Source organism: Oncorhynchus kisutch, linkage group LG15 (genome assembly GCF_002021735.2).
Source record: "Oncorhynchus kisutch isolate 150728-3 linkage group LG15, Okis_V2, whole genome shotgun sequence".
NCBI classification, from domain to species: domain Eukaryota; kingdom Metazoa; phylum Chordata; class Actinopteri; order Salmoniformes; family Salmonidae; genus Oncorhynchus; species Oncorhynchus kisutch.
Window position 1 is genome coordinate 88,560,683 of NC_034188.2, and position 67,572 is coordinate 88,628,254.

The 67,572-nt window shown below is 43.9% G+C and overlaps 2 protein-coding genes across 2 annotated transcripts; both read left to right on the top strand.

The window, feature by feature from the left end:
- Window positions 1-30,334: 30,334 nt before the first annotated feature.
- Window positions 30,335-31,990, top strand: cldn8.2 (claudin 8.2). Its single transcript, XM_020503556.2, has one exon. The coding sequence runs from the start codon at window positions 30,476-30,478 to the stop codon at window positions 31,397-31,399; it is 924 nt and encodes a 307-aa protein (XP_020359145.1). The 5' UTR covers window positions 30,335-30,475; the 3' UTR covers window positions 31,400-31,990.
- A 2,437-nt stretch (window positions 31,991-34,427) lies between these two features.
- LOC109905900 (claudin-8-like) lies at window positions 34,428-37,021 on the top strand. The gene has a single exon (XM_020503554.2). The coding sequence runs from the start codon at window positions 34,624-34,626 to the stop codon at window positions 35,407-35,409; it is 786 nt and encodes a 261-aa protein (XP_020359143.1). The 5' UTR covers window positions 34,428-34,623; the 3' UTR covers window positions 35,410-37,021.
- Window positions 37,022-67,572: the final 30,551 nt, after the last annotated feature.

The window sequence follows — 67,572 nt, forward strand, 5'->3', positions numbered from 1 at the left end:
TACTGACTCTTTATGCACGGACTAACTGGACTTTTCCCTCCCCACATGTACATCCTGTATTACCTCGTACCCCTTGCACATTGGCTCGGTACTGGTAGTCCCTGTATACAGATAGGCTCGGTACTAGTACTCCCTGTATATAAATAGGCCCTCTACATACAGTATCTACCTCCATCACTACAGTATCTACCTCCATCACTCCAGTATCCCTCTACATACAGTATCTACCTCCATCACTACAGTATCTACCTCCATCACTCCAGTATCCCTCTACATACAGTATCTACCTTCATCACTCCAGTATCCCTGTACATACAGTATCTACCTCCATCACTCCAGTATCACTCGACATACAGTATCTACCTCCATCACTCCAGTATCTACCTCCATCACTCCAGTATCCCTCTACATACAGCATATACCTCCATCACTCCAGTATCCCTCTACATACAGTATCTACCTCCATCACTCCAGTATCCCTCTATATACAGTATCTACCTCCATCACTCCAGTATCGCTCGACATACAGTATCTACCTCCATCACTCCAGTATCCCTCTACATACAGTATCTACCTCATCACTCCAGTATCCCTCTAAATACAGTATCTACCTCCATCACTCCAGTTTCCTTGTACAGACAGTATCTACCTCCATCACTCCAGTATCCCTCTACATACAGCATCTACCTCATCACTCCAGTATCCCTGTACATACAGTATCTACCTACATCACTCCAGTATCCTTGTACATGCAGTATCTACCTCAATCACTCCAGTATCCCTCTACATACAGCATCTACCTCCATCACTCCAGTATCCCTGTACATACAGTATCTACCTCCATCACTCCAGTATCCTTGTACATACAGTATCTACCTCCATCACTCCAGTATCTACCTCCATCCCTCCAGTATCCCTCTACATACAGTATCTACCTCCATCACTCCCGTTTCTACCTCCATCACTCCAGTATCTACCTCCATCACTCCAGTATCCTTATACATACAGTATCTACCTCCATCACTCCAGTACCTACCTCCATCACTCCAGTATCCTTATACATACAGTATCTACCTCCATCACTACAGTATATACTTCCATCACTACAGTATCTACCTCCATCACTACAGTATCCCTCTACATACAGTATCTACCTCCATCACTACAGTATCCCTGTACATACAGTATCTACCTCCATCACTGCAGTATCTACCTCCATCACTACAGTATCCCTCTACATACAGTATCTACCTCCATCACTCCAGTATCCCTCTACATACACTATCTACCTCCATCACTACAGTATCCCTGTACATACAGTATCTACCTCCATCACTACAGTATCTACCTCCATCACTACAGTATCCCTCTACATACAGTATCTACCTCCATCACTCCAGTATCCCTCTACATACACTATCTACCTCCATCACTACAGTATCCCTGTACATACAGTATCTACCTCCATCACTACAGTATCCCTGTACATACAGTATCTACCCCCATCACTACAGTATCTACCTCCATCACTACAGTATCCCTCTGCATACAGTATCTACCTCCATCACTACAGTATCCCTCTACATACAGTATCTACCTCCATCACTACAGTATCCCTCTACATACAGTATCTACCTCCATCACTACAGTATCCCTCTACATACAGTATCTACCTCCATCACTACAGTATCCCTCTACATACAGTATCTACCTCCATCACTACAGTATCCCTGTACATACAGTATCTACCTCCATCACTACAGTATCCCTCTACATACAGTATCTACCTCCATCACTCCAGTATCCCTCAACATACAGTATCTACCTCCATCACTACAGTATCCCTCTCCACACAGTATCTACCTCCATCACTACAGTATCCCTGTACATACAGTATCTACCTCCATCACCACAGTATCCCTGTACATACAGTATCTACCTCCATCACTCCAGTATCCCTCGAAATACAGTATCTACCTCCATCACTCCAGTATCTACCTCCATCACTCCAGTATCCCTCTACATACAGCATCTACCTCCATCACTCCAGTATCCCTCTACATACAGTATCTACCTCCATCACTCCAGTATCCCTCTATATACAGTATCTACCTCCATCACTCCAGTATCTACCTCCATCACTCCAGTATCCCTCGACATACAGTATCTACCTCCATCACTCCAGTGTCCCTCTACATACAGTATCTACCTCCATCACTCCAGTATCTACCTCCATCACTCCAGTATCCCTCTCCATACAGTATCTACCTCCATCACTCCAGTATCCCTCTAAATACAGTATCTACCTCCATCACTCCAGTATCCTTGTACAGACAGTATCTACCTCCATCACTCCAATATCCCTCTACATACAGTATCTACCTCCATCACTCCAGTATCCCTCTACATACAGTATCTACCTCCATCACTCCAGTATCCCTCTACATACAGCATCTACCTCCATCACTCCAGTATCCCTGTACATACAGTATCTACCTACATCACTCCAGTATCCTTGTACATACAGTATCTACCTCAATCACTCCAGTATCTACCTCCATCACTCCAGTAACTCTCTACATACAGTATCTACCTCAATCACTCCAGTATCTACCTCCATCCCTCCAGTATCCCTCTACATACAGTATCTACCTCCATCCCTCCAGTATCCCTCTACATACAGTATCTACCTCCATCACTCCCGTTTCTACCTCCATCACTCCAGTATCTACCTCCATCACTCCAGTATCTACCTCCATCACTCCAGTATCCTTATACATACAGTATCTACCTCCATCACTCCAGTATCTACCTCCATTACTCCAGTATCTACCTCCATCACTCCAGTATCCTTATACATACAGTATCTACCTCCATCACTCCAGTATCTACCTCCATTACTCCAGTATCTACCTCCATCACTCCAGTATCCTTATACATACAGTATCTACCTCCATCACTCCAGTATCCCTGTACATACAGCATCTACCTCCATCACTACAGTATCTACCTCCATCACTCCAGTATCCCTCTACATACAGTATCTACCTTCATCACTCCAGTATCCCTGTACATACAGTATCTACCTCCATCACTCCAGTATCACTCGACATACAGTATCTACCTCCATCACTCCAGTATCTACCTCCATCACTCCAGTATCCCTCTACATACAGCATATACCTCCATCACTCCAGTATCCCTCTACATACAGTATCTACCTCCATCACTCCAGTATCCCTCTATATACAGTATCTACCTCCATCACTCCAGTATCTACCTCCATCACTCCAGTATCGCTCGACATACAGTATCTACCTCCATCACTCCAGTATCCCTCTACATACAGTATCTACCTCATCACTCCAGTATCCCTCTAAATACAGTATCTACCTCCATCACTCCAGTTTCCTTGTACAGACAGTATCTACCTCCATCACTCCAGTATCCCTCTACATACAGCATCTACCTCATCACTCCAGTATCCCTGTACATACAGTATCTACCTACATCACTCCAGTATCCTTGTACATGCAGTATCTACCTCAATCACTCCAGTATCCCTCTACATACAGCATCTACCTCCATCACTCCAGTATCCCTGTACATACAGTATCTACCTCCATCACTCCAGTATCCTTGTACATACAGTATCTACCTCCATCACTCCAGTATCTACCTCCATCCCTCCAGTATCCCTCTACATACAGTATCTACCTCCATCACTCCCGTTTCTACCTCCATCACTCCAGTATCTACCTCCATCACTCCAGTATCCTTATACATACAGTATCTACCTCCATCACTCCAGTATATACTTCCATCACTACAGTATCTACCTCCATCACTACAGTATCCCTCTACATACAGTATCTACCTCCATCACTACAGTATCCCTGTACATACAGTATCTACCTCCATCACTGCAGTATCTACCTCCATCACTACAGTATCCCTCTACATACAGTATCTACCTCCATCACTCCAGTATCCCTCTACATACACTATCTACCTCCATCACTACAGTATCCCTGTACATACAGTATCTACCTCCATCACTACAGTATCTACCTCCATCACTACAGTATCCCTCTACATACAGTATCTACCTCCATCACTCCAGTATCCCTCTACATACACTATCTACCTCCATCACTACAGTATCCCTGTACATACAGTATCTACCTCCATCACTACAGTATCCCTGTACATACAGTATCTACCCCCATCACTACAGTATCTACCTCCATCACTACAGTATCCCTCTGCATACAGTATCTACCTCCATCACTACAGTATCCCTCTACATACAGTATCTACCTCCATCACTACAGTATCCCTCTACATACAGTATCTACCTCCATCACTACAGTATCCCTCTACATACAGTATCTACCTCCATCACTACAGTATCCCTCTACATACAGTATCTACCTCCATCACTACAGTATCCCTGTACATACAGTATCTACCTCCATCACTACAGTATCCCTCTACATACAGTATCTACCTCCATCACTCCAGTATCCCTCAACATACAGTATCTACCTCCATCACTACAGTATCCCTCTCCACACAGTATCTACCTCCATCACTACAGTATCCCTGTACATACAGTATCTACCTCCATCACCACAGTATCCCTGTACATACAGTATCTACCTCCATCACTCCAGTATCCCTCGAAATACAGTATCTACCTCCATCACTCCAGTATCTACCTCCATCACTCCAGTATCCCTCTACATACAGCATCTACCTCCATCACTCCAGTATCCCTCTACATACAGTATCTACCTCCATCACTCCAGTATCCCTCTATATACAGTATCTACCTCCATCACTCCAGTATCTACCTCCATCACTCCAGTATCCCTCGACATACAGTATCTACCTCCATCACTCCAGTGTCCCTCTACATACAGTATCTACCTCCATCACTCCAGTATCTACCTCCATCACTCCAGTATCCCTCTCCATACAGTATCTACCTCCATCACTCCAGTATCCCTCTAAATACAGTATCTACCTCCATCACTCCAGTATCCTTGTACAGACAGTATCTACCTCCATCACTCCAATATCCCTCTACATACAGTATCTACCTCCATCACTCCAGTATCCCTCTACATACAGTATCTACCTCCATCACTCCAGTATCCCTCTACATACAGCATCTACCTCCATCACTCCAGTATCCCTGTACATACAGTATCTACCTACATCACTCCAGTATCCTTGTACATACAGTATCTACCTCAATCACTCCAGTATCTACCTCCATCACTCCAGTAACTCTCTACATACAGTATCTACCTCAATCACTCCAGTATCTACCTCCATCCCTCCAGTATCCCTCTACATACAGTATCTACCTCCATCCCTCCAGTATCCCTCTACATACAGTATCTACCTCCATCACTCCCGTTTCTACCTCCATCACTCCAGTATCTACCTCCATCACTCCAGTATCTACCTCCATCACTCCAGTATCCTTATACATACAGTATCTACCTCCATCACTCCAGTATCTACCTCCATTACTCCAGTATCTACCTCCATCACTCCAGTATCCTTATACATACAGTATCTACCTCCATCACTCCAGTATCTACCTCCATTACTCCAGTATCTACCTCCATCACTCCAGTATCCTTATACATACAGTATCTACCTCCATCACTCCAGTATCCCTGTACATACAGCATCTACCTCCATCACTACAGTATCTACCTCCATCACTCCAGTATCCCTCTACATACAGTATCTACCTCCATCACTCCAGTATCCCTGTACATACAGGATCTACCTCCATCACTACAGTATCCCTCTACATACAGTATCTACCTCCATCACTACAGTATCCCTGTACATACAGTATCTACCTCCATCACTACAGTATCTACCTCCATCACTCCAGTATCCCTCTACATACAGTTTCTACCTCCATCATTCCAGTATCCCTGTACATACAGTATCTACCTCCATCACTACAGTATCCCTCTACATACAGTATCTACCTCCATCACTACAGTATCTACCTCCATCACTACAGTATCCCTCTACATACAGTATCTACCTCCATCACTCCAGTATCCCTCTACATACAGTATCTACCTCCATCACTACAGTATCCCTCTCCATACAGTATCTACCTCCATCACTACAGTATCCCTGTACATACAGTATCTACCTCCATCACTACAGTATCCCTGTACATACAGTATCTACCTCCATCACTACAGTATCTACCTCCATCACTCCAGTATCTACCTCCATCACTCCAGTATCCTTATACATACAGTATCTACCTCCATCACTCCAGTATCTACCTCCATTACTCCAGTATCTACCTCCATCACTCCAGTATCCTTATACATACAGTATCTACCTCCATCACTACAGTATATACTTCCATCACTACAGTATCTACCTCCATCACTACAGTATCCCTGTATATACAGTATCTACCTCCATCACTACAGTATCCCTCTCCATACAGTATCTACCTCCATCACTACAGTATCCCTCTACATACAGTATCTACCTCCATCACTACAGTATCCCTGTACATACAGTATCAACCTCCATCACCACAGTATCCCTGTACATACAGTATCTACCTCCATCACTCCAGTATCCCTCGAAATACAGTATCTACCTCCATCACTCCAGTATCTACCTCCATCACTCCAGTATCCCTCTACATACAGCATCTACCTCCATCACTCCAGTATCCCTCTACATACAGTATCTACCTCCATCACTCCAGTATCCCTCTATATACAGTATCTACCTCCATCACTCCAGTATCTACCTCCATCACTCCAGTATCCCTCGACATACAGTATCTACCTCCATCACTCCAGTGTCCCTCTACATACAGTATCTACCTCCATCACTCCAGTATCTACCTCCATCACTCCAGTATCCCTCTCCATACAGTATCTACCTCCATCACTCCAGTATCCCTCTAAATACAGTATCTACCTCCATCACTCCAGTATCCTTGTACAGACAGTATCTACCTCCATCACTCCAATATCCCTCTACATACAGTATCTACCTCCATCACTCCAGTATCCCTCTACATACAGTATCTACCTCCATCACTCCAGTATCCCTCTACATACAGCATCTACCTCCATCACTCCAGTATCCCTGTACATACAGTATCTACCTACATCACTCCAGTATCCTTGTACATACAGTATCTACCTCAATCACTCCAGTATCTACCTCCATCACTCCAGTAACTCTCTACATACAGTATCTACCTCAATCACTCCAGTATCTACCTCCATCCCTCCAGTATCCCTCTACATACAGTATCTACCTCCATCCCTCCAGTATCCCTCTACATACAGTATCTACCTCCATCACTCCCGTTTCTACCTCCATCACTCCAGTATCTACCTCCATCACTCCAGTATCTACCTCCATCACTCCAGTATCCTTATACATACAGTATCTACCTCCATCACTCCAGTATCTACCTCCATTACTCCAGTATCTACCTCCATCACTCCAGTATCCTTATACATACAGTATCTACCTCCATCACTCCAGTATCTACCTCCATTACTCCAGTATCTACCTCCATCACTCCAGTATCCTTATACATACAGTATCTACCTCCATCACTCCAGTATCCCTGTACATACAGCATCTACCTCCATCACTACAGTATCTACCTCCATCACTCCAGTATCCCTCTACATACAGTATCTACCTCCATCACTCCAGTATCCCTGTACATACAGGATCTACCTCCATCACTACAGTATCCCTCTACATACAGTATCTACCTCCATCACTACAGTATCCCTGTACATACAGTATCTACCTCCATCACTACAGTATCTACCTCCATCACTCCAGTATCCCTCTACATACAGTATCTACCTCCATCATTCCAGTATCCCTGTACATACAGTATCTACCTCCATCACTACAGTATCCCTCTACATACAGTATCTACCTCCATCACTACAGTATCTACCTCCATCACTACAGTATCCCTCTACATACAGTATCTACCTCCATCACTCCAGTATCCCTCTACATACAGTATCTACCTCCATCACTACAGTATCCCTCTCCATACAGTATCTACCTCCATCACTACAGTATCCCTGTACATACAGTATCTACCTCCATCACTACAGTATCCCTGTACATACAGTATCTACCTCCATCACTACAGTATCTACCTCCATCACTCCAGTATCTACCTCCATCACTCCAGTATCCTTATACATACAGTATCTACCTCCATCACTCCAGTATCTACCTCCATTACTCCAGTATCTACCTCCATCACTCCAGTATCCTTATACATACAGTATCTACCTCCATCACTACAGTATATACTTCCATCACTACAGTATCTACCTCCATCACTACAGTATCCCTGTATATACAGTATCTACCTCCATCACTACAGTATCCCTCTCCATACAGTATCTACCTCCATCACTACAGTATCCCTGTACATACAGTATCTACCTCCATCACTACAGTATCCCTGTACATACAGTATCTACCTCCATCACTACAGTATCTACCTCCATCACTCCAGTATCTACCTCCATCACTCCAGTATCCTTATACATACAGTATCTACCTCCATCACTCCAGTATCTACCTCCATTACTCCAGTATCTACCTCCATCACTCCAGTATCCTTATACATACAGTATCTACCTCCATCACTACAGTATATACTTCCATCACTACAGTATCTACCTCCATCACTACAGTATCCCTGTATATACAGTATCTACCTCCATCACTCCAGTATCCCTGTACATACAGCATCTACCTCCATCACTACAGTATCTACCTCCATCACTCCAGTATCCCTCTACATACAGTATCTACCTCCATCACTCCAGTATCCCTGTACATACAGGATCTACCTCCATCACTACAGTATCCCTCTACATACAGTATCTACCTCCATCACTACAGTATCCCTGTACATACAGTATCTACCTCCATCACTACAGTATCTACCTCCATCACTCCAGTATCCCTCTACATACAGTATCTACCTCCATCATTCCAGTATCCCTGTACATACAGTATCTACCTCCATCACTACAGTATCCCTCTACATACAGTATCTACCTCCATCACTACAGTATCTACCTCCATCACTACAGTATCCCTCTACATACAGTATCTACCTCCATCACTCCAGTATCCCTCTACATACAGTATCTACCTCCATCACTACAGTATCCCTCTCCATACAGTATCTACCTCCATCACTACAGTATCCCTGTACATACAGTATCTACCTCCATCACTACAGTATCCCTGTACATACAGTATCTACCTCCATCACTACAGTATCTACCTCCATCACTACAGTATCCCTCTACATACAGTATCTACCTCCATCACTACAGTATCCCTCTACATACAGTATCTACCTCCATCACTACAGTATCCCTCTACATACAGTATCTACCTCCATCACTACAGTATCCCTCTACATACAGTATCTACCTCCATCACTACAGTATCCCTATACGTACAGTATCTACCTCCATCACTACAGTATCCCTCTACATACAGTATCTACCTCCATCACTACAGTATCCCTCTACATACAGTATCTACCTCCATCACTCCAGTATCCCTCAACATACAGTATCTACCTCCATCACTACAGTATCCCTCTCCATACAGTATCTACCTCCATCACTACAGTATCCCTGTACATACAGTATCTACCTCCATCACTACAGTATCCCTGTACATACAGTATCTACCTCCATCACTACAGTATCCCTGTACATACAGTATCTACCTCCATCACTAAAGTATCCCTCTACATACAGTATCTACCTCCATCACTACAGTATCCCTGTACATACAGTATCTACCTCCATCACTACAGTATCTACCTCCATCACTACAGTATCCCTCTACATACAGTATCTACCTCCATCACTCCAGTATCCCTGTACATACAGTATCTACCTCCATCACTCCAGTATCCTTCTACATACAGTATCTACCTCCATCTCTCCAGTATCCCTGTACATACAGTATCTACCTCCATCACTACAGTATCCCTGTACATACAGTATCTACCTCCATCACTACAGCATCTACCTCCATCACTCCAGTATCCCTGTACATACAGTATCTACCTACATCACTCCAGTATCCTTGTACATACAGTATCTACCTCCATCACTCCCGTTTCTACCTCCATCACTCCAGTATCTACCTCCATCACTCCAGTATCTACCTCCATCACTCCAGTATCCTTATACATACAGTATCTACCTCCATCACTCCAGTACCTACCTCCATCACTCCAGTATCCTTATACATACAGTATCTACCTCCATCACTACAGTATATACTTCCATCACTACAGTATCTACCTCCATCACTACAGTATCCCTCTACATACAGTATCTACCTCCATCACTACAGTATCCCTGTACATACAGTATCTACCTCCATCACTGCAGTATCTACCTCCATCACTACAGTATCCCTCTACATACAGTATCTACCTCCATCACTCCAGTATCCCTCTACATACACTATCTACCTCCATCACTACAGTATCCCTGTACATACAGTATCTACCTCCATCACTACAGTATCTACCTCCATCACTACAGTATCCCTCTACATACAGTATCTACCTCCATCACTCCAGTATCCCTCTACATACACTATCTACCTCCATCACTACAGTATCTGTACATACAGTATCTACCTCCATCACTACAGTATCCCTGTACATACAGTATCTACCCCCATCACTACAGTATCTACCTCCATCACTACAGTATCCCTCTACATACAGTATCTACCTCCATCACTACAGTATCCCTCTACTTACAGTATCTACCTCCATCACTACAGTATCCCTGTACATACAGTATCTACCCCCATCACTACAGTATCTACCTCCATCACTACAGTATCCCTCTACATACAGTATCTACCTCCATCACTACAGTATCCCTCTACATACAGTATCTACCTCCATCACTACAGTATCCCTCTACATACAGTATCTACCTCCATCACTACAGTATCCCTCTACATACAGTATCTACCTCCATCACTACAGTATCCCTATACGTACAGTATCTACCTCCATCACTACAGTATCCCTCTACATACAGTATCTACCTCCATCACTACAGTATCCCTCTACATACAGTATCTACCTCCATCACTCCAGTATCCCTCAACATACAGTATCTACCTCCATCACTACAGTATCCCTCTCCATACAGTATCTACCTCCATCACTACAGTATCCCTGTACATACAGTATCTACCTCCATCACTACAGTATCCCTGTACATACAGTATCTACCTCCATCACTACAGTATCCCTGTACATACAGTATCTACCTCCATCACTAAAGTATCCCTCTACATACAGTATCTACCTCCATCACTACAGTATCCCTGTACATACAGTATCTACCTCCATCACTACAGTATCTACCTCCATCACTACAGTATCCCTCTACATACAGTATCTACCTCCATCACTCCAGTATCCCTGTACATACAGTATCTACCTCCATCACTCCAGTATCCTTCTACATACAGTATCTACCTCCATCTCTCCAGTATCCCTGTACATACAGTATCTACCTCCATCACTACAGTATCCCTGTACATACAGTATCTACCTCCATCACTACAGCATCTACCTCCATCACTCCAGTATCCCTGTACATACAGTATCTACCTACATCACTCCAGTATCCTTGTACATACAGTATCTACCTCCATCACTCCCGTTTCTACCTCCATCACTCCAGTATCTACCTCCATCACTCCAGTATCTACCTCCATCACTCCAGTATCCTTATACATACAGTATCTACCTCCATCACTCCAGTACCTACCTCCATCACTCCAGTATCCTTATACATACAGTATCTACCTCCATCACTACAGTATATACTTCCATCACTACAGTATCTACCTCCATCACTACAGTATCCCTCTACATACAGTATCTACCTCCATCACTACAGTATCCCTGTACATACAGTATCTACCTCCATCACTGCAGTATCTACCTCCATCACTACAGTATCCCTCTACATACAGTATCTACCTCCATCACTCCAGTATCCCTCTACATACACTATCTACCTCCATCACTACAGTATCCCTGTACATACAGTATCTACCTCCATCACTACAGTATCTACCTCCATCACTACAGTATCCCTCTACATACAGTATCTACCTCCATCACTCCAGTATCCCTCTACATACACTATCTACCTCCATCACTACAGTATCTGTACATACAGTATCTACCTCCATCACTACAGTATCCCTGTACATACAGTATCTACCCCCATCACTACAGTATCTACCTCCATCACTACAGTATCCCTCTACATACAGTATCTACCTCCATCACTACAGTATCCCTCTACTTACAGTATCTACCTCCATCACTACAGTATCCCTGTACATACAGTATCTACCTCCATCACCACAGTATCCCTATACATACAGTATCTACCTCCATCACTCCAGTATCCCTTCGAAATACAGTATATACCTCCATCACTCCAGTATCTACCTCCATCACTCCAGTATCCCTCTACATAGCATCTACCTCCATCACTCCAGTATCCCTCTACATACAGTATCTACCTCCATCACTCCAGTATCCCTCTATATACAGTATCTACCTCCATCACTCCAGTATCTACCTCCATCACTCCAGTATCCCTCGACATACAGTATCTACCTCCATCACTCCAGTATCCCTCTACATACAGTATCTACCTCCATCACTCCAGTATCTACCTCCATCACTCCAGTATCCCTCTCCATACAGTATCTACCTCCATCACTCCAGTATCCCTCTAAATACAGTATCTACCTCCATCACTCCAGTATCCTTGTACAGACAGTATCTACCTCCATCACTCCAATATCCCTCTACATACAGTATCTACCTCCATCACTCCAGTATCCCTCTACATACAGTATCTACCTCCATCACTCCAGTATCCCTCTACATACAGCATCTACCTCCATCACTCCAGTATCCCTGTACATACAGTATCTACCTACATCACTCCAGTATCCTTGTACATACAGTATCTACCTCAATCACTCCAGTATCTACCTCCATCACTCCAGTAACTCTCTACATACAGTATCTACCTCAATCACTCCAGTATCTACCTCCATCCCTCCAGTATCCCTCTACATACAGTATCTACCTCCATCCCTCCAGTATCCCTCTACATACAGTATCTACCTCCATCACTCCCGTTTCTACCTCCATCACTCCAGTATCTACCTCCATCACTCCAGTATCTACCTCCATCACTCCAGTATCCTTATACATACAGTATCTACCTCCATCACTCCAGTATCTACCTCCATTACTCCAGTATCTACCTCCATCACTCCAGTATCCTTATACATACAGTATCTACCTCCATCACTCCAGTATCTACCTCCATTACTCCAGTATCTACCTCCATCACTCCAGTATCCTTATACATACAGTATCTACCTCCATCACTACAGTATATACTTCCATCACTACAGTATCTACCTCCATCACTACAGTATCCCTGTATATACAGTATCTACCTCCATCACTCCAGTATCCCTGTACATACAGCATCTACCTCCATCACTACAGTATCTACCTCCATCACTCCAGTATCCCTCTACATACAGTATCTACCTCCATCACTCCAGTATCCCTGTACATACAGGATCTACCTCCATCACTACAGTATCCCTCTACATACAGTATCTACCTCCATCACTACAGTATCCCTGTACATACAGTATCTACCTCCATCACTACAGTATCTACCTCCATCACTCCAGTATCCCTCTACATACAGTATCTACCTCCATCATTCCAGTATCCCTGTACATACAGTATCTACCTCCATCACTACAGTATCCCTCTACATACAGTATCTACCTCCATCACTACAGTATCTACCTCCATCACTACAGTATCCCTCTACATACAGTATCTACCTCCATCACTCCAGTATCCCTCTACATACAGTATCTACCTCCATCACTACAGTATCCCTCTCCATACAGTATCTACCTCCATCACTGCAGTATCCCTGTACATACAGTATCTACCTCCATCACTACAGTATCCCTGTACATACAGTATCTACCTCCATCACTACAGTATCCCTCTATATACAGTATCTACCTCCATCACTCCAGTATCTACCTCCATCACTACAGTATCCCTCTACATACAGTATCTACCTCCATCACTACAGTATCCCTCTCCATACAGTATCTACCTCCATCACTACAGTATCCCTGTACATACAGCATCTACCTCCATCACTACAGTATCCCTGTACATACAGTATCTACCTCCATCACTACAGTATCTACCTCCATCACTACAGTATCCCTCTACATACAGTATCTACCTCCATCACTACAGTATCCCTCTACATACAGTATCTACCTCCATCACTACAGTATCCCTCTACATACAGTATCTACCTCCATCACTACAGTATCCCTCTACATACAGTATCTACCTCCATCACTACAGTATCCCTATACATACAGTATCTACCTCCATCACTACAGTATCCCTCTACATACAGTATCTACCTCCATCACTACAGTATCCCTCTACATACAGTATCTACCTCCATCACTCCAGTATCCCTCAACATACAGTATCTACCTCCATCACTACAGTATCCCTCTCCATACAGTATCTACCTCCATCACTACAGTATCCCTGTACATACAGTATCTACCTCCATCACTACAGTATCCCTGTACATACAGTATCTACCTCCATCACTAAAGTATCCCTCTACATACAGTATCTACCTCCATCACTACAGTATCCCTGTACATACAGTATCTACCTCCATCACTACAGTATCTACCTCCATCACTACAGTATCCCTCTACATACAGTATCTACCTCCATCACTCCAGTATCCCTGTACATACAGTATCTACCTCCATCACTCCAGTATCCTTCTACATACAGTATCTACCTCCATCTCTCCAGTATCCCTGTACATACAGTATTTACCTCCATCACTACAGTATCCCTGTACATACAGTATCTACCTCCATCACTACAGTATCTACCTCCATCACTCCAGTATCCCTCTACATACAGTATCTACCTCCATCACTCCAGTATCCCTCTACATACAGTATCTACCTCCATCACTCCAGTATCTACCTCCATCTCTCTAGTATCCCTGTACATACAGTATCTACCCCCATCACTACAGTATCTACCTCCATCACTACAGTATCCCTCTACATACAGTATCTACCTCCATCACTACAGTATCCCTCTACATACAGTATCTACCTCCATCACTACAGTATCCCTCTACATACAGTATCTACCTCCATCACTCCAGTATCCTTCTACATACAGTATCTACCTCCATCTCTCCAGTATCCCTGTACATACAGTATTTACCTCCATCACTACAGTATCCCTGTACATACAGTATCTACCTCCATCACTACAGTATCTACCTCCATCACTCCAGTATCCCTCTACATACAGTATCTACCTCCATCACTCCAGTATCCCTCTACATACAGTATCTACCTCCATCACTCCAGTATCTACCTCCATCTCTCTAGTATCCCTGTACATACAGTATCTAACTCCATCACTACAGTATCTACCTCCATCATTCCAGTATCCCTCTACATACAGTATCTACCTCCATCACTACAGTATCCCTGTACATACAGTATCTACCTCCATCACTCCAGTATCCCTGTACATACAGCATCTACCTCCATCACTACAGTATCTACCTCATCACTCCAGTATCCCTGTACATACAGTATCTACCTCCATCACTACAGTATCTACTTCCATCACTCCAGTATCCCTCTACATACTGTATCTACCTCCATCACTCCAGTATCCCTCTACATACAGTATCTACCTCCATCACTCCAGTATCTACCTCCATCTCTCTAGTATCCCTGTACATACAGTATCTAACTCCATCACTCCAGTATCCCTCAACATACAGTATCTACCTCCATCACTCCAGTATCCCTGTACATACAGTATCTACCTCCATCACTACAGTATCCCTGTACATACAGTATCTACCTCCATCACTACAGTATCTACTTCCATCACTCCAGTATCCCTCTACATACTGTATCTACCTCCATCACTCCAGTATCCCTCTACATACAGTATCTACCTCCATCACTCCAGTATCTACCTCCATCTCTCTAGTATCCCTGTACATACAGTATCTAACTCCATCACTCCAGTATCCCTCAACATACAGTATCTACCTCCATCACTACAGTATCCCTCTCCATACAGTATCTACCTCCATCACTACAGTATCCCTGTACATACAGTATCTACCTCCATCACTACAGTATCCCTGTACATACAGTATCTACCTCCATCACTACAGTATCCCTGTACATACAGTATCTACCTCCATCACTACAGTATCCCTGTACATACAGTATCTACCTCCATCACTACAGTATCTACCTCCATCACTACAGTATCCCTCTACATACAGTATCTACCTCCATCACTCCAGTATCCTTCTACATACAGTATCTAACTCCATCTCTCCAATATCCCTGTACATACAGTATCTACCTCCATCACTACAGTATCCCTGTACATACAGTATCTACCTCCATCACTACAGTATCTACCTCCATCACTCCAGTATCCCTGTACATACAGTATCTACCTCCATCACTACAGTATCTACTTCCATCACTCCAGTATCCCTCTACATACTGTATCTACCTCCATCACTCCAGTATCCCTCTACATACAGTATCTACCTCCATCACTCCAGTATCTACCTCCATCTCTCTAGTATCCCTGTACATACAGTATCTAACTCCATCACTCCAGTATCCCTCAACATACAGTATCTACCTCCATCACTACAGTATCCCTGTACATACAGTATCTACCTCCATCACTACAGTATCCCTGTACATACAGTATCTACCTCCATCACTACAGTATCTACTTCCATCACTCCAGTATCCCTCTACATACAGCATCTACCTCCATCACTCCAGTATCCCTGTACATACAGTATCTACCTACATCACTCCAGTATCCTTGTACATACAGTATCTACCTCAATCACTCCAGTATCTACCTCCATCACTCCAGTAACTCTCTACATACAGTATCTACCTCAATCACTCCAGTATCTACCTCCATCCCTCCAGTATCCCTCTACATACAGTATCTACCTCCATCCCTCCAGTATCCCTCTACATACAGTATCTACCTCCATCACTCCCGTTTCTACCTCCATCACTCCAGTATCTACCTCCATCACTCCAGTATCTACCTCCATCACTCCAGTATCCTTATACATACAGTATCTACCTCCATCACTCCAGTATCTACCTCCATTACTCCAGTATCTACCTCCATCACTCCAGTATCCTTATACATACAGTATCTACCTCCATCACTCCAGTATCTACCTCCATTACTCCAGTATCTACCTCCATCACTCCAGTATCCTTATACATACAGTATCTACCTCCATCACTACAGTATATACTTCCATCACTACAGTATCTACCTCCATCACTACAGTATCCCTGTATATACAGTATCTACCTCCATCACTCCAGTATCCCTGTACATACAGCATCTACCTCCATCACTACAGTATCTACCTCCATCACTCCAGTATCCCTCTACATACAGTATCTACCTCCATCACTCCAGTATCCCTGTACATACAGGATCTACCTCCATCACTACAGTATCCCTCTACATACAGTATCTACCTCCATCACTACAGTATCCCTGTACATACAGTATCTACCTCCATCCACTACAGTATCTACCTCCATCACTCCAGTATCCCTCTACATACAGTATCTACCTCCATCATTCCAGTATCCCTGTACATACAGTATCTACCTCCATCACTACAGTATCCCTCTACATACAGTATCTACCTCCATCACTACAGTATCTACCTCCATCACTACAGTATCCCTCTACATACAGTATCTACCTCCATCACTCCAGTATCCCTCTACATACAGTATCTACCTCCATCACTACAGTATCCCTCTCCATACAGTATCTACCTCCATCACTGCAGTATCCCTGTACATACAGTATCTACCTCCATCACTACAGTATCCCTGTACATACAGTATCTACCTCCATCACTACAGTATCCCTCTATATACAGTATCTACCTCCATCACTCCCAGTATCTACCTCCATCACTACAGTATCCCTCTACATACAGTATCTACCTCCATCACTACAGTATCCCTCTCCATACAGTATCTACCTCCATCACTACAGTATCCCTGTACATACAGCATCTACCTCCATCACTACAGTATCCCTGTACATACAGTATCTACCTCCATCACTACAGTATCTACCTCCATCACTACAGTATCCCTCTACATACAGTATCTACCTCCATCACTACAGTATCCCTCTACATACAGTATCTACCTCCATCACTACAGTATCCCTCTACATACAGTATCTACCTCCATCACTACAGTATCCCTCTACATACAGTATCTACCTCCATCACTACAGTATCCCTATACATACAGTATCTACCTCCATCACTACAGTATCCCTCTACATACAGTATCTACCTCCATCACTACAGTATCCCTCTACATACAGTATCTACCTCCATCACTCCAGTATCCCTCAACATACAGTATCTACCTCCATCACTACAGTATCCCTCTCCATACAGTATCTACCTCCATCACTACAGTATCCCTGTACATACAGTATCTACCTCCATCACTACAGATATCCCTGTACATACAGTATCTACCTCCATCACTAAAGTATCCCTCTACATACAGTATCTACCTCCATCACTACAGTATCCCTGTACATACAGTATCTACCTCCATCACTACAGTATCTACCTCCATCACTACAGTATCCCTCTACATACAGTATCTACCTCCATCACTCCAGTATCCCTGTAACATACAGTATCTACCTCCATCACTCCAGTATCCTTCTACATACAGTATCTACCTCCATCTCTCCAGTATCCCTGTACATACAGTATTTACCTCCATCACTACAGTATCCCTGTACATACAGTATCTACCTCCATCACTACAGTATCTACCTCCATCACTCCAGTATCCCTCTACATACAGTATCTACCTCCATCACTCCAGTATCCCTCTACATACAGTATCTACCTCCATCACTCCAGTATCTACCTCCATCTCTCTAGTATCCCTGTACATACAGTATCTACCCCCATCACTACAGTATCTACCTCCATCACTACAGTATCCCTCTACATACAGTATCTACCTCCATCACTACAGTATCCCTCTACATACAGTATCTACCTCCATCACTACAGTATCCCTCTACATACAGTATCTACCTCCATCACTCCAGTATCCTTCTACATACAGTATCTACCTCCATCTCTCCAGTATCCCTGTACATACAGTATTTACCTCCATCACTACAGTATCCCTGTACATACAGTATCTACCTCCATCACTACAGTATCTACCTCCATCACTCCAGTATCCCTCTACATACAGTATCTACCTCCATCACTCCAGTATCCCTCTACATACAGTATCTACCTCCATCACTCCAGTATCTACCTCCATCTCTCTAGTATCCCTGTACATACAGTATCTAACTCCATCACTACAGTATCTACCTCCATCATTCCAGTATCCCTCTACATACAGTATCTACCTCCATCACTACAGTATCCCTGTACATACAGTATCTACCTCCATCACTCCAGTATCCCTGTACATACAGCATCTACCTCCATCACTACAGTATCTACCTCATCACTCCAGTATCCCTGTACATACAGTATCTACCTCCATCACTACAGTATCTACTTCCATCACTCCAGTATCCCTCTACATACTGTATCTACCTCCATCACTCCAGTATCCCTCTACATACAGTATCTACCTCCATCACTCCAGTATCTACCTCCATCTCTCTAGTATCCCTGTACATACAGTATCTAACTCCATCACTCCAGTATCCCTCAACATACAGTATCTACCTCCATCACTCCAGTATCCCTGTACATACAGTATCTACCTCCATCACTACAGTATCCCTGTACATACAGTATCTACCTCCATCACTACAGTATCTACTTCCATCACTCCAGTATCCCTCTACATACTGTATCTACCTCCATCACTCCAGTATCCCTCTACATACAGTATCTACCTCCATCACTCCAGTATCTACCTCCATCTCTCTAGTATCCCTGTACATACAGTATCTAACTCCATCACTCCAGTATCCCTCAACATACAGTATCTACCTCCATCACTACAGTATCCCTCTCCATACAGTATCTACCTCCATCACTACAGTATCCCTGTACATACAGTATCTACCTCCATCACTACAGTATCCCTGTACATACAGTATCTACCTCCATCACTACAGTATCCCTGTACATACAGTATCTACCTCCATCACTACAGTATCCCTGTACATACAGTATCTACCTCCATCACTACAGTATCTACCTCCATCACTACAGTATCCCTCTACATACAGTATCTACCTCCATCACTCCAGTATCCTTCTACATACAGTATCTAACTCCATCTCTCCAATATCCCTGTACATACAGTATCTACCTCCATCACTACAGTATCCCTGTACATACAGTATCTACCTCCATCACTACAGTATCTACCTCCATCACTCCAGTATCCCTGTACATACAGTATCTACCTCCATCACTACAGTATCTACTTCCATCACTCCAGTATCCCTCTACATACTGTATCTACCTCCATCACTCCAGTATCCCTCTACATACAGTATCTACCTCCATCACTCCAGTATCTACCTCCATCTCTCTAGTATCCCTGTACATACAGTATCTAACTCCATCACTCCAGTATCCCTCAACATACAGTATCTACCTCCATCACTACAGTATCCCTCTCCATACAGTATCTACCTCCATCACTACAGTATCCCTGTACATACAGTATCTACCTCCATCACTACAGTATCCCTGTACATACAGTATCTACCTCCATCACTACAGTATCTACTTCCATCACTCCAGTATCCCTCTACATACTGTATCTACCTCCATCACTCCAGTATCCCTCTACATACAGTATCTACCTCCATCACTCCAGTATCTACCTCCATCTCTCTAGTATCCCTGTACATACAGTATCTAACTCCATCACTCCAGTATCCCTCAACATACAGTATCTACCTCCATCACTACAGTATCCCTCTCCATACAGTATCTACCTCCATCACTACAGTATCCCTGTACATACAGTATCTACCTCCATCACTACAGTATCCCTGTACATACAGTATCTACCTCCATCACTACAGTATCCCTGTACATACAGTATCTACCTCCATCACTACAGTATCCCTGTACATACAGTATCTACCTCCATCACTACAGTATCTACCTCCATCACTACAGTATCCCTCTACATACAGTATCTACCTCCATCACTCCAGTATCCTTCTACATACAGTATCTAACTCCATCTCTCCAGTATCCCTGTACATACAGTATCTACCTCCATCACTACAGTATCCCTGTACATACAGTATCTACCTCCATCACTACAGTATCTACCTCCATCACTCCAGTATCCCTCTACATACAGTATCTACCTCCATCACTCCAGTATCCCTCTACATACAGTATCTACCTCCATCACTCCAGTATCCCTCTACATACAGTATCTACCTCCATCACTCCAGTATCCCTGTACATACAGTATCTACCTCCATCACTCCAGTATCTACCTCCATCTCTCTAGTATCCCTGTACATACAGTATCTAACTCCATCACTACAGTATCTACCTCCATCATTCCAGTATCCCTCTACATACAGTATCTACCTCCATCACTACAGTATCCCTGTACATACAGTATCTACATCCATCACTCCAGTATCCCTGTACATACAGCATCTACCTCCATCACTACAGTATCTACCTCCATCACTCCAGTATCCCTCTACATATAGTATCTACCTCCATCACTCCAGTATCCCTGTACATACAGTATCTAACTCCATCACTACAGTATCTACCTCCATCATTCCAGTATCCCTCTACATACAGTATCTACCTCCATCACTCCAGTATCCCTGTACATACAGTATCTACCTCCATCACTACAGTATCCCTGTACATACAGTATCTACCTCCATCACTACAGTATCTACTTCCATCACTCCAGTATCTACCTCCATCTCTCTAGTATCCCTGTACATACAGTATCTAACTCCATCACTCCAGTATCCCTCAACATACAGTATCTACCTCCATCACTACAGTATCCCTCTCCATACAGTATCTACCTCCATCACTACAGTATCCCTGTACATACAGTATCTACCTCCATCACTACAGTATCCCTGTACATACAGTATCTACCTCCATCACTACAGTATCCCTGTACATACAGTATCTACCTCCATCACTAAAGTATCCCTCTACATACAGTATCTACCTCCATCACTACAGTATCCCTGTACATACAGTATCTACCTCCATCACTACAGTATCTACCTCCATCACTCCAGTATCCCTGTACATACAGTATCTACCTCCATCACTCCAGTATCCCTGTACATACAGTATCTACCTCCATCACTCCAGTATCCCTGTACATACAGCATCTACCTCCATCACTACAGTATCTACCTCCATCACTCCAGTATCCTCTACATACAGTATCTACCTCCATCACTCCAGTATCCCTGTACATACAGTATCTAACTCCATCACTACAGTATCTACCTCCATCATTCCAGTATCCCTCTACATACAGTATCTACCTCCATCACTCCAGTATCCCTGTACATACAGTATCTACCTCCATCACTACAGTATCCCTGTACATACAGTATCTACCTCCATCACTACAGTATCCACTTCCATCACTCCAGTATCCCTCTACATACTGTATCTACCTCCATCACTCCAGTATCCCTCTACATACAGTATCTACCTCCATCACTCCAGTATCTACCTCCATCTCTCTAGTATCCCTGTACATACAGTATCTAACTCCATCACTCCAGTATCTACCTCCATCACTCCAGTATCCCTGTACATACAGTATCTACCTCCATCACTCCAGTATCCCTCTACATACAGTATCTACCTCCATCACTCCAGTATCCCTCTCCATACAGTATCTACCTCCATCACTCCAGTATCCCTCGACATACAGTATCTACCTCCATCACTCCAGTATCCCTCTACATACAGTATCTACCTCCATCACTCCAGTATCCCTGTACACACAGTATCTACCTCCATCACTACAGTATCCCTGTACATACAGTATCTACCTCCATCACTACAGTATCTACCTCCATCACTCCAGTATCCCTCTACATACAGTATCTACCTCCATCACTACAGTATCTACCTCCATCTCTCTAGTATCCCTCTACATACAGTATCTACCTCCATCACTCCAGTATCTACCTCCATCACTCCAGTATCCCTCTACATACAGTATCTACCTCCATCACTCCAGTATCACTGCACATTGTAGATGTGGTATTGAAACTGACCCTGAATATAGCTTCTTACTTTCTCCTGTTCTTCATATTTCTTATTTTTTTTCTTGTGTTTTTAATTCTAGTTTATGAGACAACGTTCATGTTTATAGGATATGTACAACATTTGGCATTTGGCTCCACAAAGAACCTGTAATACCATTCACAACCAGCAGGTGGAACTCAAAGTGTCCAGTTTCAGTGCTGTGTCTGTCAAAACATCTATACACCTGAAACCTCTGTACAGTGTTTGATCCTAGACTTAGTACCTAACTCATCTACTGCATCTTTATGTAATACATGTATCACTAGCCACTTTAAACTATGCCACTTTGTTTACATACTCATCTCATATGTATATACTGTACTCGATACCTTCTACTGCATCTTGCCGTTCTGTACCATCACTCATTCATATATCTTTATGTACATATTCTTTATCCCTTTACACTTGTGTGTATAAGGTAGTAGTTTTGGAATTGTTAGTTAGATTACTTGTTGGTTATTACTGCATTGTCGGAACTAGAAGCACAAGCATTTCGCAACACTCGCATTAACATCTGCTAACCTGTGTATGTGACAAATACAATGTGTTTTTGATAACTCTGCTCTGATATAATCCTGGTTCATGTTAATCTCTCCAGCCACCCAAAGCCATGGGCTATTCTCTCTGCTTCCACAAGGCAGGCAGTACCGGTACCATCAAGTCTGACACCAACAGGCTCTTGAACAGCTTACTTACTTCCTTCTTGTGTTCTTCATATTTCTTATTTCTTGTGTGTTTTTTTCTAGCATTACATTGTTATTGATCATCACTTTGTTGGGTTTTGAGTTTGCAAGAAGGCATTTCACTGTACTTGTGCATGTGACATTAAAACTTTAAACTAATCCTTTTGCCCTTTCCCACCTGGACAAAAGGAACACCTATGTGAGAATGCTATTCATTGACTACAGCTCAGCGTTCAACACCATAGTGCCCTCAAAGCTCATCACTAAGCTAAGGACCCTGGGACTAAATAACTCCCTTTGAAACTGGATCCTGGACTTCCTGACGGGGAAACCCCCAGATGGTAAGGGTAGGTAACAACACATCTGCCACGCTGATCCTCAACACGGGAGCTCCTGTTCACTCACGACTGCACGGCCAGGCACGACTCCAACACCATTATTAAGTTTGAAAGGAGGGCCGAGCACGCCCCCATTCTCATCGCCGGGGCTGTAGTCCACTGCAGGTTAAGAGCTTCAAGTTCCTTGGTGTCCACATCACCAACAAACTATCATGGTCCTTGGTGTCCATATCACCAACAAACTATCATGGTCCTTGGTGTCCACATCACCAACAAACTATCATGGTCCTTGGTGTCCACATCACCAACAAACTATCATGATCCTTGGTGTCCACATCACCAACAAACTATCATGGTCCTTGGTGTCCACATCACCAACAAACTATCATGATCCTTGGTGTCCACATCACCAACAAACTATCATGGTCCTTGGTGTCCACATTACCAACAAACTATCATGGTCCTTGGTGTCCACATCACCAACAAACTATCATGATCCTTGGTGTCCACATCACCAACAAACTATCATGGTCCTTGGTGTCCACATCACCAACGAACTATCATGGTCCAAACATACCAAGACATTTGTGAAGATGGCACGACAACGCCTATTCCCCCTCAGGAGACTGAAAAGATTTGGCATGGGTCCTCAGATCCTCAAAAAGTTCTGCAGCTGCACAATCGATCACCGCCTGGTACGGCAGCTCCTCAGCCTCTGACCGCAAGGCGCAACAGAGGGTAGTGCGTACAGCCCAGTAGATGTCTGGGGCCAAGCTTCCTGCCATCCAGGACCTCTTCACCAGGCGGTGTCAGAGGAAGGCCCTAAAAATTATCAACGACTCCAGCCACCCTAGTCATAGACTGTTCTCTCTGGTACCGCACGGCAAGTGGTACCGGAGCACCAAGTCTAGGTCCAAAAGGCTTCTTAACAGCTTCTACCCCCCAAGCTATAAGACTACTGAACAGATAATCAAATGGCTACCCAGACTATTTGCATTTCGCTGTAAGGTCTACACCTGTTGTATTCGGCGCATGTGACAAATGAAATTTGATTTCATTTGATTTGGTTCCACCCACTCCTCATCCCATTTTAATCAATTTTATAATCAATATAATATCCTGTCTAAAGCTCCACCGACGATGACACATACTCTAAGCCTCTCAAGATATTTCAAACCTTAGAAAGGTCACATCCTTCCAAAGTTTAAGTTGTAAGTTGCTAGTGGGTTTTCAGATCGAAGTTTCCTAGAAGTGTTGAAAGTTAAATATAAACTGGGTGGTTTGAAACCTGAATGTTGATTAGCTGACGGCCGTGGTGTAACCACACCTCCTCGGGTCTTTATTGGTTAAATGAATAGCTATTTTACTGTATCTTCAGAAAGGTCCATTGCTAGACTTTCGGTCAATGAACGTGATGCTTAAATATGGTCCGTTTATTGTGTCCTACAAGAACCCACTGTGTTGTCAAAAGAACATCTCACTGTTGAAAAGCTGTACAGCATTCCTTTGAATAGTTAGCTAATACACTGTCGCCTTTATGCTATCATTACTGCGCGTAGCACTCGTGTGTATAACTTCTGGTAGAGTTGGTGAAACTCCCACGTACTATACACGTACTATACATGATACATGTACTATACATGTACTATACACGTACTATACATGTACTATACACATACTATACACGTACTATACATGTACTATACACGTACTATACATGATACATGTACTATACATGTACTATACACATACTATACACGTACTATATGATGTGAAAGGAAGAAAAACGGTGAATGACTCTTTGCTGTTTGTTTTGAACACCTGCTTCCCTTGGTCCTGGCAGTTAGAGTCAGTCAGTCTGTTCTCTGTAGGAAGAGAGCGAGGTGTGTTTACCTTTGAAGGCCAGGTAACGATGATGTCAGACTGACCCAGCTGGTCCTACTGGTTTTTCAGTTTCTGTTCCTGTTCTCTCCCCCCCCCTCCTCCTCTCCCCCTCTCCTCCTCCCTCAGTCCCTCTCCTCCTCCCTCAGCCCCTCTCCTCCTCCCTCAGCCCCTCACCTCTCTCTTCCTCCCTCAGCCCCTCCCTCAGCCCCTCACCCCTCTCCAACCTCCTCAGCCCCTCCCCCTCTCTCAGCCCCTCACCCCTCTCCTCCCTCCTCAGCCCCTCACCCCTCTCCTCCCTCCTCAGCCCCTCACCCCTCTCCTCCCTCCTCAGCCCCTCACCCCTCTCCTCCCTCCTCAGCCCCTCACCCCTCTCCTCCCTCCTCAGCCCCTCCCCCTCTCTCAGCCCCTCACCCCTCTCCAACCTCCTCAGCCCCTCCCCCTCTCTCAGCCCCTCACCCCTCTCCAACCTCCTCAGCCCCTCACCCCTCTCCTCCCTCCTCAGCCCCTCCCCCTCTCTCAGTCCCTCACCCCTCTCCTCCCTCCTCAGCCCCTCACCCCTCTCCTCCCTCCTCAGCCCCTCACCCCTCTCCTCCCTCATCAGCCCCTCACCCCTCTCCAACCTCCTCAGCCCCTCCCCCTCTCTCAGCCCCTCACCCCTCTCCTCCCTCCTCAGCCCCTCCCCCTCTCTCAGCCCCTCACCCCTCTCCTCCCTCCTCAGCCCCTCACCCCTCTCCTCAGCCCCTCCCCCTCTCTCAGCCCCTCACCCCTCTCCTCCCTCCTCAGCCCCTCACCCCTCTCCAACCTCCTCAGCCCCTCACCCCTCTCCTCCCTCCTCAGCCCCTCCCCCTCTCTCAGCCCCTCACCCCTCTCCTCCCTCCTCAGCCCCTCACCCCTCTCCTCCCTCCTCAGCCCCTCACCCCTCTCCTCCCTCCTCAGCCCCTCACCCCTCTCCTCCCTCCTCAGCCCCGCTACTATGGGCCATGGTTAAAAGTAATGCACTATAAAGAGAAGATTATGCCATTTGTGATTCAAGCTATGGCTGGCCGTTAGATCTACTGATCAGATCAGATGACGTACAGGGGTTTGCATCCCGAATGCCACAGTATTCCCTAATGCACTACTTTTGACCAAAGCCCCAATAGACCCAGGTAAAATATTGCACTATATAGGGAATATGGAGCCATTTGCGATATCACACAGGGTGTTACCTTTCCTTGAATAACATTCAAACGAGGAGGAAGAGGAGTGGCTATCGCTCAGTCTGTGAAGCTCCCTAGTATTCGTTTTCCTCTATCTAAAAACTCTGTTCCTATAGGAAAGTATTGTCAGCTGATACAGAGCCTACACCTTCTGAATTTGTCAGATTACAGTTTGATACCAACAATTGTCACAATATCCCTCATATGGTCAAATGTCAATCTTTAGTCAATGTCTGTCTATCTAAAATGTCAATCTTTAGAGATACATCTCTGTAGCAGACAGATCCTCTGTAGCAGACAGATCCTCTGTAGCAGACAGATCCTCTGTAGCAGACAGATCAATAGTAGCAGCATCAGTGGCAGCAGTAGTAATAGCAACATCAGTAGAAGCAATATCAGTAGTAACAGCATCAGTAGTAGCGGCATAAGTAGCAGCGGCATCAGTAGCAACAGCATCAGTAGTAGCAGTATCAGTAGTAGCAGCAGTAGCAGCAGCATCAGTAGTAGCAGCAGCATCAGTACTAGCAGCATCAGTAGCAGCAGCATCAGTAGTAGTAGCATCAGTAGTAGCAGCATCAGTAGTAGCAGCATCAGTAGTAGCAGAATCAGTAGTAGCAGCATCACGAGCAGCAGCATCAGTAGTAGCAGCATCAGTAGTAGCAGCATCAGTAGCAGCAGCATCAGTAGCAGCAGTAGTAGCAGCATCAGTAGCAGCAGCATCAGTAGTAGCAGCATCAGTAGTAGCAGCATCACGAGCAGCAGCATCAGTAGTAGCAGCAGCAGCATCAGTAGTAGCAGCATCAGTAGTAGTAACAGTAGCAGTAGCATCAGTAGCAGCATCAGTAGCAGCAGCATCACATGGACAAGACAGCAGTGGACAAGGTGAAAAGTTTAGTTCCTCTGTGTACACATCACGGACAAACTGAAATGGACCACCCACACAGACAGTGTGGTGAAGGAGGCGCAACAGTGCCTCTTCAACCTCAGGAGGCTAAAGAAATGTGGTTTGTCACCTAAAACACTCACAAATTTCTACAGATGCACAACTGAAAGCATCCTGTCGGGCTGTATCCCCGCCTGGTACGGCAACTGCATTGCCCGCAACTGCAAGGCTCTCCAGAGTGTGGTGTGGTCTGCCCAACGCATTACCAGGGACAAACTACCCCCCCCCTCCAGGACACCTACAGCACCCCATGTCACAGGAAGGCCAAAAAGATTGTCAAGGACATCAACAACCCGGGCCACTGCATGTTCACCCCGCTATCATCCAGAAGGCGAGGTCAGTACAGGTGCATCAAAGCTGGGACTGAGAGACTGAAAAACAGCTTCTATCTCAAAGCCATCAGACTGTTAAACAGCCATCAGTAGCACATTAGAGGCTGCTGCCTATAGACTAGAAATCACTGGCCACTTTAAGGAAGGGAACACTAGTCACTTTAATAATGTTTACATATCTGGCATTACTCATCTCATGTGTATATACTGTATTATATACTATTCTACTGTATCTTAGTCTATGTATTACTCATCTCATATGTACATACTGTATTCTATACTATTCTATGGTATCGTAGTCGCTTAATAATGTTTACACATCTTGCATTACTCATCTCATATATATATATATCCTATTTTCTATACTATTCAACTGTATCTTAGTCCGATCCACTCTGACATTGCTTGTCCGTATGTATGTAGTCTTCATTCATTTCTACTTAGATTTGTGTGTATTGGGTTATGTGTTATATAATTTATTAAATATTACTTGTTAGATATTACTGCACGGTCGGAGCTAGAAGCACAAGCATTTCGCTACACTCGCATCTGCTAATTACGTGTATGTGACCAATAACATTTGATTTGATTTGGGGTACTTTACACATTAAGAACTTAAATTATAGAGAACAACAACTGTACCCTCGGCTCGTATATACACACTCTTCATGTGAAGGGAACGCAATACAGGTGTGTGTGTGTGTGTGTGTGTGTGTGTGTGTGTGTGTGTGTGCGAGAGAGAGATATATATATATATCTATACGTATTGATAATGACGGAGGGGAACCTGGTGTCCTCATGCCGTGTATATGCACTGTTATAAAGCATTACTATGTCGTACCAAGGATTGTTTTGTTGCTTGAGACACAGTGGTTGTGTATAAAGGCATAGAAAATATTATTAGACAATTATTAGACTCAATTATCTTGATAAAATTACTATGATGAGGGTGAGAGTTCCTGAGCATTTTGAGATGATTACTTGTAATTGTTTACTTTTAGTTTAATCTTCTAGTAAGAATAAGTGAATTAATCATTGCTTGTTTTTTGTTGTGTTTCTACTTCCTTAACTGTAACAATCTGCTTTGTTACTTTAGCACAGAATAATCCACGTACTGTACTCCTTCATTTCTCAATCCACAGAGTCATTGTCTCTGTGAAATCTGGTTTCAACAGCTTTCAAATCAACTTGTTTGTGTCGTCAAATCAAGTAGGGCCAGTTTCTCTGTCCTTCGTTTATCTGATGTCACAAAGCACCTGAACCAGAAGAGTAGCATCGTTAACATACTCTGTAGGGTGTATCACCTAGACATTTGGCTCCTGCCCTCTCATTTAGTTTAGCTGGTGAGATAGAGGCAGGAGAGCTGTGACACGCCAGTCCTCGGTAGGTTCTCTAATCGACAGCCAGCCAACATGGACCGGTCCTACATGGGCAGTGCCACTGCTTACAGTGCCTACGGGAAGCCGCCTCAGTCCTACTTCGACCCGGCCTACGACGAGAAAGCAGCAAAGTCGTACATGGACTCAGTGTACGAGGAGAAGAAGAGAGTAGAGAAGAAGGCCCGCTCCGAGGCCGTCTGCTGCGAGGTCGTGGCGCTGGTGTTCGGATTCGTCGGCCTGATCGGTGTCTCCGCGGTGACCGGCTTGCCCATGTGGAAGGTAACGGCATTTATTCAGGAGAACATCATCGTCATGGAGACGCGCTGGGAGGGCCTGTGGATGAACTGCTATAGACAAGCCAACATCAGGATGCAGTGTAAAGTGTACGACTCTCTGCTGTTCCTCCCTGCGGAGCTGCAGGCTGCCAGAGGCCTCATGTGCTCCTCTGTAGCTGTATCCGCCATCGCCCTGATCCTCTCTGCAGTGGGGATGAAGTGTACCAAGGTGGTGGACCACCGGCCTCGTACCAAACACATCGTCCTGGTGACCGGGGGATGCCTGTTCCTCGTGGGTTGTGTCACTACCATCATCCCAATCTCCTGGACGGCCAACGTGATCATCCGTGACTTCTACAACCCTCTGCTGATCGACGCCCAGCGCAGGGAGCTGGGAGAGGCGCTCTACATTGGATGGGTGACCTCGGCTCTGCTGTTTGTGGCTGGGGTCATACTGCTGTGTCGCCACGCACCCCGGGTAGGAGACGATGAGATGGAGAGGATGGTCAACGGGCCTGGGTACATCTACCAGCCTGGATTGAACTACCAGCCTGGATTGAACTACCAGCCTGGAGTGAACTACCAGCCTGGATCAGCATACGCGTACCAGCCGTATTCCTACCAACCCAACTACTCAGCTCCACCCGGATCTGTGGTCTACGCTCCTAACCAGTACATGTGAGAGAAACCCAGCCCAGAACAACATGGACAGCTTGAACAGCTTGGAACCAAGCATTAAAAGTATAATTAATATAACAGAACTCATATCGTTACATAGAATATCATTAATTTGAGTTATTTGTTGAAATGTCAGAGTGGGGAGGAAGAGACAGAGGCACTGAACTGGCCAGAAGTCTCTTGCTGGAAATGGCCCAATCGTTGATTAATTTTGTTCAGAGAGAGAGAGAGAGAGAGAGAAAATATCAATAAGCAGACCTATGTGAAATTCCCTGTATGTGTTGTGTCTATGTGTTCAACTGTAGGTGGGAGTTATGTGTTTAATTGTGTAAATATACTTGTCAGGTATGTGTATAGTGCAAATATTGAACAAATATTGTCATACCAATGGCTGTGGAATAATGTGGTTAAGCAAATAGGGCTTCACAAGTTTTCACTAATATTGACCAAACAATTGACCAAACCCCTGTTTGTGTTTACCTGCTATTTTCATATGAAAAGGTTTGTTGTTTTCATGATGTTTTCTGTTTTTTACAGCAATAAATGGCCTAAATTGACCCCAATTTGGTTCACAATAAAAACATATATAACTTTATCCTTTTCTTTTAAATCTAAACCTTTTTGAAGATTGGGTTTAATACAGGTTATCTTCGATCAGCCTAACTAAAAACTAGTCATTACTTTTATGTAGTCAGAGAATGGTTTGTTCTCACTCAACCAGTTCCTGTCCTCTCAGGTGGAATGCCGTGTTCAGAATACTGGGTTTATAATGATGGGTTTATAATACTGGGTTTATAATGCTGGGTTTATAATTCTGGGTTTATAATGCCGTGTTCAGAATTCTGGGTTTATAATGCTGGGTTTATAATGCTGGGTTTATAATGCCGTGTTCAGGATGCTGGGTTTATAATTCTGGGTTTATAATGCTGGGTTTAGAATGCTGGGTTTAGAATGCTGGATTTAGAATGCTGGGTTTATAATGCTGGGTTTATAATGCTGGGTTTATAATGCTGGGTTTATAATGCTGGGTTTAGAATGCTGGGTTTATAATGCTGGGTTTATAATGCCGTGTTCAGGATGCTGGGTTTAGAATTCTGGGTTTATAATGCTGGGTTTATAATGCTGGGTTTAGAATGCTGGGTTTAGAATGCTGCGTTTATAATTGTGGGTTTAGAATGCTGGGTTTAGAATGCTGGGTTTAGAATGCTGGGTTTAGAATGCTGGGTTTAGAATGCTGGGTTTAGAATGCTGGGTTTAGAATGCTGGGTTTATAATGCTCCATTGTATCTTTCGTTGCCAATGGAAATGTACCTGAACGCAACAGGTTAAACCAGAATGGTCCGGACTGACTCACACAAACACATTCAAAACATGATGCAAATCTATCTAACCAGAGAGTATCGTGTCAGGGAAGAAAGTATAGGAATGACCACTGAGGCAACAGGATACAGACACAGAGACAGAGACAGACAGATGGATTCATACCCAAAACCATAGTACAGCAGTAGTAGCAGAGGAAGCTGGGGTCCAATAGATGTTCAATTCAGGAAGTGAATTGAAACTTAATGTATGGGGTACTAAAGTGTTTTGTTTTGGGTCATATACCCAGCAGATTCCTGGGAGACTCTCCTAAAGCTCAACCAGTCAATAAGATCAGTCACTTGTAAAACAGGATCCAGTCAGGAGAGTAAACTGAGCCCTGTGAATAAACAGTGTGTGCTAGACACACACACACACACACACACACACACACACACACACACACACACACACACACACACACACACACACACACACACACACACACACACACACACACACACACACACACACACACACACACACTGTTCTTTGCACTGACTCTCTGGCAATGGCTCTATGCACACTGACTGGACTCTACCCACACACTGACTGACTGGACTCTACCCACACACTGACTGGACTCTACCCACACACTGACTGGACTCTACCCACACACTGACTGGACTCTACCCACACACTGACTGGACTCTACCCACACACTGACTGGACTCTACCCACACACTGACTGGACTCTACCCACACACTGACTGGACTCTACCCACACACTGACTGGACTCTACCCACACACTGACTGACCGGACTCTACCCACACACTGACTGACCGGACTCTACCCATACACTGACTGGACTCTACCCACACACTGACTGGACTCTACCCACACACTGACTGGACTCTACCCACACACTGACCGGACTCTACCCACACACTGACCGGACTCTACCCACACACTGACTGACTGGACTCTACCCACACACTGACTGACTGGACTCTACCCACACACTGACTGACTGGACTCTACCCACACACTGACTGACTGGACTCTACCCACACACTGACCGGACTCTACCCACACTGACCGGACTCTACCCACACACTGACTGGACTCTACCCACACACTGACTGGACTCTACCAACACACCGACTGGACTCTACCCACACACTGACTGGACTCTACCCACACACTGACTGACTGGACTCTACCCACACACTGACTGGACCTACCCACACACTGACTGGACTCTACCCACACACTGACTGGACTCTACCCACACACTGACTGGACTCTACCCACACACTGACTGGACTCTACACACACACTGACTGGACTCTACCCACACACTGACTGGACTCTACCCACACACTGACTGGACTCTACACACACACTGACTGGACTCTACACACACACTGACTGGACTCTACCCACACACTGCCTGGACTCTACCCACACACTGACTGGACTCTACCCACACACAGACTGGACTCTACACACACACTGACTGGACTCTACACACACACACACACACCTCCTTCCCCACCTCCTACAGCTCCCAGACCTACTGTTACAATAGAACAACACTTCCTATCCCCAGGGATTCTGTCTCCTAGCAACAGACCCAGTCCCCTCCCATTCACCTGTCCTGACCAGGGAAAGAGAGGGAGGGAGGAGGCTTTACAGGGGCACACCTACCACCTGTACACCTATCACCTATCAGCTCCTCTCGTCTTCCAACAGGATGTAAAACTTCTCCGGAGAGGAAGAAGGGAAGCAGCTCCTCACTGTAGTCAGATCTTACTGCCACTCCCTTCACGCCTGTTGACTAGGTGGGTTAGTTAGACACTAGTGCGACTCTCCTCAGCCTGTTGACTATTAGGTCTAGGTGAGTTAGGCAGGACAGAGTGAGACCATGGCCAACTCAGCTCTGGAGATCATTGGCTTGTTGCTGTCTCTCATCGGTCTGATCGGGACCGCAGCCAGCACGGGGATGCCCATGTGGCGCGTGACGGCCTTCATCGGCGAGAACATCATCGTGTTCGAGACGCGCTACGAGGGTCTGTGGATGAATTGCTTTAGACAGGCCAACATCAGGATGCAGTGTAAAGTGTACGACTCCCTCCTGGCTCTGCCTCCAGACCTGCAGGCGGCCAGGGGTCTGATGTGCTGTGCCTTGGCCCTGGGAGGGGTGGGGCTGCTCATCTCTATCCTGGGCTTACAGTGCACCGCCTGCATCCGGGACAACGACCGGGCCAAACGCACGGTGCTCATCATCGCTGGCAGCATGATCCTCGGGGCCTGCGTCTGCGTCGTCATCCCAGTCTCTTGGACGGGTCACACGATCATCCGTGACTTCTACAACCCGCTGCTGATCGACGCCCAGCGCAGGGAGCTGGGAGAGGCTCTCTACATCGGATGGGTCTCCTCTGCCTTCCTCTTCGCCGGCGGCTGCATGTTCTGCTGCTGTAACATCAAAGAGGATAAAAGACAAGACAACTACATGTACTCCAGGAACAGCCCTAGTCAATACATGTCTTACCCCCCTCAGTCACAGTACCAGCCACAGTACCAGCCACAGTACCAGCCCCAGTACCAGCCCCAGGCTCTACAGAGGCAGCCGTCCAGTAGCAGCTACCCCGGGTCCAACCACTACCCCTCCAGGTACCCCTCGGAACGCAGTGCTGTGGCTTACCTCTGAGTGTTGTGGCTAAAGAGGAAGGAAAGGGACTTAGTGTTTTCTACCGACATGGAGGAACCGATGTGTTCTTACGAGTACGTTTTTGAAAAGAAGCCTTTCGGTTGTGTTAAAAGATGAATATCCGCATAAAGTAAGAGACTAAAATGATTGTAATACACTGTGAAACTCACAAAGAGAGGATTAATTGTAAAAAAATAAATAAAAGTGTATCGGATTTGTTTGTCAGAAAGCTGTTTAAAGATACTAAATACACTGGTTAACTGGTTAACTGGTTAACTGGTTAACTGGTTAACTGGTTAACTGTGAACTCAGAAAGAGAAGACTTTGAGGAAACCTTAAATCAATTTTTTTATTACATTTTATTTTGTATTATCCTTTGTTTCCATATTTGTATTTACTTTGTATTGGTGGGGTGTATAAGGACACATTTTTATTTTAGTGACGTCCCTAAAGATTATTTGTGTAAATATATTTACAAATTGTGTTGATGTGGTTGTGTGCTTTGTGTAGTAAATGTAGGTTTCTTACACATAATCCCCCTGTAGTTACATTAGGTGTTACATAAAATGTAGCTTTGATCATGTAAAAAAAAACAATTGTCAAAATATGTGTTCCAAAGGGCACTCTATTCCCTATTTAGTGCACTACTTTTGACCAGGGCCAATAGGGAATAGGGTTCTGATCAAAAGTATTACACTATATAGGTTTGCCATTAGGGATGCATCCCATTATCATTCATTTTATTATTTCATTCCTAAAGTATCTGATTAGACAAAATAATCTCCTATTGACAGATATGTAGCTGACTGTGTGCTGTAAAGGGACATTTCTGCTAATGTGTTTTGGAGAACAGCAGCACAGGGCTGGCTTTGATCCACTGGTGGTCCCCCCCCCCCTTGACAACGGTCCCCGTTGGCAACGATCCCCCTTGACAACATCAACAAACTACAAGACAGCCCTGGTTGTGTTAAAACGCCTATGTCGTTACTGCCATTTTGTAATGTTTGGGAGTAGACAAACAAGGACAGTATCGTTTTGTAATATTATCCCCTGGGGCATCCTATTCTCTACACATAGTACACTACTTTTGTCTAGGTTCCTGGTCAAAAGTAGTGCACTATGTTGGGAAATAGGGTGCAATTTATAGGGAATAGGGTGCCATTTGGGACATATCCTCTCTGTGTTGACAGCTTGATGGTAAGGATTAATGGAAGTAAATACAAGGCTGGTTGTTGAAGGTGTGGACCCAGAAGCAGTAGGGTAGAACAGAGGACTTCTGTCAAAGCAAACAGAGCATAATGGACTAAGAACTGGGGCTGGGTTCAATCCCTAGGTCAGCGTTGTAGCGTGATTTGAAAGTTAAATTCACGGTAGAAGCTGCATATGTTCATAAAAGTGATTTAATTTCAAATGAATTTAAAAAAAAACGTTATTCGTTTCAGTTAAGTTGAGATAAATCTTTCAGCCTCTGGAATACGAACAAACCTTTTCTGAATTACTCATTGACATTTCATTATCTGGTGCAAGCTAATGTATATAAAAGGGAAAACCTTCAGAAGCTATGTAAAGACTTTGATTGACACATTACTGATTAAATGAAACATTGATAACCTCCTGTTTTATTATTACGATGGAGAGACTGCTGGTACATAAGAAAAGACGCATTTTGTGAAAAGCTTTCTGTTTCGTTGTGAAGTGAAGCGACTGAGAGGTGGGGGAAATAGCTACATAGCCTAATTAGCTTGGGATCATTCATAGAGGTAGAAAGAGGTTTATTTTACATCTGTGCCATCCAGTGGCGTCTGTGACAGCACGGGCAGCAACATTGAGGCTTTCTCCATTTTAAAGTAGTCAATTTCTTCTTCTTCTTCTTCTACTTTGAGTATTGTGTTGTCTGAACAGATATAAAGCGAAGGTTGGTGATATACCGCCACCTGCTGGTATGGAATGTCCGCTCAAGAGTACAGTTCATTGGCTGATCCCTCCAAATGAGCTGAATGGAATTAAGAATGATGTGATCCCATTGGAAGACCCGCCCAGGTGACCACTTTCAAAATGTCTAAAGTCCTCAGTTGCGATGCTAAAACAGGCTGTGGGGACACTACAGCGATCTATCCAAGGCTATAGGTTGTTAACTGTGGAAAAACAGGACATACAGATATTCACAGTGTTTAATAGTCACATGTACAAGGTTGCAGGTGTGATTTCAGGGTACAGGGACAATCTTAGGCTCTGAGCTCCAACATGCAGGACTAAGTGAAGTAAAGCAATGAAAAATGGTAATGAAAAATAGAACTAGAACTATATACATCATAATGGTAGCAGTGATAAATAGAACTAGAACTATATACATCATAATGGTAGCAGTGATGAATAGAACTATATACATCATAATGGTAGCAGTGATAAATAGAACTAGAACTATATACATCATAATGGTAGCAGTGATGAATAGAACTATATACATCATAATGGTAGCACTGATGAATAGAACTATATACATCTTAATGGTAGTAGTGATAAATAGAACTAGAACTATATACATCATAATGGTAGTAGTGATAAATAGAACTAGAACTATATACATCATAATGGTAGCAGTGATAAATAGAACTAGAACTATATACATCATAATGGTAGCAGTGATAAATAGAACTAGAACTATATACATCATAATGGTAGCAGTGATAAATAGAACTAGAACTATATACATCATAATGGTAGCAGTGATAAATAGAACTAGAACTATATACATCATAATGGTAGCAGTGATAAATAGAACTATATACATCATAATGGTAGCAGTGATGAATAGAACTATATACATCATAATGGTAGCAGTGATGAATAGAACTAGAACTATATACATCATAATGGTAGCAGTGATGAATAGAACTAGAACTATATACATCATAATGGTAGCAGTGATGAATAGAACTAGAACTATATACATCATAATGGTAGCAGTGATAAATAGAACTAGAACTATATACATCATAATGGTAGCAGTGATAAATAGAACTAGAACTATATACATCATAATGGTAGCAGTGATAAATAGAACTATATACATCATAATGGTAGCAGTGATAAATAGAACTAGAACTATATACATCATAATGGTAGCAGTGATGAATAGAACTATATACATCATAATGGTAGCAGTGATGAATATAACTATATACATCATAATGGTAGCAGTGATAAATAGAACTAGAACTATATACATCGTAATGGTAGCAGTGATAAATAGAACTATATACATCATAATGGTAGCAGTGATGAATAGAACTATATACATCATAATGGTAGTAGTGATAAATAGAACTAGAACTATATACATCATAATGGTAGTAGTGATAAATAGAACTAGAACTATATACATCATAATGGTAGCAGTGATAAATAGAACTAGAACTATATACATCATAATGGTAGCAGTGATAAATAGAACTAGAACTATATACATCATAATGGTAGCAGTGATAAATAGAACTAGAACTATATACATCATAATGGTAGCAGTGATAAATAGAACTAGAACTATATACATCATAATGGTAGCAGTGATAAATAGAACTATATACATCATAATGGTAGCAGTGATGAATAGAACTATATACATCATAATGGTAGCAGTGATGAATAGAACTAGAACTATATACATCATAATGGTAGCAGTGATGAATAGAACTAGAACTATATACATCATAATGGTAGCAGTGATGAATAGAACTAGAACTATATACATCATAATGGTAGCAGTGATAAATAGAACTAGAACTATATACATCATAATGGTACCAGTGATAAATAGAACTATATACATCATAATGGTAGCAGTGATGAATAGAACTATATACATCATAATGGTAGCAGTGATGAATAGAACTATATACATCATACTGGTAGTAGTGATAAATAGAACTAGAACTATATACATCATAATGGTAGCAGTGATAAATAGAACTAGAACTATATACATCATAATGGTAGCAGTGATGTGGGGGGGGGATGTCCACCATCTCTCGATGGTGCTCCTGTAGAAGAGTGTGAGGGCCCATTGGGACAGGCCAGATGTCTTCAGCATCCTGAGGTTGAAGAGTGGTCGTCATGCCTTCTTCACCACAGTACCCGTGTGGTTTGACCATTTAATCTTCTCCGAGACGTGTACGCCATAGAATTTGAAGTTATTTGACCGTCTCCACAGCGGCCCTGTTGATGAGGATTTGGGCGTGTCCAGCCTGGTTCTACCTAGAGTCCACAATCAGCTCCTTTGTTTTGCTGATGTTAAGGGAGAGGTTGTTTACCTGGCACCACACCATAAGAGTGCCTACCTCCTCCCTGTAGGCTGTCTTGTCGTTGTTGGTAATCAGGCCTTCTACCGTCGTGTCATCAGCAAACTGATGGAGTTGGAACTGTGTGTGAGGCCATGCAGTCGTGGGTATACAGGAGGGGATTGAGGATGCACCCTTGTTGAGGATCAGTGTCGAGGAGTTAACGTTGCCTACCTTCACCACTTCGGGGTGGCCCATCAGGAAGTCCAGGACCCAGTTGCATAGGGAGGAGTTCAGACCCAGGGCCGTGATATATTTGTCCATCTCACACTTCACCATCAAACTGAGAACAGCACAGGTTGCCTCTGCATCAGACACCACTCAATCCCTACAGAGTTTTCATTTGAAGTGGGACGTTGTATGGGGACATGGAGTCATCTCATACTTAGACAATTTCTGAGGTCTGAAAACATCTGAGAAAAGTAGATTTTGGAGTGAGCTATCATTGTAAGGTTTCTTTGTCAGGAAGACTTTGGGAGTTTGTGTGGACCAAGATAATTTGTGTGGACAAAAATAGTTTCTTTAGACCAAGATAGTTTGTTTGGACCCTGACAGCAGACGGTGTGATGATCCAGGGTGTCTGAGTGGGCCTGGTGGGTCTGATGGTTCTGATGGGAGGTGACAGCCTTCATCGGAGAGAACATCATCATCACTGAGACGCGCTGGGACGGCCTGTGAATGAACTGCTGTAGACAAGCCAACATCAGGATGCAGTGTAAAGGTGTGTGACTCCCTGCTGTTCTTCCCTGCGGACCTGCAGGTATGGTTACTTTATGGTTATGTCCCAAATGGCACCCTATTCTGTATATAGTTCACTACTTTTGACCAGAGCCCTATGGCACCCTATGGATCCTGGTCAAAAGTTGTGCATCCTATGGGAATAGGGTGCCATTTGGAACGAAGACTTTAAAATCATGTCAATCACGAACAAGTATTTAACCAATTTTTGGTAAAACTTTACTTCATGTATTGTAGCTCCTACGGGGATTCAAACCCGGGGTGGAGCGACTGTCAACCCGACACCTTCAAGACGTTCCACCAAGACGGTTAATGAGCTACAGTATGTATTGGTCTTCTCTGTCACGGGCTGCCAGGGGCTTGATGTGCTGCTCTCTGGCCCTTTCAGGGATGGATCTACTGGGGACTCTAGCTGGGATGGATCTACTGGGGACTCTAGCTGGGATGGATCTACTGGGGATTCTAGCAGGGATGGATCTACTGGGGATTCTAGCTGGGATGGATCTACTGGGGATTCTAGCAGGGATGGATCTACTGGGGATTCTAGCTGGGATGGATCTACTGGGGACTCTAGCTGGGATGGATCTACTGGGGATTCTAGCAGGGATGGATCTACTGGGGATTCTAGCAGGGATGGATCTACTGGGGATTCTAGCTGGGATGGATCTACTGGGGACTCTAGCAGGGATGGATCTACTGGGGATTCTAGCTGGGATGGATCTACTGGGGACTCTAGCTGGGATGGATCTACTGGGGATTCTAGCAGGGATGGATCTACTGGGGACTCTAGCAGGGATGGATCTACTGGTGGCTCTAGCAGGGATGGATCTACTGGGGACTCTAGCTGGGATGGATCTACTGGGGACTCTAGCTGGGATGGATCTACTGGGGACGCTAGCAGGGATGGATCTACTGGGGACTCTAGCAGGGATGGATCTACTGGGGACTCTAGCAGGGATGGATCTACTGGGGACTCTAGCTGGGATGGATCTACTGGTGGCTCTAGCAGGGATGGATCTACTGGTGGCTCTAGCAGGGATGGATCTACTGGGGACTCTAGCTGGGATGGATCTACTGGTGGCTCTAGATGGGATGCCCTGGACCTCCTGTATCCAGGACAACGACCGTGCTAAAAACCTCATCCTTATGGTGGCTGGAGACATGTCATTTCTGGACTTTATCTGTGTATTTATCCCAGTCTCCTGGATGGCTCACGGCATCATCCGTGACTTCTATAACCCTCCTGCCGATCAACACCTTATGCTGTCTCTGTCTGTACACTGTCACTAACATTATACTGGAGCGCGTGCTACGGGTGGGTGTTGTTATGGTGACCAGTAAGCTGAGATAAGGCAGAGCTTTACCTAGCATAGACTTATAGATGACCTGTAGCCAGTGGGTCTGGCGATGAATATGTAGCGAGGGCCAGCCGACTAGAGCATACAGGTCGCAGTGGTGGGTGGTATACGGGGCTTTGGTAACAAAACGGATGGCACTGATAGACTGCATCCAGTTTGCTGAGTAGAGTATTGGAAGCAATTTTGTAGATGACATCGCCAAAGTCGAGGATCGGTAGAAAAATCAATTTTACTAGGGTAAGTTTGGCTGCGTGAGTGAAGGAGGCTTTGTTGTGAAATAGGAAGCCGATTCTAGATTTCACTTTGGATTCTGGAAGGAGAGTTTACAGTCTAACCAGACACCTAGGTATTTGTAGTTGTCCACATATTCTAGGTCAGAACCATCCAGGGTAGTGATGTTGGACGGGCCGGCAGGTGCAGGCAGCGAACGTTTGAAAGACATGCATTTGGTTTTACTAGCGTTTAAGAGCAGTTGGAGGCCACGGAAGGAGTGTTGTATGGCATAGAAGATTGTTTGGAGGTTAGTTAACACAGTGTCCAAAGAAGGGCAGAATGGTGTCGTCTGCGTAGAGGTGGATCAGGGATCAGGGAATCACCAGCAGCAAGAACAACATCATTGATATATACAGAGAAAAGAGTTGGCCTGAGAATTGAACCTTGTGGCACCCCCATAGAGACTGCCAGAGGTCCGGACAACAGCCCCCCCCCCCCCCCCCCGATTTGACACACGGAACTCTATCTGAGAAGTAGTTGGGGAACCAGGCGAGGCAGTCATTTGAGAAACCAAGGCTGTTGAGTCTGCCGATAAGAATACGGTGATTGACAGAGTCGAAAGCCTTGGCCGGGTCGATGAAGACGGCTGCACAGTACTGTCTTTTATCAATGGCGATTATGATATCGTTTAGTACCTTGTGCATGGCTGAGGTGCACCCGTGACCGGCTCGGGAACCGGATTGCACAGCGGAGAAGGTACGGTGGGATTCTAAATGGTCAGTGATCTGTTTATTAACTTGTCTTTTGAAGACTTTAGAAAGGCAGGGCAGGATGGATATAGGTCTATATCAATTTCAGTCTAGAGTATCACCCCCTTTGAAGAGGGGGGTGACCGTGGCAGCTTTCCAATCTTTAAGGATCTCAGACGATACGAAAGAGAGGTTGAACAGACTGGTAATAGGGATTGCAACAATGGCGGCGGATAGTTTTAGAAAGAGAGGGTCCAGATTGTCTAGCCCAGCTGATTTGTACGGGTCCAGGTTTTGCAGCTCTTTCAGAACATCTGCTATCTGGATTTGGGTGAAGGAGAAGCTGGGGAAGGCTTGGGCGAGTAGCTGCGGGGTGGGCGGAGCTGTTGGCCGGAGTTGGGGTAGCCAGGAGGAAAGCATGGCCAGCTGTAGAGAAATGCTAATTGAAATTTTCACTGTCTCTATTATACTGTCTCTACACTGTCACTAACATTATACTGTCTCTAAGTCTCTAAACTGTCACTAACACTATACTGTATCTATGTCTCTACACTGTCACTAACATTACACTGTCTCTAGACTGTCACTAACATTACACTGTCTCTACACTGTCACTAACATTACACTGTCTCTACACTGTCACTAACATTACACTGTCTCTAGACTGTCACTAACATTACACTGTCTCTATGTTTCTACACTGTCACTAACATTACACTGTCTTTAGACTGTCACTAACATTACACTGTCTCTAGACTGTCACTAACATTACACTGACTCTATACTGTCACTAACGTTACACTGTCTCTATGTCTCTATACTGTCACTAACGTTACACTGTCTCTAGACTGTCACAAACATTACACTGTCTCTAGACTGCCACTAACATTGCACTGTCTCTATACTGTCACTGACGTTACACTGTCTAAATACTGTCACTAACATTACATTGTCTCTAGACTGTCACTAACATTACACTGACTCTATACTGTCACTAACGTTACACTGTCTCTATGTCTCTATACTGTCACTAACGTTACCCTGTCTCTATACTGTCACTAACATTACACTGTCTCTAGACTGTCACTAACATTACACTGTCTCTAGACTGTCACTAGGTTCCTTCCTTCAGGACCAGCCTGGTGGTGCGTTCCCAAATGGCCCCTTCTTTTTGGGATTAATACGTGAGTGGCTCCCTACGGTCATTGCAGATGTCCTGTCTTGTTATCTCTCTTGGAGAAGTGATGTGTCCTGTACATAATGACAGAACAGTTTAACGTGATAATAGCAGCATTCCACGCAGTGTTCTTAGGTGACATATTGACAGTGTTTTAATTAGATTGTGTGTAGCTGACGTGGTGTGTTTTCTCAGGGCATTGGCTATAGGGGTTTGTGTGTTATGGGACAAACAAACCCAGTGTTACGTCCCAAGTGGCACCCTATCCCCTACATGGTGCACTACTTTGAACAGAGCCCTATGGGCTCTGGTCAAAAGTAGTCTGCAATATAGGGAATAGGGTGCCACTTGAGACGCAATACACAACAATGTCACCTCTGTTTATATTTCTCCTACATATTTACAAAACAACCGTAATAGGGTCTCTAGATGCTGTAACTGTCCCTTACGCTCAACATGAATTCAATCATTTAGGCCTAGATTCAATCAGATCAAGTGGTAACCAGCGATAGCAGACACCCGCATGCCGGATGTTTTGCCTGTGTGTCGGAGGTGGAACTGCATTGGAACTGTCAAATCAGTGAGCAGCTGCTCCTGAGATCATTGTGGGGTGGCAGGTAGCCTAGTGGTTAGAGCATGTAGCCTAGTGGTTAGAGGCAGGTAGCCTAGTGGTTAGAGGCAGGTAGCTTAGTGGTTAGAAGAGGCAGGCAGCCTAGTGGTTAGAAGAGGCAGGTAGCCTAGTGGTTAGTGGCAGGTAGCCTAGTGGTTAGAGGCAGGTAGCCTAGTGGTTAGAGGCAGGTAGCCTAGTGGTTAGAGGCAGGTAGCCTAGTGGTTAGAGGCAGGTAGCCTAGTGGTTAGAGGCAGGTAGCCTAGTGGTTAGAGGCAGGTAGCCTAGTAGTTAGAGGCAGGTACTCTAGCGGTTAGAGCGTTGGACTTGTAACCGAAAGGTTGCAAGATCGAATCCCCGAGCTGACAAGGTAAAAATATGTCATTCTGCCCCTGAACAAGGCAGTTAACCCACTGTTCCTAGACCAGTTAACCCACTGTTCCTATAGAAGTAATTACTCTCAAATTGAAAAATCATTCTACAAAATAAAGAGGATTTCTATCAATCTAATGGAGGTTTAGATTACATCTCAGTCTGTTGGCTGTAGGAGTATGGGACGGTCTGTTGGCTATAAGGAGTATGGGACGGTCTGTTGGCTATAAGGAGTATGGGACGGTCTGTTGGCTATAGGAGTATGGAATGGTCTGTTGGCTATAGGAGTATGGAATGGTCTGTTGGCTATAGGAGTATGGAATGGTCTGAGATCCTTAAAGATTGGAAAGCTGCCACGGTCACCCCCCTCTTCAAAGGGGGTGATACTCTAGACTGAAATTGATATAGACCTATATCCATCCTGCCCTGCCTTTCTAAAGTCTTCAAAAGACAAGTTAATAAACAGATCACTGACCATTTAGAATCCCACCGTACCTTCTCCGCTGTGCAATCCGGTTCCCGAGCCGGTCACGGGTGCACCTCAGCCATGCACAAGGTACTAAACGATATCATAATCGCCATTGATAAAAGACAGTACTGTGCAGCCGTCTTCATCGACCCGGCCAAGGCTTTCGACTCTGTCAATCACCGTATTCTTATCGGCAGACTCAACAGCCTTGGTTTCTCAAATGACTGCCTCGCCTGGTTCCCCAACTACTTCTCAGATAGAGTTCCGTGTGTCAAATCGGGGGGGGGCTGTTGTCCGGACCTCTGGCAGTCTCTATGGGGGTGCCACAAGGTTCAATTCTCAGGCCAACTCTTTTCTCTGTATATATCAATGATGTTGTTCTTGCTGCTGGTGATTCCCTGATCCCTGATCCACCTCTACGCAGACGACACCATTCTGCCCTTCTTTGGACACTGTGTTAACTAACCTCCAAACAATCTTCTATGCCATACAACACTCCTTCCGTGGCCTCCAACTGCTCTTAAACGCTAGTAAAACCAAATGCATGTCTTTCAACCGTTCGCTGCCTGCACCTGCCGGCCCGTCCAACATCACTACCCTGGATGGTTCTGACCTAGAATATGTGGACAACTACAAATACCTAGGTGTCTGGTTAGACTGTAAACTCTCCTTCCAGAATCCAAAGTGAAATCTAGAATCGGCTTCCTATTTCACAACAAAGCCTCCTTCACTCACGCAGCCAAACTTACCCTAGTAAAACTGATTTTTCTACCGATCCTCGACTTTGGCGATGTCATCTACAAAATTGCTTCCAATACTCTACTCAGCAAACTGGATGCAGTCTATCAGTGCCATCCGTTTTGTTACCAAAGCCCCGTATACCACCCACCACTGCGACCTGTATGCTCTAGTCGGCTGGCCCTCGCTACATATTCATCGCCAGACCCACTGGCTACAGGTCATCTATAAGTCTATGCTAGGTAAAGCTCTGCCTTATCTCAGCTTACTGGTCACCATAACAACACCCACCCGTAGCACGCGCTCCAGTATAATGTTAGTGACAGTGTACAGACAGAGACAGCATAATGTTAGTGACAGTGTAGAAGCAGAGCCAGTGTAATGTTGGTCACAGTGTAGAGACCCTGAACACAGGGGCGCCCCAGGGGTGTGTCCTTTCACCGTTGTTGTTCTCTATCTATGCTAATTAGATGAAGGTTCAAGGAAACAATATGAGCCTTGCTGAGCCTTTTCAGATGGGGATAGCCGTTTTAAACAGACCAGCAACCTTCAAGAATGGTGCAGGTCAAGTGCCCTCCACATCAATGTGTAAAAGACAAAGGAGATGATCATCAATAGAAACAACCTGCCAGTGTCCCAACCACTGTCTCTGAATGACCAACCAGTCGAGGTGGTTGAGTGTTTCAAATACCTTGATAACAAGCTGAGTTTTACAGAGAACAAAGACTGTATTTAAAATAAATATTAAAAAGCAAGCCAGGGTTTGTTTTTAATCAGAAAATGTAAGAGCTTGGGGTCAGCTAGGATGTTCTGGAGAGGGTGTACAGCAGCTTGGTGGAGAGCATCCTCACGTTCAACATGACAGTCTGGTAATCTGAGCTGGTATAGAGCATCCTCACGTTCAACATGACAGTCTGGTAATCTGAGCTGGTATAGGGCATCCTCACGTTCAACATGACAGTCTGGTAATCTGAGCTGGTGGAGAAAATCCTCACGTTCAATATGACAGTCTGGTAATCTGAGCTGGTAGAGAGCATCCTCACGTTCAACATGACAGTCTGGTAATCTGAGCTGGTATAGAGCATCCTCACGTTCAACATGACAGTCTGGTAATCTGAGCTGGTGGAGAGGATCCTCATGTTCAATATGACAGTCTGGTAATCTGAGCTGGTATAGAGCATCCTCACGTTCAACATGACAGTCTGGTCTGGTAATCTGAGCTGGTGGAGAGGATCCTCACGTACAATATGACCGTCTGGTATGGTAATCTGAGCTGGTATAGAGGATCCTCACGTTCAATATGACCGTCTGGTAATCTGAGCTGGTATAGAGCATCCTCACGTTCAACATGACAGTCTGGTAATCTGAGCTGGTATAGAGCATCCTCACGTTCAACATGACAGTCTGGTAATCTGAGCTGGTGGAGAGGATCCTCATGTTCAATATGACAGTCTGGTAATCTGAGCTGGTATAGAGCATCCTCACGTTCAACATGACAGTCTGGTAATCTGAGCTGGTATAGAGCATCCTCACGTTCAACATGACAGTCTGGTAATCTGAGCTGGTATAGAGCATCCTCACGTTCACGACATAGAGACAGGGTAACGTTAGTGACAGTATAGAGACAATGTAACGTTAGTGACAGTCTAGAGACAGAGTAATGTTAGTGACAGTCTAGAGACAGTGTAATGTTAGTGACAGTCTAGAGACAGTGTAATGTTAGTGACAGTATTGAGACAGTGTAATGTTAGTGACAGTCTAGAGACAGAGTAATGTTAGTGACAGTCTAGAGACAGTGTAATGTTAGTGACAGTCTAGAGACAGTGTAATGTTAGTGACAGTCTAGAGACAGTGTAATGTTAGTGACAGTATTGAGACAGTGTAATGTTAGTGACAGTATAGAGACAGAGTAATGTTAGTGACAGTATTGAGACAGTGTAACGTTAGTGACAGTATAGAGACAGTGCAATGTTAGTGGCAGTCTAGAGACAGTGTAATGTTTGTGACAGTCTAGAGACAGTGCAATGTTAGTGGGAGTCTAGAGACAGTGTAATGTTAGTGACAGTATAGAGACAGGGTAACGTTAGTGACAGTATAGAGACATAGAGACAGTGTAACGTTAGTGACAGTATAGAGTCAGTGTAATGTTAGTGACAGTCTAGAGACAATGTAATGTTAGTGACAGTATTGAGACAGTGTAACGTTAGTGACAGTGCAATGTTAGTGGCAGTCTAGAGACAGTGTAATGTTAGTGACAGTATAGAGACAGTGTAACGTTAGTGACAGTATAGAGACATAGAGACAGTGTAACGTTAGTGACAGTATAGAGTCAGTGTAATGTTAGTGACAGTATAGAGTCAGTGTAATGTTAGTGACAGTATAGAGACAGTGTAATGTTAGTGACAGTCTAGAGACAGTGCAATGTTAGTGGCAGTCTAGAGACAGTGTAATGTTAGTGACAGTATAGAGACAGGGTAACGTTAGTGACAGTATAGAGACATAGAGACAGTGTAACGTTAGTGACAGTATAGAGTCAGTGTAATGTTAGTGACAGTATAGAGACAGTGTAATGTTAGTGACAGTATAGAGTCAGTGTAATGTTAGTGACAGTATAGAGTCAGTGTAATGTTAGTGACAGTATAGAGACAGTGTAATGTTAGTGACAGTATAGAGACAGTGTAATGTTAGTGACAGTATAGAGACATAGAGACAGTGTAACGTTAGTGACAGTATAGAGTCAGTGTAATGTTAGTGATGGTATAGAGACATAGAGACAGTGTAATGTTAGTTACAGTATAGAGACAGTGGAACGTTAGTGACAGTATAGAGACATAGAGACAGGGTAACATTAGTGACAGTATAGAGACATAGAGACAGGGTAACATTAGTGACAGTATAGAGACAGTGGAACGTTAGTGACAGTATAGAGACATAGAGACAGTGTAACGTTAGTGACAGAATAGAGACATAGAGACAGTGTAACGTTAGTGACAGTATAGAGACATAGAGACAGTGGAACGTTAGTGACAGTATAGAGACATAGAGACAGGGTAACATTAGTGACAGTATAGAGACAGTGGAATGTTAGTGACAGTATAGAGACATAGAGACAGGGTAACATTAATGACAGTATAGAGACATAGAGACAGGGTAACATTAGTGACAGTATAGAGACATAGAGACAGGGTAACATTAGTGACAGTATAGAGACAGTGGAACGTTAGTGACAGTATAGAGACATAGAGACAGTGTAACGTTAGTGACAGAATAGAGACATAGAGACAGTGTAACGTTAGTGACAGTATAGAGACATAGAGACAGTGGAACGTTAGTGACAGTATAGAGACATAGAGACAGGGTAACATTAGTGACAGTATAGAGACATAGAGACAGGGTAACATTAGTGACAGTATAGAGACAGTGGAACGTTAGTGACAGTATAGAGACATAGAGACAGTGTAACGTTAGTGACAGAATAGAGACATAGAGACAGTGTAACGTTAGTGACAGTATAGAGACATAGAGACAGTGGAACGTTAGTGACAGTATAGAGACATAGAGACAGTGTAACGTTAGTGACAGTATAGAGTCAGTGTAATGTTAGTGACAGTCTAGAGACAATGTAATGTTAGTGACAGTATTGAGACAGTGTAACGTTAGTGACAGTGCAATGTTAGTGGCAGTCTAGAGACAGTGTAATGTTAGTGACAGTATAGAGACAGTGTAATGTTAGTGACAGTCTAGAGACAGTGCAATGTTAGTGGCAGTCTAGAGACAGTGTAATGTTAGTGACAGTATAGAGACAGGGTAACGTTAGTGACAGTATAGAGACATAGAGACAGTGTAACGTTAGTGACAGTATAGAGTCAGTGTAATGTTAGTGACAGTATAGAGACAGTGTAATGTTAGTGACAGTATAGAGTCAGTGTAATGTTAGTGACAGTATAGAGTCAGTGTAATGTTAGTGACAGTATAGAGACAGTGTAATGTTAGTGACAGTCTAGAGACAGTGTAATGTTAGTGACAGTATAGAGACATAGAGACAGTGTAACGTTAGTGACAGTATAGAGTCAGTGTAATGTTAGTGATGGTATAGAGACATAGAGACAGTGTAATGTTAGTTACAGTATAGAGACAGTGGAACGTTAGTGACAGTATAGAGACATAGAGACAGGGTAACATTAGTGACAGTATAGAGACATAGAGACAGGGTAACATTAGTGACAGTATAGAGACAGTGGAACGTTAGTGACAGTATAGAGACATAGAGACAGTGTAACGTTAGTGACAGAATAGAGACATAGAGACAGTGTAACGTTAGTGACAGTATAGAGACATAGAGACAGTGGAACGTTAGTGACAGTATAGAGACATAGAGACAGGGTAACATTAGTGACAGTATAGAGACATAGAGACAGGGTAACATTAGTGACAGTATAGAGACAGTGGAACGTTAGTGACAGTATAGAGACATAGAGACAGTGTAACGTTAGTGACAGAATAGAGACATAGAGACAGTGTAACGTTAGTGACAGTATAGAGACATAGAGACAGTGGAACGTTAGTGACAGTATAGAGACATAGAGACAGTGTAACGTTAGTGACAGTATAGAGTCAGTGTAATGTTAGTGACAGTCTAGAGACAATGTAATGTTAGTGACAGTATTGAGACAGTGTAACGTTAGTGACAGTGCAATGTTAGTGGCAGTCTAGAGACAGTGTAATGTTAGTGACAGTATAGAGACAGTGTAATGTTAGTGACAGTCTAGAGACAGTGCAATGTTAGTGGCAGTCTAGAGACAGTGTAATGTTAGTGACAGTATAGAGACAGGGTAACGTTAGTGACAGTATAGAGACATAGAGACAGTGTAACGTTAGTGACAGTATAGAGTCAGTGTAATGTTAGTGACAGTATAGAGACAGTGTAATGTTAGTGACAGTATAGAGTCAGTGTAATGTTAGTGACAGTATAGAGTCAGTGTAATGTTAGTGACAGTATAGAGACAGTGTAATGTTAGTGACAGTCTAGAGACAGTGTAATGTTAGTGACAGTATAGAGACATAGAGACAGTGTAACGTTAGTGACAGTATAGAGTCAGTGTAATGTTAGTGATGGTATAGAGACATAGAGACAGTGTAATGTTAGTTACAGTATAGAGACAGTGGAACGTTAGTGACAGTATAGAGACATAGAGACAGGGTAACATTAGTGACAGTATAGAGACAGTGGAACGTTAGTGACAGTATAGAGACATAGAGACAGGGTAACATTAGTGACAGTATAGAGACATAGAGACAGGGTAACATTAGTGACAGTATAGAGACAGTGGAACGTTAGTGACAGTATAGAGACATAGAGACAGTGTAACGTTAGTGACAGAATAGAGACATAGAGACAGTGTAACGTTAGTGACAGTATAGAGACATAGAGACAGTGGAACGTTAGTGACAGTATAGAGACATAGAGACAGGGTAACATTAGTGACAGTATAGAGACAGTGGAATGTTAGTGACAGTATAGAGACATAGAGACAGGGTAACATTAATGACAGTATAGAGACATAGAGACAGGGTAACATTAGTGACAGTATAGAGACATAGAGACAGGGTAACATTAGTGACAGTATAGAGACAGTGGAACGTTAGTGACAGTATAGAGACATAGAGACAGTGTAACGTTAGTGACAGAATAGAGACATAGAGACAGTGTAACGTTAGTGACAGTATAGAGACATAGAGACAGTGGAACGTTAGTGACAGTATAGAGACATAGAGACAGGGTAACATTAGTGACAGTATAGAGACATAGAGACAGGGTAACATTAGTGACAGTATAGAGACAGTGGAACGTTAGTGACAGTATAGAGACATAGAGACAGTGTAACGTTAGTGACAGAATAGAGACATAGAGACAGTGTAACGTTAGTGACAGTATAGAGACATAGAGACAGTGGAACGTTAGTGACAGTATAGAGACATAGAGACAGGGTAACATTAGTGACAGTATAGAGACAGTGGAATGTTAGTGACAGTATAGAGACATAGAGACAGGGTAACATTAGTGACAGTATAGAGACATAGAGACAGGGTAACATTAGTGACAGTATAGAGACATAGAGACAGGGTAACATTAGTGACAGTATAGAGACAGTGGAACGTTAGTGACAGTATAGAGACATAGAGACAGTGTAACGTTAGTGACAGAATAGAGACATAGAGACAGTGTAACGTTAGTGACAGTATAGAGACATAGAGACAGTGGAACGTTAGTGACAGTATAGAGACATAGAGACAGGGTAACATTAGTGACAGTATAGAGACATAGAGACAGGGTAACATTAGTGACAGTATAGAGACATAGAGACAGGGTAACATTAGTGACAGTATAGAGACAGTGTAACGTTAGTGATGGTATAGAGACATAGAGACAGTGTAACGTTAGTGACGGTATAGAGACATAGAGACAGTGGAACGTTGTTGACAGTATAGAGACATAGAAACAGTGGAAGGTTAGAGTGACGGTGTAATGTAAGTGTAATATCTCCCTTTCACCACTAGATGGAAGCAGAGAACACCACGAGAGTTCCAACCAGGCCTTTACTACAGGAGCGTCACCTCATCAGTCCTAAGGACACTAAGGCCTGGATTCAATCCGTATTGCGGGAGAACCCGAAACAAACATTTGAAGTTAATTTTTCCGATTGAGCCGACATATGCAGCATTTACCGTGAGTGCAGTTTCCATGAACACGGAAATATTGCTTTTAAATTTCAATCGAGCTGATTTTACAGAATACTTTCAGGATACAGATTGAATTGAGCCCTAACTCATCCTCTAGTCTACTTTGTGTCCCAAATGGCACTCTATTCCTTATATAGTGCTCTATGATCTGTGGTTAACACTACACTAAGTGTTAGCACCACCATTAAAGAATAAGGTGCTATTTGTGACAATGTTGACGTGGTTGACACAATGGACATTAGATCTGGTCAGCCTGGCAACATCTCAAACTGAGGTCACATGATCTTTAGAACAATTTAACCTCCAATCAAATTCATCTTCCTTTACATACGGATATAAACATGTAGCCTAAAGTGTCTCTCTCTCTCTCTCTCTCTCTCTCTCTACCTCTCTCTCTCTCTCTCTCTCTCTGTCTCTCTCTGTCTGTCTGTCTCTCTCTCTCTCTCTGTGTCTTCTCTCTCTCTCTGTCTCTCTCTGTCTCTCTCTCTCTCTCTCTCTGTCTCTCTCTGTCTCTCTCTCTCTCTCTCTCTGTCTCTCTCTCTCTCTGTCTCTGTCTCTCTCTCTCTCTCTCTCTCTGTCTCTCTCTCTCTCTCTCTCTCTCTCTCTCTCTCTCTCTCAATTCAATTCAATTCAATTCAAGGGCTTTATTGGCATGGGAAACATGTGTTAACGTGTTAACATTGCCAAAGCAAGTGAGGTAGACAACATACAAAGTGAATATATAAAGTGAAAAACAACAAAAATTAACAGTAAACATTACACATACAGAAGTTTCAAAACAGTAAAGACATTACAAATGTCATATTATATATATATACAGTGTTCTAACAATGTACAAATGGCTAAAGGACACAAGATAAAATAAATAAGCATAAATATGGGTTGTATTTACAATGGTGTTTGTTCTTCACTGGTTGCCCTTTTCTCGTGGCAACAGGTCACAAATCTTGCTGCTGTGATGGCACACTGTGGAATTTCACCCAGTAGATATGGGAGTTTTTCAAAATTGGATTTGTTTTCGAATTCTTTGTGGATCTGTGTAATCTGAGGGAAATATGTCTCTCTAATATGGTCATACATTGGGCAGGAGGTTAGGAAGTGCAGCTCAGTTTCCACCTCATTTTGTGGGCAGTGAGCACATAGCCTGTCTTCTCTTGAGAGCCAAGTCTGCCTACGGCGGCCTTTCTCAATAGCAAGGCTATGCTCACTGAGTCTGTACATAGTCAAGGCTTTCCTTAATTTTGGGTCAGTCACAGTGGTCAGGTATTCTGCCGCTGTGTACTCTCTGTGTAGGGCCAAATAGCATTCTAGTTTGCTCTGTTTTTTTGTTAATTCTTTCCAATGTGTTAAGTAGTTATCTTTTTGTTTTCTCATGATTTGGTTGGGTCTAATTGTGCTGCTGTCCTGGGGCTCTGTAGTGGGTGTTTGTGTTTGTGAACAGAGCCCCAGGACCAGCTTGCTTAGGGGACTCTTCTCCAGGTTCATCTCTCTGTAGGTGATGGCTTTGTTATGGAAGGTTTGTGAATCACTTCCTTTTAGGTGGTTGTAGAATTTAACAGCTCTTTTCTGGATTTTGATAATTAGTGGGTATCGGCCTAATTCTGCTCTGCATGCATTATTTGGTGTTCTACGTTGTACACGGAGGATATTTTTGCAGAATTCTGCGTGCAGAGTCTCAATTTGGTGTTTGTCCCATTTTGTAAAGTCTTGGTTGGTGAGCGGACCCCAGACCTCACAACCATAAAGGGCAATGGGCTCTATGACTGATTCAAGTATTTTTAGCCAGATCCTAATTGGTATGTTGAAATTTATGTTTCTTTTGATGGCATAGAATGCCCTTCTTGCCTTGTCTCTCAGATCGTTCACAGCTTTGTGGAAGTTACCTGTGGTGCTGATGTTTAGGCCAAGGTATGTATAGTTTTTTGTGTGCTCTAGGGCAACAGTGTCTAGATGGAATTTGTATTTGTGGTCCTGGTGACTGGACCTTTTTTGGAACACCATTATTTTGGTCTTACTGAGATTTACTGTCAGGGCCCAGGTCTGACAGAATCTGTGCATAAGATCTAGGTGCTGCTGTAGGCCCTCCTTGGTTGGTGACAGAAGCACCAGATCATCAGCAAACAGCAGACATTTGACTTCGGATTCTAGCAGGGGGAGGCCGGGTGCTGCAGACTTTTCTAGTGCCCTCGCCAATTCGTTGATATATATGTTGAAGAGGGTGGGGCTTAAGCTGCATCCCTGTCTAACCCCACGACCCTGTGTGAAGAAATGTGTGTGTTTTTTGCCAATTTTAACCGCACACTTGTTGTTTGTGTACATGGATTTTATAATGTCGTATGTTTTACCCCCAACACCACTTTCCATCAGTTTGTATAGCAGACCCTCATGCCAGATTGAGTCTAAGGCTTTTTTGAAATCAACAAAGCATGAGAAGACTTTGCCTTTGTTTTGGTTTGTTTGATTGTCAATTAGGGTGTGCAGCGTGAATACATGGTCTGTTGTACGGTAATTTGGTAAAAAGCCAATTTGACATTTGCTCAGTACATTGTTTTCATTGAGGAAATGTACGAGTCTGCTGTTAATAATAATGCAGAGGATTTTCCCAAGGTTACTGTTGACACATATTCCACGGTAGTTATTGGGGTCAAATTTGTCTCCACTTTTGTGGATTGGGGTGATCAGTCCATGGTTCCAAATATTGGGGAAGATGCCAGAGCTAAGTATGATGTTAAAGAGTTTTAGTATAGCCAATTGGAATTTGTTGTCTGTATATTTGATCATTTCATTGAGGATACCATCAACACCACAGGCCTTTTTGGGTTGGAGGGCTTTTATTTTGTCCTGTAACTCTTTCAATGTAATTGGAGAATCCAGTGGGTTCTGGTAGTCTTTAATAGTTGATTCTAAGATCTGTGTTTGATCATGTATATGTTTTTGCTCTTTGTTGTTCTTTGTCAAATCTCCAAGGTGGCATAGCAGTTCAGACGTCTTTTGTCCTCGTCTTGTCGTGTCCTGTATATATATATATTTACAACTTTTTCACATACATTTTATTTTTATTCTGCCGCTGTGTACTCTTCAAAACACTCTCCTGCAACCCGCCTCACCAATGTATATTTATAAAAAAGTATTATTTACCTCAGATCTGTAATCCTCCAAGAAGCTAGCCAGAAACTCCAAGAAGCTAGCCTGAAACTAGCCAGAAGCTAATCCAGAAGCTAGTTCAGAAGCTAGTTAGCTCCTTTACTGGCAAATCGTTAATATTCAGCTAACCACGGTTTGTGGTCATCAGCTATCCTTTAGCTCGAAAATCTATCGCCAGTTCTGTACGGCGCAGCGCGGCTCGGAACGGAACATACCGGACCAATTTTTCTCTCCATGTCCCTGGATTTCGACTGCTCTCTGGACATTCATACCCGGATCTCACAGCTAGCTAGCTGCTATCCGTGTGACTATCGGCCTTCGTCGATTCCGGAGCAAACATCAATTATTCAATCACTCCTGAGTTCCATCAATCACACCTGGGCTGCAGTCACCTATCCGGACCCGTTTTACTGCCTTCGCGGAGCCCCACCGGGCCTTCACAACTGGACTGCCGACGTTATCTACCCGAAGGAGTTATTCGGCTGGCTCCTCCGTCGCGACGTTACCTGAACGCCCATCTGCGGCCTGCTAACCGTTAGCTGTCTTACCGGCTGCTATCTGAATAGACAATCGGACAATTTTTTTTATTTTTTTATTTTTTTATTATTATTATTATGTTTTCTTCTTGGGCCTCTATAACTATATCTATTGTTTTTATTTTTGTTGTTGTTGTGTGATTTGGATTAATCCCCTCTACCACACGGAACCCCACTAATCTACTGACGGAACGTAAGGGGTGGCTAACAACAGACCTCCATCCTATGCTAGCTTGCTACCGATGCCCTGGCTAGCTGTCTAAATCACCAACCAACCTCTCCACTCACCGGACCCTTTTGATCACTCGACTAAGCATGCCTATCCTTAATGTCAATATGTCTTGTCCATTTCTGTTCTGGTTAGTGTTTATTGGCTTATTTCACTGTAGAGCCTCTAGTCCTGCTCACTATACCTTATCCAACCTATTAGTTCCACCACCCACACATGCAATGACATCTCCTGGTTTCAACGATGTTTCTAGAGACAATATCTCTCTCTTCATCACTCAATACCTAGGTTTACCTCCACTGTATTCACATCCTACCATACATTTGTCTGTACATTATACCTTGATGCTATTTTATCGCCCCCAGAAACCTCCTTTTACTCTATGTTCCAGACGTTCTAGACGACCAATTCTCATAGCTTTTAGCCGTACCCTTATTCTACTCCTCCTATGTTCCTCTGGCGATGTAGAGGTGAATCCAGGCCCTGCAGTGCCTAGCTCCACTCCTATTCCCCAGGCGCTCTCTTTTGACGACTTCTGTAACCGTAATAGCCTTGGTTTCATGCATGTTAACTTTAGAAGCCTCCTCCCTAAGTTTGTTCTATTCACTGCTTTAGCACACTCTGCCAACCCGGATGTTCTAGCTGTGTCTGAATCCTGGCTTAGGAAGACCACCAAAAACTCAGACATTTTAATTCCAAACTACAACATTTTCAGACAAGATAGAACTGCCAAAGGGGGCGGTGTTGCAATCTACTGCAAAGATAGCCTGCAGAGTTCTGTCCTACTATCCAGGTCTGTACCCAAACAATTTGAACTTCTACTTTTAAAAATCCACCTCTCTAAAAACAAGTCTCTCACCGTTGCCGCCTGCTATAGACCACCCTCTGCCCCCAGCTGTGCTCTGGACACCATATGTGAACTGATTGCCCCCCATCTATCTTCAGAGTTCGTGCTGCTAGGCGACCTAAACTGGAACATGCTTAACACCCCAGCCATCCTACAATCTAAACTTGATGCCCTCAATCTCACACAAATAATCAATGAACCTACCAGGTACCTCCCCAAAACCTTAAACACGGGCACCCTCATAGATATCATCCTAACCAACTTCCCCTCTAAATACACCTCTGCTGTCTTCAACCAAGATCTCAGCGATCACTGCCTCATTGCCTGCATCCGTAATGGGTCAGCGGTCAAACGACCTCCACTCATCACTGTAAAACGCTCCCTGAAACACTTCTGCGAGCAGGCCTTTCTAATCGACCTGGCCGGGGTATCCTGGAAGGATATTGATCTCATCCCGTCAGTAGAGGATGCCTGGATATTTTTTTTAAATGCCTTCCTAACCATCTTAAATAAACATGCCCCACTCAAGAAATTTAGAACCAGGAACAGATATAGCCCTTGGTTCTCCCCAGACCTGACTGCCCTTAACCAACACAAAAACATCCTATGGCGTTCTGCATTAGCATCGAACAGCCCCCGTGATATGCAGCTGTTCAGGGAAGCTAGAAATCATTATACACAGGCAGTTAGAAAAGCTAAGGCTAGCTTTTTCAAGCAGAAATTTGCTTCCTGCAACACTAACTCAAAAAAGTTCTGGGACACTGTAAAGTCCATGGAGAATAAGAACACCTCCTCCCAGCTGCCCACTGCACTGAAGATAGGAAACACTGTCACCACTGATAAATCCACCATAATTGAGAATTTCAATAAGCATTTTTCTACGGCTGGCCATGCTTTCCACCTGGCAACTCCTACCCCGGACAACAGCACTGCACCCCCAACAGCAACTCGCCCAAGCCTTCCCCATTTCTCCTTCTCCCAAATCCATTCAGCTGATGTTCTGAAAGAGCTGCAAAATCTGGACCCCTACAAATCAGCCGGGCTAGACAATCTGGACCCTTTCTTTCTAAAATTATCTGCCGAAATTGTTGCCACCCCTATTACTAGCCTGTTCAACCTCTCTTTCGTGTCGTCTGAGATTCCCAAAGATTGGAAAGCAGCTGCGGTCATCCCCCTCTTCAAAGGGGGGGACACTCTTGACCCAAACTGCTACAGACCTATATCTATCCTACCGTGCCTTTCTAAGGTCTTCGAAAGCCAAGTCAACAAACAGATTACCGACCATTTCGAATCTCACCATACCTTCTCTGCTATGCAATCTGGTTTCAGAGCTGGTCATGGGTGCACCTCAGCCACGCTCAAGGTCCTAAACGATATCTTAACCGCCATCGATAAGAAACATTACTGTGCAGCCGTATTCATTGATCTGGCCAAGGCTTTCGACTCTGTCAATCACCATATCCTCATCGGCAGACTCGACAGCCTTGGTTTCTCAAATGATTGCCTCGCCTGGTTCACCAACTACTTCTCTGATAGAGTTCAGTGTGTCAAATCGGAGGGTCTGCTGTCCGGACCTCTGGCAGTCTCTATGGGGGTGCCACAGGGTTCAATTCTTGGACCGACTCTCTTCTCTGTATACATCAATGAGGTCGCTCTTGCTGCTGGTGAGTCCCTGATCCACCTCTACGCAGACGACACCATTCTGTATACTTCCGGCCCTTCTTTGGACACTGTGTTAACAACCCTCCAGGCAAGCTTCAATGCCATACAACTCTCCTTCCGTGGCCTCCAATTGCTCTTAAATACAAGTAAAACTAAATGCATGCTCTTCAACCGATCGCTACCTGCACCTACCCCGCCTGTCCAACATCACTACTCTGGACGGCTCTGACTTAGAATACGTGGACAACTACAAATACTTAGGTGTCTGGTTAGACTGTAAACTCTCCTTCCAGACCCATATCAAACATCTCCAATCCAAAGTTAAATCTAGAATTGGCTTCCTATTTCGCAACAAAGCATCCTTCACTCATGCTGCCAAACATACCCTTGTAAAACTGACCATCCTACCAATCCTCGACTTTGGCGATGTCATTTACAAAATAGCCTCCATACCCTACTCAACAAATTGGATGCAGTCTATCACAGTGCAATCCGTTTTATCACCAAAGCCCCATATACTACCCACCATTGCGACCTGTACGCTCTCGTTGGCTGGCCCTCGCTTCATACTCGTCGCCAAACCCACTGGCTCCATGTCATCTACAAGACCCTGCTAGGTAAAGTCCCCCCTTATCTCAGCTCGCTGGTCACCATAGCATCTCCCACCTGTAGCACACGCTCCAGCAGGTATATCTCTCTAGTCACCCCCAAAACCAATTCTTTCTTTGGCCGCCTCTCCTTCCAGTTCTCTGCTGGCCAATGACTGGAACGAACTACAAAAATCTCTGAAACTGGAAACACTTATCTCCCTCACTAGCTTTAAGCACCAACTGTCAGAGCAGCTCACAGATTACTGCACCTGTACATAGCCCACCTATAATTTAGCCCAAACAACTACCTCTTTCCCAACTGTATTTAATTTTTATTTATTTATTTATTTTGCTCCTTTGCACCCCATTATTTTTTTATTTCTACTTTGCACATTCTTCCATTGCAAAACTACCATTCCAGTATTTTACTTGCTATATTGTATTTACTTTGCCATCATGGCCTTTTTTGCCTTTACCTCCCTTCTCACCTCATTTGCTCACATTGTATATAGACTTGTTTATACTGCATTATTGACTGTATGTTTGTTTTTACTCCATGTGTAACTCTGTGTCGTTTTATCTGTCGAACTGCTTTGCTTTATCTTGGCCAGGTCGCAATTGTAAATGAGAACTTGTTCTCAACTTGCCTACCTGGTTAAATAAAGGTAAAATAAATAAATAAAAATAGAGCCAAAAAGATTGGAGAAGTGGTTTACCCATACATCTCCATTTTGGATAGATAATTCTTCGTGTTGTTGTTTGTTTAGTGTTTTCCAATTTTCCCAGAAGTGGTTAGAGTCTATGGATTCTTCAATTGCATTGAGCTGATTTCTGACATGCTGTTCCTTCTTTTTCCGTAGTGTATTTCTGTATTGTTTTAGTGATTCTCTCTCTGTCTCTCTCTGTCTCTCTCTCTCTCTCTCTCTGTCTCTCGCTGTCTCTCTCTCTCTCTCTCTCGTCTCTATCTACTCTGCTCTCCTCGTCTCTCTCTCTCTCTGTCTCTCTGTCTCTCTCTCTCTCTATCTCTCTCTCTCTCTCTCTCAATCTCAATTTTCAATTACAATTCAATTGTCAAGGGCTTTATTGGCATGCGGAAACATGTGTTAACGTGTTTAACCTTGCCAAAGCAAGTGAGGTAGATCAACATACAAAGTGAATATATTAAAGTGAAAAAACGACAACAATTAACAGTAAACATTTCACACTACAGAAGTTTCAAAACAGTAAAGACATTACAATGTCATATTATATATATATACAGATGTTTCTAACAATGTATCAAATGGCTAAGGACACAAGATAAAATAATATGAGCATAAATATGGGTTTGTTATTTACAATGGTGTTTGTTATTCACTGGATTGCCCTTTTCTCGCATGGCAACAAGGTCACAAATCTTGATGCTGTGATGGCACACTGTGGAATTTCACCAGTAGATATGGGAGTTTTTCAAAATTGGATTTGTTTTCGAATTCTTGTGGATCTGTGTAATCTGAGGGAAATATGTCTCTCTAATATGGTCATACATTGGGCAGGAGGTTAGGAAGTGCAGCTCAGTTTCCACCTCATTTTGTGGGCAGTGAGCAATAGCCTGTCTTCTCTTGAGAGCCAAGTCTGCCTACGGCGGCCTTTCTCAATAGCAAGGCTATGCTCACTGAGTCTGTACATAGTCAAGGCTTTCCTAATTTTGGGTCAGTCACAGTGGTCAGGTATCTGCCGCTGTGTACTCTCTGTGTAGGGCCAAATAGCATTCTAGTTTGCTCTGTTTTTTTGTTAATTCTTTCCAATGTGTTAAGTAGTTATCTTTTTGTTTTCTCATGATTTGGTTGGGTCTAATTGTGCTGCTGTCCTGGGCTCTGTAGTGGGTGTTTGTTGTTTGTGAACAGAGCCCAGGACCAGCTTGCTTAGGGGACTCTTCTCCAGGTTCATCTCTCTGTAGGTGATGGCTTTGTTATGGAAGGTTTGTGAATCACTTCCTTTTAGGTGGTTGTAGAATTTAACAGCTCTTTTCTGGATTTTGATAATTAGTGGGTATCGGCCTAATTCTGCTCTGCATGCATTATTTGGTGTTCTACGTTGTACACGGAGGATATTTTTGCAGAATTCTGCGTGCAGAGTCTCAATTTGGTGTTTGTCCCATTTTGTAAAGTCTTGGTTGGTGAGCGGACCCCAGACCTCACAACCATAAAGGGCAATGGGCTCTATGACTGATTCAAGTATTTTTAGCCAGATCCTAATTGGTATGTTGAAATTTATGTTTCTTTTGATGGCATAGAATGCCCTTCTTGCCTTGTCTCTCAGATCGTTCACAGCTTTGTGGAAGTTACCTGTGGTGCTGATGTTTAGGCCAAGGTATGTATAGTTTTTTGTGTGCTCTAGGGCAACAGTGTCTAGATGGAATTTGTATTTGTGGTCCTGGTGACTGGACCTTTTTTGGAACACCATTATTTTGGTCTTACTGAGATTTACTGTCAGGGCCCAGGTCTGACAGAATCTGTGCATAAGATCTAGGTGCTGCTGTAGGCCCTCCTTGGTTGGTGACAGAAGCACCAGATCATCAGCAAACAGCAGACATTTGACTTCGGATTTCTAGCAGGGGGAGGCCGGGTGCTGCAGACTTTTCTAGTGCCCTCGCCAATTCGTTGATATATATGTTGAAGAGGGTGGGGCTTAAGCTGCATCCCTGTCTAACCCCACGACCCTGTGTGAAGAAATGTGTGTGTTTTTTGCCAATTTTAACCGCACACTTGTTGTTTGTGTACATGGATTTTATAATGTCGTATGTTTTACCCCCAACACCACTTTCCATCAGTTTGTATAGCAGACCCTCATGCCAGATTGAGTCTAAGGCTTTTTTGAAATCAACAAAGCATGAGAAGACTTTGCCTTTGTTTTGGTTTGTTTGATTGTCAATTAGGGTGTGCAGCGTGAATACATGGTCTGTTGTACGGTAATTTGGTTAAAAAGCCAATTTGACATTTGCTCAGTACATTGTTTTCATTGAGGGAAATGTACGAGTCTGCTGTTAATAATAATGCAGAGGATTTTCCCAAGGTTACTGTTGACACATATTCCACGGGTAGTTATTGGGGTCAAATTTGTCTCCACTTTTGTGGATTGGGGTGATCAGTCCATGGTTCCAAATATTGGGGAAGATGCCAGAGCTAAGTATGATGTTAAAGAGTTTTAGTATAGCCAATTGGAATTTGTTGTCTGTATATTTGATCATTTCATTGAGGATACCATCAACACCACAGGCCTTTTTGGGTTGGAGGGCTTTTATTTTGTCCTGTAACTCTTTCAATGTAATTGGAGAATCCAGTGGGTTCTGGTAGTCTTTAATAGTTGATTCTAAGATCTGTGTTTGATCATGTATATGTTTTTGCTCTTTGTTGTTCTTTGTCAAATCTCCAAGGTGGCATAGCAGTTCAGACGTCTTTTGTCCTCGTCTTGTCGTGTCCTGTATATATATATATTTACAACTTTTTCACATACATTTTATTTTTATTCTGCCGCTGTGTACTCTTCAAAACACTCTCCTGCAACCCGCCCTCACCAATGTATATTTATAAAAAAGTATTATTTACCTCAGATCTGTAATCCTCCAAGAAGCTAGCCAGAAACTCCAAGAAGCTAGCCTGAAACTAGCCAGAAGCTAATCCAGAAGCTAGTTCAGAAGCTAGTTAGCTCCTTTACTGGCAAATCGTTAATATTCAGCTAACACGGTTTGTGGTCATCAGCTATCCTTTAGCTCGAAAATCTATCGCCAGTTCTGTACGGCGCAGCGCGGCTCGGAACGGAACATACCGGACCAATTTTTCTCTCCATGTCCCTGGATTTCGACTGCTCTCTGGACATTCATACCCGGATCTCACAGCTAGCTAGCTGCTATCCGTGTGACTATCGGCCTTCGTCGATTCCGGAGCAAACATCAATTATTCAATCACTCCTGAGTTCCATCAATCACACCTGGGCTGCAGTCACCTATCCGGACCCGTTTTACTGCCTTCGCGGAGCCCCACCGGGCCTTCACAACTGGACTGCCGACGTTATCTACCCGAAGGAGTTATTCGGCTGGCTCCTCCGTCGCGACGTTACCTGAACGCCCATCTGCGGCCTGCTAACCGTTAGCTGTCTTACCGGCTGCTATCTGAATAGACAATCGGACAATTTTTTTTATTTTTTTATTTTTTATTATTATTATTATGTTTTCTTCTTGGGCCTCTATAACTATATCTATTGTTTTTATTTTTGTTGTTGTTGTGTGATTTGGATTAATCCCCTCTACCACACGGAACCCCACTAATCTACTGACGGAACGTAAGGGGTGGCTAACAACAGACCTCCATCCTATGCTAGCTTGCTACCGATGCCCTGGCTAGCTGTCTAAATCACCAACCAACCTCTCCACTCACCGGACCCTTTTGATCACTCGACTAAGCATGCCTATCCTTAATGTCAATATGTCTTGTCCATTTCTGTTCTGGTTAGTGTTTATTGGCTTATTTCACTGTAGAGCCTCTAGTCCTGCTCACTATACCTTATCCAACCTATTAGTTCCACCACCCACACATGCAATGACATCTCCTGGTTTCAACGATGTTTCTAGAGACAATATCTCTCTCTTCATCACTCAATACCTAGGTTTACCTCCACTGTATTCACATCCTACCATACATTTGTCTGTACATTATACCTTGATGCTATTTTATCGCCCCCAGAAACCTCCTTTTACTCTATGTTCCAGACGTTCTAGACGACCAATTCTCATAGCTTTTAGCCGTACCCTTATTCTACTCCTCCTATGTTCCTCTGGCGATGTAGAGGTGAATCCAGGCCCTGCAGTGCCTAGCTCCACTCCTATTCCCCAGGCGCTCTCTTTTGACGACTTCTGTAACCGTAATAGCCTTGGTTTCATGCATGTTAACTTTAGAAGCCTCCTCCCTAAGTTTGTTCTATTCACTGCTTTAGCACACTCTGCCAACCCGGATGTTCTAGCTGTGTCTGAATCCTGGCTTAGGAAGACCACCAAAAACTCAGACATTTAATTCCAAACTACAACATTTTCAGACAAGATAGAACTGCCAAAGGGGGCGGTGTTGCAATCTACTGCAAAGATAGCCTGCAGAGTTCTGTCCTACTATCCAGGTCTGTACCCAAACAATTTGAACTTCTACTTTTAAAAATCCACCTCTCTAAAAACAAGTCTCTCACCGTTGCCGCCTGCTATAGACCACCCTCTGCCCCCAGCTGTGCTCTGGACACCATATGTGAACTGATTGCCCCCCATCTATCTTCAGAGTTCGTGCTGCTAGGCGACCTAAACTGGAACATGCTTAACACCCCAGCCATCCTACAATCTAAACTTGATGCCCTCAATCTCACACAAATAATCAATGAACCTACCAGGTACCTCCCCAAAACCTTAAACACGGGCACCCTCATAGATATCATCCTAACCAACTTCCCCTCTAAATACACCTCTGCTGTCTTCAACCAAGATCTCAGCGATCACTGCCTCATTGCCTGCATCCGTAATGGGTCAGCGGTCAAACGACCTCCACTCATCACTGTAAAACGCTCCCTGAAACACTTCTGCGAGCAGGCCTTTCTAATCGACCTGGCCGGGGTATCCTGGAAGGATATTGATCTCATCCCGTCAGTAGAGGATGCCTGGATATTTTTTTTTAAATGCCTTCCTAACCATCTTAAATAAACATGCCCCACTCAAGAAATTTAGAACCAGGAACAGATATAGCCCTTGGTTCTCCCCAGACCTGACTGCCCTTAACCAACACAAAAACATCCTATGGCGTTCTGCATTAGCATCGAACAGCCCCCGTGATATGCAGCTGTTCAGGGAAGCTAGAAATCATTATACACAGGCAGTTAGAAAAGCTAAGGCTAGCTTTTTCAAGCAGAAATTTGCTTCCTGCAACACTAACTCAAAAAAGTTCTGGGACACTGTAAAGTCCATGGAGAATAAGAACACCTCCTCCCAGCTGCCCACTGCACTGAAGATAGGAAACACTGTCACCACTGATTAAATCCACCATAATTGAGAATTTCAATAAAGCATTTTTCTACGGCTGGCCATGCTTTCCACCTGGCAACTCCTACCCCGGACAACAGCACTGCACCCCCAACAGCAACTCGCCCAAGCCTTCCCCATTTCTCCTTCTCCCAAATCCATTCAGCTGATGTTCTGAAAGAGCTGCAAAATCTGGACCCCTACAATCAGCCGGGCTAGACAATCTGGACCCTTTCTTTCTAAAATTATCTGCCGAAATTGTTGCCACCCCTATTACTAGCCTGTTCAACCTCTCTTTCGTGTCGTCTGAGATTCCCAAAGATTGGAAAGCAGCTGCGGTCATCCCCCTCTTCAAAGGGGGGGACACTCTTGACCCAAACTGCTACAGACCTATATCTATCCTACCGTGCCTTTCTAAGGTCTTCGAAAGCCAAGTCAACAAACAGATTACCGACCATTTCGAATCTCACCATACCTTCTCTGCTATGCAATCTGGTTTCAGAGCTGGTCATGGGTGCACCTCAGCCACGCTCAAGGTCCTAAACGATATCTTAACCGCCATCGATAAGAAACATTACTGTGCAGCCGTATTCATTGATCTGGCCAAGGCTTTCGACTCTGTCAATCACCATATCCTCATCGGCAGACTCGACAGCCTTGGTTTCTCAAATGATTGCCTCGCCTGGTTCACCAACTACTTCTCTGATAGAGTTCAGTGTGTCAAATCGGAGGGTCTGCTGTCCGGACCTCTGGCAGTCTCTATGGGGGTGCCACAGGGTTCAATTCTTGGACCGACTCTCTTCTCTGTATACATCAATGAGGTCGCTCTTGCTGCTGGTGAGTCCCTGATCCACCTCTACGCAGACGACACCATTCTGTATACTTCCGGCCCTTCTTTGGACACTGTGTTAACAACCCTCCAGGCAAGCTTCAATGCCATACAACTCTCCTTCCGTGGCCTCCAATTGCTCTTAAATACAAGTAAAACTAAATGCATGCTCTTCAACCGATCGCTACCTGCACCTACCCGCCTGTCCAACATCACTACTCTGGACGGCTCTGACTTAGAATACGTGGACAACTACAAATACTTAGGTGTCTGGTTAGACTGTAAACTCTCCTTCCAGACCCATATCAAACATCTCCAATCCAAAGTTAAATCTAGAATTGGCTTCCTATTTCGCAACAAAGCATCCTTCACTCATGCTGCCAAACATACCCTTGTAAAACTGACCATCCTACCAATCCTCGACTTTGGCGATGTCATTTACAAAATAGCCTCCAATACCCTACTCAACAAATTGGATGCAGTCTATCACAGTGCAATCCGTTTTATCACCAAAGCCCCATATACTACCCACCATTGCGACCTGTACGCTCTCGTTGGCTGGCCCTCGCTTCATACTCGTCGCCAAACCCACTGGCTCCATGTCATCTACAAGACCCTGCTAGGTAAAGTCCCCCCTTATCTCAGCTCGCTGGTCACCATAGCATCTCCCACCTGTAGCACACGCTCCAGCAGGTATATCTCTCTAGTCACCCCCAAAACCAATTCTTTCTTTGGCCGCCTCTCCTTCCAGTTCTCTGCTGCCAATGACTGGAACGAACTACAAAAATCTCTGAAA

Coding starts and splice junctions, on each gene's coding strand:
- cldn8.2 (XM_020503556.2), top strand. CDS start 30,476: ATGGACCGGTCCTACATGGGCAGTGCCACTGCTTACAGTGCCTACGGG.
- LOC109905900 (XM_020503554.2), top strand. CDS start 34,624: ATGGCCAACTCAGCTCTGGAGATCATTGGCTTGTTGCTGTCTCTCATC.